This window comes from Miscanthus floridulus, chromosome 6, assembly GCF_019320115.1.
Source record: "Miscanthus floridulus cultivar M001 chromosome 6, ASM1932011v1, whole genome shotgun sequence".
In the NCBI taxonomy this organism is placed as follows: Eukaryota; Viridiplantae; Streptophyta; class Magnoliopsida; order Poales; family Poaceae; genus Miscanthus; species Miscanthus floridulus.
The window spans coordinates 5,623,930-5,695,340 of NC_089585.1; the positions used below are offsets into that span (position 1 = coordinate 5,623,930).

General features: G+C 47.4%; 4 protein-coding genes across 7 annotated transcripts in view; 1 reads left to right on the forward strand and 3 right to left on the reverse strand.

Annotated features, from left to right (window-relative positions):
- Window positions 1–5,786: 5,786 nt before the first annotated feature.
- LOC136460144 (probable protein phosphatase 2C 8) lies at window positions 5,787–7,007 on the reverse strand. The gene is made up of 2 exons (XM_066459964.1): window positions 6,426–7,007; window positions 5,787–6,182 (listed from the first exon to the last, which is right to left on the reverse strand). Exons 1-2 carry the CDS (start codon window positions 7,005–7,007, stop codon window positions 5,787–5,789), a joined length of 978 nt encoding a protein of 325 aa, XP_066316061.1.
- Window positions 7,008–16,301: 9,294 nt separating this feature from the next.
- LOC136457497 (uncharacterized) lies at window positions 16,302–19,965 on the forward strand. Its single transcript, XM_066457528.1, has 6 exons — window positions 16,302–16,582; window positions 18,441–18,547; window positions 18,650–18,694; window positions 18,776–18,863; window positions 19,297–19,390; window positions 19,483–19,965. Exons 1-6 carry the CDS (start codon window positions 16,452–16,454, stop codon window positions 19,711–19,713), a joined length of 696 nt encoding a protein of 231 aa, XP_066313625.1. The 5' UTR covers window positions 16,302–16,451; the 3' UTR covers window positions 19,714–19,965.
- Window positions 19,966–22,810: 2,845 nt separating this feature from the next.
- LOC136457498 (endoglucanase 2-like) lies at window positions 22,811–26,144 on the reverse strand. 2 transcript variants are annotated; one of them, XM_066457531.1, is made up of 6 exons: window positions 25,715–26,144; window positions 25,283–25,495; window positions 24,890–25,090; window positions 23,867–24,782; window positions 23,680–23,742; window positions 22,811–23,541 (listed from the first exon to the last, which is right to left on the reverse strand). In XM_066457531.1, exons 1-6 carry the CDS (start codon window positions 25,964–25,966, stop codon window positions 23,234–23,236), a joined length of 1,953 nt encoding a protein of 650 aa, XP_066313628.1. In that variant the 5' UTR covers window positions 25,967–26,144; the 3' UTR covers window positions 22,811–23,233. The 2 variants fall into 2 exon arrangements, with proteins under 2 accessions (XP_066313628.1, XP_066313626.1); XM_066457529.1 differs by having other exon boundaries at window positions 22,811–23,544.
- A 41,919-nt stretch (window positions 26,145–68,063) lies between these two features.
- LOC136461568 (uncharacterized) overlaps window positions 68,064–71,411 on the reverse strand; it is a 14,912-nt gene continuing 11,564 nt past the window's right edge. For 2 of the 3 annotated variants that reach the window (XM_066460850.1, XM_066460851.1), the window contains exons 8-9: window positions 68,587–68,679; window positions 68,064–68,494 (exon numbers count right to left, since the gene is read on the reverse strand). In XM_066460850.1, coding sequence (XP_066316947.1) covers window positions 68,439–68,494; window positions 68,587–68,679 — 149 coding nt within the window. In that variant the 3' untranslated portion in view covers window positions 68,064–68,438. The remainder of the gene's footprint in view (window positions 68,495–68,586; window positions 68,680–71,411) is intronic. The other variant, XM_066460852.1, reaches the window with a different exon arrangement.

Consider the following 71,411-nt stretch of genomic DNA (forward strand, 5'->3'; position numbering starts at 1 on the left):
AATAGATCAATTCTATCCTTCCATAGCTACGATAGCAACAGATATCTTTGATTTGTCGTGATCTCCAAGTTGGTGGTTGCGCCTAATCCTCGTAGGCTTTATCCTCGGACGTCCTCCACTCAATGGGCTAGATACATGGTCAGTGAGGGTACCACGGGCCCATATATTCGACAACACTACCATGGAAAGATCCTAGAGTTCACTCAAATGTTACTTGCACACAAAAATAAAGCACTAAGCAAGATCAATACATGATGAAAATGAAAGAACAAAAGAGAGGACGAGAGACCAGGGGCGGAGCCTAGTGGAGGCAAAAATGAGTTCATGCACACCCCTTGCTCCTCGTGACATCACTGAGTTCAGTTGTTGCGTCTATTTAATGGTTGTTGATGGTGGTGTTTTGGAGAAAATAGGTGTTGCAATCAGGAAGAGGTATAAGTGTATAACTGAGTGGGCTTTGCCTTGGTAGCATGGACAAAATAAAAATGTGGCCCAATAGCACTAGCTAAGGCCCATTGTAGTAACTCAAAATGCCCCCCTTGTTTGACGGCCATGCTCCACCACTACGAGAGACAACCAGATTTTGTTTGATGGTCATGCCCAATAACATGTCCACTTTGTCTTTGGCCTGACTATCAGTCCCCTTGCTCTACACCTTGACTTGGTATTCATTCACCTTGACTTTGTTTAGCAGCATCTTCATCACCTTCCACATTCCCTCTTTGTTGCCTTTGAGCCTAGTATGGATCATGCATAGTCCTCTCGTCCTTGGCCTTGGCTTCTCGTCTGCCCCTCACCTCTCATGATACATCAGCGCAAACTTCCGCTTGACCATCTCCCTTACCATCGACTACCAAGTCTTCCCCCACACATTCAAATAATATACATAACGAAGAGACATGTCGCACCAACAACACTACACCTTTGGTTAACCATAGCCCATAAGCAAGATCGACTCAATTGAAAGGACTCACCTCACTTGACAATCACTCCTTACCAGAATGACAACCCACCTTGTCATCTCATATAGTTGGTTTGCATCGTCTTTTATTTTTTTACGCAAAGCATCGTCTTTTATTAAAGGCAGTGATTCTTTTTCCTTATAAAAGGTAGTACACACATAATTTATTTGGAAGTGGGTGCAGTTGATGCTAATTATATAGGGCCCAATTGAGTTATCTTTGAGAAAATAGGGCCCATGTCTACAAACCTACCTTTCACCTAACACGACATCCTCCTATCATTGGATTGCATCCAATGGCTCAGAATGATTCTAGTGCCCTATATATTCTCCTATGTGGTTCTCGCTATTAACCCTAAACCTCAAACATCACTCATTCAGTATTTCGCCATCGCCATAAAACACACCTTCATCTTGCCCTCATTCAACTATATGTGCCCTTCCATGCTATTGCACAACCAAAATGATTTCTATGACCTCCGGTAGGGCTTGAAATTCTTCACAAATTATGTTAGTTCTTCACTTATTTACTGTCTTTTCATCATTGTTTCTACTTAAGTGGGTTTTTTGGATTATAGACTTGGATCTCAATACGTAAACTCTATTTGGTGACCGGCTGCGTTGTGCTTGTAGCGTGCGACTGGTCGACGCCGCCAAAATTAGGGAGGGAAGAAGGAGTGGATGGAGTGGCCGACGGTGGCGGTGGGGTTAGGGTTTTGGGTCAGGGATTTGGGGTTCTTAGGGGACCTCCATTGCCAGTGGCCTTCGAAGGTGATGGGCCCTCGGGCGGCAGCTGGATCGGCGGTGGTGGTGGGTTGAGGGGCGACGAGCAAAGCTGTGGGGCGCCGCTGAACGAGCGATGGAATAAAACTAGTAGGGAAGAGCTCGAGGCGGGGACGACCGACCATTCTTCCTCCTTCGATTGAGATTAGTGGAGGACAGGGGTGGGCAATGGGCGACGCGGTCGGGGGCGCACTGGCCAAGGCGGTGGGCGAGGAAGGTTGGGGGCAGGCGCGACAAAGATGGCAGGGCAAGGAAGACCACGGGGTCACGCATGTAGAGCATGACGGGGTGCGCACTACAAGTGCTAGTTCTATGTTATAGTCGTTTTCAGGTGATTAATAGCAAGAAGATGTAGCGGCTTCATCGACTCAATCGCAAAATCATGGTATAAATTTCTCCCATATATATTTTTTGTTATTATTTCTCGAGGATAGTTGATCTATTGAAGCGAAATATATATGGTGATAATGCACAGAAATGTTAGCATGTTTTTCCTCGTGGGGGACATGTTTAGTAGTAATAGCCCAAATCCATTTCAGCTGTCATTCACCCGTTTCGGATTCAGCAAACGATTCAACAGCATGCATGCCGGCCGCCAACCCTCCTCCTCCCCCGCTGCCTTTTCCCTACTCCTAACGTCACCATAAAAGTGTAACATTTATTTCAAATTGCTATAACTTCCGAATGGTGTATTTATTTTTAATTCCGTCTGCACTGGTGTATTCGACGTGATGAGGCGAACAAAACTAGACCCCACTTCCATATGTTTCAAAGAAAATTTTTAGTAATAATTTATTTGTATTAAATTATAACATATAACTTATAATATATGCACATAAGTTTTATTGATTAACTTTATGTACACAAGTTGTATGAGTAACTTATGTACATAAGTTGTATTTCATAACTTTTGCGTATAAGTTGTGTTTCATAACTTTTTATGTTTATAGATTTTGGTATAAGTTATAAGTTAATCTGTCCCTTTCTGTGCTAATAACTTTTGTGTTTGTAAGTTTTGTCATAAGTTATAAGTTAGTTTATTCCTTTATGTTTAATAATTTTTTTGTAAATGAGTTGTGTTTCATAACTCTTGTGTTTTCAAGTTTTCGTATAAGTTACTACTCCGTTCCAAATTATAGTTTGTTTGACTTTTTTATCGCAAGTTTGACCACTCGTCTTATGTAAAAAAATTATGCCAACATAGTCAAATTTAAGTCATTCTTGAAGAACTTTTGTTAATAAAGCAAGCCACAATAAAAGAAGTGATATTTAGCATAAATTTTTGAATAAGACGAGTGGTCAAACTTGAGGTCAAAAAAGTCAAATGAACTATAATTTAAAACGGATTTAGTATATGTTATAAGTTATATGTTCTAAAGTAGTACATATAAATTATTATTAATCTTTTTTCTTTGAAACATATGTAAGTGTGATCTAGTTTTGTTCGTTTTATCGCGTATAACACACCGGTGTTGACGGAATTGAAAATGAATACAACGTTCAGAAGTTATAACAACTTAAAATAAATGTTTGCTTTTTTTTTTAAACCGCGTTAGGCTGACGTCACAGGGAGGGAGAGGAGTGCTGCGCGCTGCTGATCTATCCAAAATAGGAACGTGGGATTTTTTTTTTTTTTTTGCCACAAAAGGAAATTATTACTTTCGGAAAATTTTTAGCTGATTTACTAGGGGATGAGCTTTCGCTCGTTAGCCTGGCCGGTAGTAATAGCCACGTCCAAAGAGTATCGCCGTGTTTCTTGCTAAAACACTGAAATTTTTCACACTGCCCATTTGATTTTTTGGTCTACGCAAATTTATTTCGATTTAGAATCATGTGTCGCTAGTCGATTTACAAATCTGAATTTATACTACATTATTGAATGAGATATGACCTCTTTGGTATTATACTGCTGTTGTAAAGTACCACGACATGGCATAGTGCTTCGCTGCTCCATGCATAATGCATTCGAACGCAGCAATGTATCGTTCAAGCTAGGTCTTCTGACTTATGGTGTTATCATGCGCTAGATCCATCATCTATGTCGAGCCCGAGCTCCAGCGGCGTCCCGGACGCGGGGGCCGCCACGCCATGGGGCACATCTCCGGGGCCGTAGCTGTCGTACGACATGGCCGCGTTCAAGGGAACGCACCCGGCGCTGACTCACGCCGTGGCGGCCACGTCGTCGTTCAGGTGGTGTCACCGCCCATAGGCCTGGTCTACTTCGCGGTGTTTGACGGCCGCCGCCGCCGAGCCCGACGCCCTACCTACGCCTGCTGTCAGGCACGATCGCGGGGCAGGTCAAGACAGAGCTGTGTCCAGCGAGAACCTGCCGTTTGGTGAGGGCACCTCGTGTCGTCGTCGCACCACGTGTGGTTGGGTGGTGGAGAACGTACAGTCATGCTGCAAGAGCTGTTCCGTCGTCCTCCATGCGGAGGAGGCGCGGTCGCCACTCGCCAGCCAGCACGTACGAGCCCCGGCGAGAACGTGCCCGCCGCCTCCGTGGCGTACGGCCGTCACCGCACTGGTGTCGGAGAAGCAGGTTCCTCGTCGCGAAATACGGCGCTTCCATGGCCGCGATATATCTCGCGACCGCGCGCGAGCTCGATTCCTGGAGCTCATCTCCGAGCACATGCTCGTCAGTGAGCTCCACAAGCTCGGTCGCCGCCGCGGGATATCACGGTCACGGACTCGTCGTCGTTCGCGATGACGAGTTAGTTCTCGAGCACCGGCGCGACGATGGCCGTCGCAGCGGCGGGCGGGCGCGTCCTCGCCACTAGTTCGCCCTGGCTGCAGGCCGCCACCTCGTCTTGGAGTGCCCTGAACAGCTATTGCACAGCACCGTCGTCCTCGTCCACCACCCTACCACGTCGTCACGTGACGTCCCGTCACCGAACCCGCGGTTTTAGCCGGACAGACCTGCCCCGCGACCGCGTCCCCAGCAACGCAAGTAGGCGTTCGATCGGGCTCTGCGCCGGTGGCCACGCCGAAGTGGCGACCGTCCAACGGTGAGGGTGGAGTAGTCGAGCCCTATGGGCGGAGACAGCACCGTGAACAACGTCGTTTCCTCATGGCGTCGGTCAGAGCCGGGCGTATGCCCTTCAACAACGCCACCATGCCGTAGGACATGTATAGCTCCAGCGCCGCAGCCTTCTCCGGACGTTGCTCCTGCTCGACATGGATGATGGGCAATGAACGCTCACTGCCACTACCAGCATGCCAATTGTGCGCTCAAGGGATCATACATGTGTTTAGTAGCCTATGGCTCAAATTAAAGCGCCATACAACTCATTTGACGTCGGGCCATGGACTGCGCTAACTAGCTCATGCATTTGACGTCGTCCGTTGCGCGTTTGCCTGGCAGAGTTACAGAGGAGCCATGACGACAACCGGACACATCACACAGAATACAGGCTGTCTAGAAACAGTTCAAGTCGATCGAGTCGCTTCATCTTCCAATCCAAACGAAATAAAATGAACAAAGTTACACCCATCTAGATCTTGCATCCCGTGTTGTTTTCTTCCTTCGGGTCCCTTTTTTCAACCAAAATTTCTATCCATTCAGTTTGATGATTTGATCTGCTATTTGGATTTTGTGAAAGAGTTTTTGTTTCTGTGGTTTTGAACTGTACGATCGTGTGTGCTTTTCGATTCGCGGCAACTGCAGTAAATAAATTTGAAGTTCAAACGTCTATCTTACTGAAAAAGACACAAATCCATTAGAACAACACAGTTCTAAGCTCCTACAGAGTTTAATTTCACACCAACCAAATGCACGAACGACACACACCAACCAAATGCTCCTACTGAGGACTCAGCGAACAACGAACGGCCGGATCACACACTTTGTTAGCAACGCAGTGCGAGGAATCGGAGAAGAACAGGAAAGGAAAGATTGTATTACATCAAGTTCTCACTGCCACTCGGGCCCCATGTACCGGCCACATGGGCGAGTCTGACGAGTGGACCGGCGAACCTTCTCTTGGCTAGCGCCTGCTGCTTCTTCAGTTGCCGTTTTGGCTACAAGATCCTGGGTCCTTCATCATTAGGAGGCTTGAGGGTTGCTGGCAGACTGCGTGCACCCTGCAGCCCAGAAGTCCCTGAACACAACGAGGCCGACACTGACGTTGTCCCAACTGCCGGCATGCACCCCCTTCTTGGCGAGCTCCTCGGCGAGCAGCGTCGGTGAGCCCTCCACATCGGTGATGCGTGTCTCCCACGGCATGGTGACCCGTGAGGTCCTCCCCAGCCTTCGCCGGACGTGGGCACACGCCGCCGCCGGCGTCATCTTGTCCCAGAGCGCTGCGCTCCCCAGGATCAAGAACTCGTCGCGCGCCTCCCGTTCCACCGTCACCACGTCGACGACGTCCGCGGCCGCCGACGGTGCCGGCACTGACGAGCCGGTAGTAGTCCGCGGAGCGGTGGTGAGCTTGGAGGTGGCCTCGGCCACGCGGACGCCGCCGGCGTTGTCCACGCTCTTGTTCTCATCTCCCCTCCTGTTTGCCTGCGCATGTACGTACGTGCATAGAAATGGTGAATTGCCGCTGGCCACGAATCACAAAAGCAAGCTCGCGCGTACAACTAGTTCAGGAACCTTTAATGGAAAATGACGTCAACTCTGGACCTCTGAACAACGTAACTATCCTGACATGGACCAAATGCACGAAGAAGAAGCTTTACTTACCATGTGCTCGGAATCGGAACTGAGCTCCACGAGCTCGCCGTCCCGGGATAGCACGGCCTTGGAGGCGCCGCAGTTGCCGATGACGAGATACCTCTCGTGCACCAGCGCGACGATGGCCGTGGCGGCGGGCGCGTCCACGCCTTGCTCGCCCTGGCTGCAGGCCGCGAACTCCTCGTGGAAGGCTCGGAACGCCTCCCTCAGCGTCGTCGCCCACCACCCTACGACGTCGTCGCGCGACGTCCCTTCAAGGAACCGCGGGCTGTCGCTGCACAGCTCCAAGTAGACCTGCCCAGCGAGCGCGTCCCGCAGCAGCGCGAGTATGCGCTCGGACTCGCCGCCGGCAGCGGCTTCGCCGAGGCCACGGCCGTCAAGCACGGCGAAGAAGTCTAAACCCATGGGAGGCGAGAGCACCGTGAACGACGGCGCCGCCTCCACGGCGTCTGTGAGCACCGGCCGCATCCCCTTCATCGCTACCATACCATACGATAGGTATAGACGTGGGAACGTGCCCCATGCCAGCACCTCCAGCACCGCCGCCACCTCCTCCTCCGGGACCGGGAAGGCGTCGCTCGAGCTCGACATGGAAGATGGATCTAGCGAATGAACACTCGCTACCACTACCAGCTTGCTTGGCTAATGGCAAATGTACGTGCGCTGAAGAGATGGATCAAAAGACCTAGCTAGCTTGGAAGAACGATGCATTGCTGCTGTCAATTGTTACTCCTATATATATATGGTAATGGTGAGGAGCAATATTTTCAGCGTGGTCCTTTGCTCCAGGAGTAATTTTCAGAGAGGTTACTTTACTGTCCTTGCAGCGAATTTGCTTGACGATTAAGAGGACTAATAGCATTTTAAGATCTGTACAATTTCATGCATAGGCAGAGCTAGTAAAGTGGCACTATGGGTCATGAACCATCCTAACATTTTAATCTAAGGTGAAACCATAGTAGAGAGTTATCATAAATTAAGATCGCACAAGGATTGTGGTGTAATTTGGCCTTACATCTAAAATAGACCATCCTAACTATAAATCTTATCTACACCACTGTTTCGGGGTAGGTAGGATAAGGAATAATTTCAAAAGAGACCTTTGAGAAAGAAAATTCAAATAAGAGAAACTCGCACTGGGTTCGAATTCTCATTTCAAACCCAAAGAAATGGCGGCCGCTCGATTTGGAAGGTTGCTCCTCATACTGCGGCTGCAAATACAAGCAATGACAACCGGAGCATGCATGGTCATCACACCCGCGTAAAAAGATCCCAGGTTAAATGATTTTTTTGATCAATTCTTTTCCACTCGTTAATTATTGAGCTTATTTGGATACAAACGAAATCTCAAAGATCCAATTCAGATTTTCCAAATAAACTCTCATTGATTAAGGCCTATTTATTTGAAACCTGAATTGAATCTCAGGGATTTCATCCAGATCAAAAACAGGCTCTAACAATTAAAGAATGGAAGAAAATTAATAAGCAAATCAACTAAGCTGGGATCATCCTAGGGGGATGTGATGTCACAGCTCTGATGTCATCATGTACAAGGATCATCCTACGGAGAAATCTCCGGTGGATTTTTGCCACGTTTTATATATATGCTTGTCTTTTGAAATTTCTCGCAGTGCCCTTTCAGTAACGTCATATATGTAAATTGACTGCAGACACATGATCCCAAGTCCAAATAAAATCTGAATTTGCATACCACGATATCAATTGGGCACTGTGAAAATTTGTCAGATGTGTTAGTTAGCAAGAAACGAGACAATAATTCTCTGGGCATGGCTAGTACAACTAGAAATATCTACAAAAAAAAACATGTTCAAATAATTTCAAAAGGAATAATTTCAAAAGAGACCTCTCAAAAGGAAAGTTCAAATAAGAGAAACTTGCATCGGAAGATCGTCAACGGTCGGCATTCTCGTTTTCAAACGCAAAGAAATGGTGGCCGCTCGATTTGGAAGGTTGCTCCTCAGGACATTTGCTGCTAGCTACAAATGGAAAGGCAAATCACAACTGGAGTATGGTCACCACATCCGCGTAAGAAGATCCCAGGTTAATTGATTTGCTGATCAATTCTCTTACACTCATTAATTGTTGGGCTTATTTGGAGTGCAAACGAAATCTCAAAGATCCAATTCAGATTTCCAAAATAAACACTTATTGATTAAGGTCTATTTATTTGAAACCTGAATTGAATCTCAGGGATTTCAACCAGATAAAAAAAAGGCTCTAACAATTAACGAATGGAAGAAAATTAATAAGCAAATCAACTAAGCTGGGATCATCCTACGGGGATGTGATGTCACACCTCTGATGTCATCCTGTACGGGGATCATCCTACAAAGATTTCTCCAGTGGATTTTTGCCACGTTCACGTGTTTCGAAATTTCCTGCAGTGCCCATTTAGTGACGTAGAACAAATTCAGATATGTGAATTGACTGCAGACACATGATCCCGAGTCCAAATAAAATCTGAATTTGCAGACCACATTATCAAAGGGGCAGTGTGAAATTTTTTTCAGATGTGTGTTAGTTAGCAAGAAACGTGACCATAATTCTTTAGATGTCGATAGTACAACTTAAAAATGTCAACAGCAAAATAAGCCATGTTAATTTCTTCGTGCAAATCACCAAATGTTTATCCTAGATGTATCAACTATCCTAAACAAAATAACAAAAATATTGCAAGATAGAAACTTATACCATGATTTTTGTGGTTAAGTTAACGAAGCCACTACATTTCCTTGCTATTAATCACCTGAAAATAATCGTTAAACAGAATTAGCACTCATCAGTTATTGAAGATGTCAAAGTCCTTAACCCACAAAAACCGCAAAAGTACAAGCAATGATGAGAACGCAAGACATAATCGAAGAACCAACATAGTATGTGAAGAATTTCGAACCCTATGGAAGGGTATATACATCGTTTTGGTTGTGCGATAGCGTGGAGGGACACCTGAGGATGTGTCTTGTGGCGGCGGTGAAATATCGATAGGACGATGTTTGAGATTTAGGGTTAATAGTGAGAACCACGTAGGAGAATATAAAGGACAGCAGAATCATTCGCTGACATTGGATTTGATCCAACGGTAAGAGGATGTCGTGTTAGGTGCGAGGTAAGCTTGTAGGTGGGCCCTCTTCTTGAAGAAAATTCACTTGGTCGCGCATATAATTGGCACCAATTGATTTTGTACTTACTAATTTCCAAATAACCTACATGTGTGTTGTTTTTTAAATGAAAAATCACTACGTTCAACATATAAACCACACAAACCTACTATAAATCCAATAGTTAGATATGTGGTGGAGAAAAATCCCTTTGAAAGATTAAATTTGTCGCACGGTGTTTTCCAAAGTCCTAATCCCATTTGGTTCCAGAACTAGGTTTGGTTTTAGGGGTCTGCATTAGATTAATTCAATTTAGTCGCTGAGATACAAAATTCAACTTGAATTTCTTTGAAGGACTCACTTTCATGGTAGTAGGAACAACTGACTCGCCCCTCATCGATTCAAAGACTCAAGCTTGCCATGCCACTACACAAGACTTGGGTGTTCATTAGCAATGCGTAATCAAAAGGGTTGAATGGCCCTAAGAGGCGAGGTTCAATTGGGGCTCTAAAAAATTTAAAGCATGAACTTTTTATACCTAGCAAGATTCTACTTCATAGCCCTATAACTAAAAGACCACACTAGAAACAAGTCCTTAGGACCATCACACTAAGCCAAATCCTTAGTCATAGGCACACTAACAATATTGTCCTTAGGAGCAAACTAAAACATATGAACTAAGAGAACACCATGTAAAGATCTTAGAGGTCACTCAAATGTTACTTGCACACAACATCATAAAGAAAGCACTAAGCAAGGTCAATACATGATGAAAATGCAAGAACAAAAGAGAGGACAAGAGACAACAAGATCCCCCTTGTATCAAATTGCCAAAATGCAATCCATAGTCCACTTTGGAGCTCCACCAAGGTACACTCTCGATTACCAATCATTCCCTTGGTCATGGTGTTAGGTTCGCTTTGGAACTGTATGCGTGCAGCACGGAGCGGGAGGTCTGTGGCGATCGGGGGGGGGGGGGGGATGCAGCGCATGTGGCGTAGGAGAACAATGCGGCGCGTGGCGTGGAACTCAGGTGTGAATTGGTGAACGCGACCAAATGTAGAGATTTTTTTGTATGAACCGTTGGATGGTGTCTGGACGTTGGATGCAAGCACAAAAGTCATGACTGGCAAAGAAACACTTACTTCATGATGTTCGGGCATGTCCACTTTGTCTTTGGCCCGACAATCAATAAGTCCTCTTGCTCCACACCTTAACTTGTCTTGATTTGCCTGACTTTGTTTAACACGGTCTTCATCGCCTTCCATGTGCCCTCTTTGTTGCCTTTGAGTTTGGTATGGATCATGCATGGTCCTCTCATCCTTGGACGCCAGTCCATGCCTTCTTCTCTGCCCCCACCTCTCATGGTACATTGGCACGAACCTGCACCATCTCCCTTACCATCAACTATCAAGTCTTCCCCAACAAACTCAAATACTATACATAACCAAGAGACATGTTGCACCGCTACCGCCTAGGGTCTTCAGAAAAACACCGCCGCCGCCCTTGCTCCTAGGGCCTCACCGTCGCCACGCCTCCACCTACATCCCTTCTCCTTCTTTCTCTCCGATGCATCTGCCAGAGGTAAGAAGGAGAGGGGACCCATGTCTCTTTTCCGTAGTTTTTAGTTCTAGTTTGTTTAGGGTTTAGTCCAAATAAATTTTTAGCAAAATCAGATGATTTTTGGTTAGGATTGTGTGTCCTACGATGACTTCAGTGATTGCCACAACGAGATCGTCGTTGCAGGTGTCAAATTCATCGGCAGACGGCCAAATTGTGGCCTTTATCTGCATGGGGAGGGTGCTTCTGGGAGCCCCCAACGAGGACAGCGACTCTGAGTCATCGATCTCATCGTCGATGGTCGCGAAGAGGATTTCAAGGTCTTGAGGTGATGAATCCGTAGCCTATGTTGTACTCGACGATGCAACTGTTGATATTCTTTCAGCAATTTAGATATGTTTTGGACTAGTTCCGAAGCGTTAGATCTTGCGGTATGTCCAATGTTTTGGGGTTGGTCGTTGGATTTGGCATAAGGATTGCACTTTGGCTCCGTCGTTCAAGGGATGCCATTGGGGAAGAAGATGAAAGAATCTCAATAGAATATTATGTATTTTTTATTTTAGATTTTCTCATGCGTAATTTGGGGATGTACTATGCCAAGATTTAATATAAGTCCCCCTTCCCTTCGCAAAAAAGAGGCATGTTGTACCACCACCACTCCGCCTTTGGTTAGCCATAGCCCATAAGCAAGAATAACTCAATTGAAAGGACTCGCCTCGCTTGACAATCAGTCATCACCACAATGACAACCCACCTTGTCATCTCATATAGTTGGTTTGTGTTGTCTTTTGTTAAAGACAGTGATTCTTTTTCCTTACAAAAAGTGGTACTTAGACGATTTATTTGGAAGTTGGTGAGTATCTGTTCTGTTGATGCTAACTATATATGGGCCAATTGAGTTATCTTCGAGAAAATAAGACCCACACCAACAAACCTACCTTTCACCTAACACAACACCCTCCTACCGTTGGATCAAATCCAATGGCTACGAATGATTCTAGTCCCCTATATATTCTCCTGTGTGGTTCTCGCTATTAACCCTAAACCTCAAACATTGCTCGTTTGATATTTCGCCGCCGCCACAAAACACACCCTCATCTTGCCCTCATTCAACTATACATGGCCTTCCATGCTATTGCACAACCAAAATGATTTCTACGACCTCCGACAGGGCTTTAAATCCTTCACAAATTATGTCAGTTCTTCACTTATTTATTGTGCTTTCATCGTTGTTTCTACTTAAGTGGTTTGTTTGGATTACGGACTTGGACATCTTTAATAGCCTGCGGTGCTAACTAATTCTATGTTACGGTTATTTGCAGGTGATTAATGGCAAGAAAATGTAGCGGCTTCATCAACTCAATCACAAAATCATGGTATAAATTTCTCCCTTATATTTTTTTGTTATTATTTCTCGAGGATTGTTGATCTATCGAAGCGAAATATTTGGTGATAATGCACAAAAGGGTAACATGTTTTTCCGTGGGCGTTATGTTTAGTTGTACTAGCGACGTCCATAGATTATCGCCGTGTTTCTTGCTATGGAATTTCTATTACGCGACCCGTCGCGTGACGCGCCGAGCGCGCGACCCACGTGCCCACGCCCGGCAGCGTCGGACAGGAAGAAGAAGGTGGCTAGGGTTCCGGTGAGGAGGTCTCCAACGGTAGGGTTCCAGCGGGCTTAGGGTTCTATTCCCCGGCAGCCTTAGAAGGGGTTTGGGGGGCATCGGCCTCGACACCGCGTTGGAGGTGGGTAAAATGGCTGCGGGGCTGGGCGGCGCGGGACGGCGGTTGACAGGGCTGGCAACGGAGATGTCACAGCGGAGCTCGCCGGCGCCCTGCCCTAGGATTAGGGTGGGCGGGGTCGAGGGACGGGAGCGGGAGGTAGTTGGCGCGGCGAGGCGGGGGCGGGGGCGAGGTCAAGGACGACTCCGGCAAGCTTCCCTGTCTTTAGGGGAGGGAGGGGTCGATGGGCGGCGTGATGAGGCAGTAGGAGCCGCCGGCCGCTAGTGGTGGAGGGCGGGGCAGGGGGCGGAGGAGGAGGGGCGCGCAGAGGGATAACAGGATGGGGAATTGCTAACACATTGAAAATTTTCACACTGCCACACACACACACACACATATATATATATATATATATATATATATATATATATATATATATATATATATATATATATATATATATATATATATATATATATATATATATAGAACTACTATTCTGTAGCTGGCTACAGAATAACTTATTCTGTAGCCACTTTGAGTCTTTGAGTTATGATAATTACTATGTTAATTTATGAGATTATAGTAACTCCTTACTAAGTGGTTTAATATAACGTTATGGTAAATATCCCCATGTGTTATAGTAACCCAACTATTGTAAATATGTATTGACATTATGGTAAATTAGTATATAAAATTATAGTAAATGGAGGTGGCTACAGAATAACTTATTTTTTAGCCGGCTTCTGAATAGCCTCTCCCTATATATATATATATATATATATATATATATATATATATATATATATATATATATATATATATATTAATTACTGAACGGGCGCTGCAAAAACAGAGAAATGACCTTTCTTTGATATTACTGTTGTTGTAATGGGTCACGGGCGGAAATATTGCTCTCCTGTCACCACGACGTGGCAGGGTGCTTCGTCAGTTCGTTGTTCCATTGTTGTTGCCTCAAAAAGGCTCAGGACATCCTTAGAATTCGAACGCAGCAACGTACCGGCCGTCGGTCTTCTGTCTCATCATCATGCGCTCCCCTAGATCCTTCATCCATGTCGAGCCCGAGCTACGTCCCGGACTCGGCAGCAGCTGGCATGGGGCATATCCCCGGGGCCGTAGCTCTCTACGACTTGGCCGCGTTTAAGCAGCATGTTCGTTTCGGCTTATTCGCTCGTATCTGGCTTATAATCCGCGGCTTGAACAGTATTTTTCTCTCACACCAAACCAGCCAACAGGACTTTTAGCCATAGCTTATAAGCCAATTCAGCCGAAACGAACAGGCTGAAGGGCACACGCCTGGCGCTGACTCACGCCGTCGACGCCACGTCGTCGTTCACGTGCTGTTACCGCTCATAGGCCTGGGCTACTTCGCGGTGTTTGATGGCCGCCGCGCCGCCGCCGCCGCTGAGCCCGAGGGCCTGCTGCTCCTGCTGTGAGGCACGATCTCGGGGCAGATCGAGAGAGAGCCCTGTGCAGCGAGAACCTGCCGTTTGGTTGGGTGGTGGAGGACGTACGGTCATGCTGCAGGAGCTGTTCCGTCGTCGTCCATGAGGAGGAGGCGCGGTCGCCACACGCCGGACAGCACATACGGACCCTGGCGAGAACGTGCCCGCCGCCGCCGTGGCGTATGGCCGTCATCACACTGGTGTTGGAGAAGCAGGTTCGTTGTCGCGAAATATGGCCCCTGCATGGCCGCGATATATCTCGCGACCGCGCGATAGCTCGATCCCTGGAGCTCATGCTCGTCAGTGAGCTCCACAAGCTCGTTCGCCGCCGCGGGATATCACGGCCATGTAGGCGTCGTCGTTTGCGATGACGAGTTAGGTCTCAAGCACCGGCACGACGATGGCCGTCGCAGCGGCGGGCGGGTGCGTCCTCGCCACTGGTTCGCCCTGGCTGCAGGCCGGCCGCCACCTCGTCTTGGAGTGCCCGGAACAGCTCCCGCACAGCACCGTCGTCCTCGTCCACCACCCTACCACGTCGTCGCGTGACGTCCCGTCACCGAACCACAGGTTTTCGCCGGACAGCTCTAGGTTGACCTGCCCCGCGACCGGTCCCGCAGCAGCGCAAGTAGGCGTTCGATCGGGCTCTGCGCCGGCGACCACGCCGAGGTGGCGGCCGTCCAATATTGAGGGTGGAGTAGTCGAGCCCCATGGGCGGCGACAGCACCGTGAACGACGTCGCTGCCGCCACGGTGTCGGTCAGCGCTGGGCGGATGCCCTTGATCGCCACCATGCCGTACGGTAGGTATAGCTCCGGGGACGTGCCCGCGTCCGTCCATCCGGGCCCGGCGCCGCAGCCTCCTCCGGGACGTTACTCGCGCTCGACATGGATGACGGATCTGGCGAATGGACGCTCGCTGCCACGACCAGCTTGACAATTGTGCGCTGAAGAGATCAAACATGCATGTTTTAGTAGCCTATGGCTCAAATTAAAGTGCCATACAGTTCATCTTGTGCTATTCTTATTCGAATCACCACACCAGCGAAAACCCGCCGTTCGATGAGGGAATGTCGCACGACGTGGTTGGGTAGTGGGAGGTCGGTGGTGCAAGAGGCGTTCATGACGAGGACACGTCCATGACGAGGTGGTCGCCAGCTAGCGTGAACCCAGCGAGGACGTGACGGCCCTCGTCGCGTTTGTTCTCGAGAAGTACATCGTCGTCGTCGTCGTGCACAAACGGCGGCGGCGACTCCACGGCCGCGTCATCCCGCGACGGCGAGCTCGATCGTGATCCGGCCTGGAGCTAGCTGCGAGCAAATGGTGAAGCAGCTAGCTTTCACCCTGTGCTCAGCAGTTTGCTCGATCCACGCATACGTGCTCGCGGTCGCGGGACGCGGGATAACACCGGCCGGCTTGGAGGCGCCGTGCGTGGTTGCCGACGAGGGACGAGGTACCTCTCGAGCACCAGCGCGACGATGGGCGTCGTGTCCTCGCCGTGTTCAACCTGGCTGGCCGCCACCTCATCATGGACGACGTACTCCCGCGCATGAGATCACCGTCGTCCACCACCCGCCCTACCACGTCGTGTGGCATCCCGTCACCGAACCGCAGGTTGTCGTCGGACGGGCTCTTCGATGGGCAATTGGCAATTGTTCTGCTCGATGTCAATGGGCGAGGCGTGTTCAGTTTTTTTTTTTTTTTTTTTGAGTTTCAGGCGTGTTCAGATTTCAGAAGCTGCAGCAGGCAGCGTGCACAGAACAAAGCTCGGATTGGTCTGCTAGCGGGCCGCACGGATTTTTTTTTTTTTTTTTTTTTGAGGAAAGCGGGCCGCACGGATGGGTCATGACAGTCAGTCGAGTGGCCCATCTAAGCCCACGACACTTCCTCAAAAAAAAAAAATATCTAAGCCCACGACACTACACGTACGCGGGCCACGTACTCAACTGGTCGGTCGCCATGGGCCAGACCGTCCTTCCCCTCGCCGCCGCCTTCCTCGACCTCGTGCGCCTGAGCGTGCTTGTACTCACTTGCGTGCGCCGGCCCTCCTCGACTCCTCGCTGTTTCGGAGCCCCGGGGAAGCCAAACCCGACCGTCCGACCGCGTCGTCTCCCTCCTCGTCTCCTCTCCTCTCGCGTCCGCAGCTTCCCTTGCCGGCTAGGGTTTGCAGATGACGACGGCGGCGCGCCCCACCTGGGCGCCGGCCAAGGGCGGCAACGAGCAGGGGGGCACCCGCATCTTCGGCCCCTCCCAGAAGTACTCCTCCCGCGACCTCGCCGCACACACCTCCCTCAAGCCCAGGTATTCTCTCTCCCTTCCATCTGCCTCTCTAATCTGGAACTTTCCTTGATTTTGGGGGCCAGGATTTTCGATTTGGGGGCCGATTCCCCGATTAGAGCACCTGCCGTCGGTTTGATGCTAGCACGAGATAATCGCCATGGTCTGTCCGCCTCATACGCCGGTGCCCAACCCTAGCTTTCAGAGTTTCGCGCTTGCCACGCTAATTGTCCAGTACAGGATTCTTAATCACGCTCGATAGCCTTTCTGTCCCAGGTGTTACCTATTACTGCTTATAAAAAATCGAATTACATTTAGTGCCCGCGTTAATGCTTCAGAATCAGTTTATTTTTAGTGCTGCAAAGTATATTGAAATATCAATAAGAGGTCGTGGTTTTAATTTCTTCCAGCATCATTTTCTTTTCCTGCATCTGTTCGGAGTTGCTTTACTGCTATATTACAGCTACCACCACTTCAATAGATTAAGATGCCATTCAGTACAAAGTAATGTCTACCGCTGCTATCTGCTGATGTTGAGGCCGTTTGACTATTCATTTCACTTTACATTTTAGTATTTCTATTGGGGGGGTTGGGAGTGGCATGGTTTTCAGTTCGAAAAGGGACAAAAAAAAAGTTCTCATTCATGATTGCAAAACATGCCATGCTGATATATTAGTTATAATCTTTGTAAGTACAACATCAAACAGTTGTTTGCAGAGTCTACCAAAATCCGAAGCAGATGGCTGCCTGCTGTTGTTCAGTTGCCATGATCATCTACATATTGCAACCGACATCCAGCAGGGCATCTTGCTTCCACAGCATCCACTTTCCACAAGTTTACTGTTAAGATTGTAGTCCAAAAAATGAAGTGGTTGAAGAATTTTGAGAAATAGAACCTGACAGAAATTTCCTTAACCCTAATCCATGTAAACATGTTATATTGTCGGACCCAGTTGCCTAATTAACTATTGACAAACACAAAACAAATCATTTTAGGGATCCTGACTTGATAACAGGATTCATAGTTAGCTGGCAAGATGCAGGATATGCAGTTCCTAGTTGGTATTTAGGAAAGGTGGATATAGTGTGGTGCATCGGCCATATCTAAGACTTATCTATTTTTGCATTCATGAGGTGCACAAATTTAATTCACACTCTTTATGCTTGATTTGGTCGAGGGACCTGAAGAAGTGTTCATTATTTTCTTCAACAACCTGTTTTAATATTGCGTTACATGTAGATAGCTGTTCATTTTTAAAGATTCTGGTAAGGCATGCATGTTTTACTACACTGAATTGGTATGGTGTCTCCTAGGAGAATTATACAGTGCTTAATCCCGCTTGTTTAGCTTATCTGCGCCACCTGACCGCTTGCAAACAACAGAATATGCATTTACTTTTGCTCCACCTAACGATTTTATGACTGCCACCGTGTATGTAATTTGGATTACATATGCAAATCGAAAAGGACCAGCGAGTTTCTTATGCAAGGTTGAAGTTCCCAATATCCAGCTAGTAACTTGAGATTCTATATTGTCTAGGAAAACAAGGCATAAAATATAGATTTTGGTTACATGTCTTGTCTGTTGTATAATGTATTATTGTTTTTTTTACTTTGGAGAGGTGATGATTGTGTCAATGTCAACTGTAGCCATTTACGAATCTTAATCTTTGCCTTTGCTTCATTAAGGCAAAGAAAATTTCAGCATCACCAACTTATTGCTTACAAAGATGTATATGTTCCCTGTTAGTATCTGGGAATCACAACTAGCCCCTCAGACATGGTTAAGATATATATTTCCGCTGGCTGTGTATTTTTGTTGCGAATATGTCAGGCTCAGGTTTGTCCCTCCATAACTCACTATTTTTGCCCATTTGTACAGAAAAGACGGTCAACAGACCCAAGAGGAGTTACAGAAGAGGAACCTCAGAGAGGAACTTGAGGAACGCGAGGGCAAGCACTACTCTTCCAAGGATAAGTCCTATGCTGGTACACCTACTTTCTCTGTCTCGTTCTTTTGTTTTCTCCCTTCAGGATAAGTTTCTGACTGGTATGTACAATAAGTAACAATGTGTATCTTCTTGCCTGCAGAAGAAAGAGACCGGCGGAAAAGCTCAAGCCTTCTACTCTTAGAAGGTTGGTGGAACAAACACAGCAAAATATCTGTTTATGTTGTGGCTTAGTGGTGACTTATTCCTTTCTTGTTGTAACTCATAGGTTCAAAGAGAGAGGCAGAGGATAAGATAGTTCCACGAGAAATCGATGCAGATGACTCTGATGTGGAGCCTAAAAGTGATGATGAGAGGTCTGTACCATTGTCCTTCTCAGTGATGAGTGTTTTATGAACCCTACTCTTCTGAAATGCTGCTAGGATTATTCTTTTGTTAGCAGGATGAACTTGACTTGCAACTGCATTAACTATTTTCTAGAATGGTTTCAATTTTTTTCCTGTGTCACCTTCAATAAAAATTTGTATAGCCACAAGGCTACTCACTTCTGGGATAGTGGTTCGTATACACACAAGGCTACTCACTTCTGGAGTTGTGGTGGTTATCCATTATTGCGCATTGCCTAGCATAGTAGCACGTTTTGTTTCCTTTGATAAGGCTGCCTTCACTTCAAATGTGCACAGAAGATAAGGCAACATTCTTGACATTGTTTAGGCAAATATCTTATTTCGGTTTACCACTTCACTATGCTTGGTTGCTCTTACACATTGAATGCCAAATTGTGTTCAGCGATGAAGATGATGATGACGACGACGACACTGAAGCTCTAATGGCAGAGCTTGAGAGGATTAAGAAAGAAAGAGCTGAGGAGAAGCTTAGAAAGGTTTGTTATCTTTGCATCTTTGTCGTTGTGTCATGATTTTATGTTTTTGTACATTTGGATTATGGGAACATAACAAGAATTGTTCCATTCAGGAGCGGCAACAAGCAGAAGAGGAGGCCAACATGAAGGAGGCTGAACTGATGCGGGGAAACCCTTTGATTAATATCAACAATCCTGGCTCCTTCAGTGTTAAGAGAAGGTGGGACGATGATGTGGTTTTCAAGAACCAAGCACGTGGAGAGACCAAGACACCGAAACGGTTCATCAACGATACCATCAGGAGTGATTTCCACCGTAAATTTCTTCAGAGGTACATGAAGTGATGGTACCGCCGTGTACAACTTTGATGTCTCCGCGCCCTGTATGGCAGAGCACAAGTTGAGAGCTCTTATCGTTGTTTTGTTTGTGTACGAGTGAATGACCAGCAGAGCATTGGTTCAGTTGAGAGCTCTCATCGTGTTATATTTGTGTACGAGTGAAAGGCCATTATTGTGTTGCTGTATTATGAAACAAAAGTATAAACATCTGTTGGCATCTTAACAAAGCTATACTGAGCAATACATATCTTATCTGAATGTGCCAAGGTCATATTTTTCTATATTTGATTTGATGATATTTAATTGAAATCATATTTAAGTCTGATGTATAGGAGAATATGAGTTTGATTGAAATCTATTTTTCTATCTTAGTGGCGTTTAATTGTGATTTAGACCTCATGTGATACGATTAGTAAGGGCCTGTTTGGTTTCTTTAGTCCGCGGACTAAAGTTTAGTCTCTAGACTAAAGTTTAGTCCGGATTCTGTTTAGTTTCAGGGACTAAAGTCCATTAATGTAGTTGTATAAAGACAATATTACCCCTGTTGAGATGAAGATATTACAACTGCTGGCCACGGGTGGGATGGGGAGTAACGAGGGGGTGGGATGGGGAGTAACGAGGGGCAGGATTGTCTCCAGAATACTTTAGTCCAGTTTAGTCATCCCCTCATGGACTAGAGGACTAAACCCTTTAGTTCAAATTTTAGTCCATGTGTTTGGCATTTTAGAGACTAAAAGTGAGCATTTTAGTCCACATTTTAGTTTAGTCCATGGAACCAAACATGCCCTAAGTGTAAGGACTATGTCCAGTTTAGAAGTTTGGGACCTCGATGGCATCCTCAAGTTATTGTGAGATGGCATCCTCAAGTTACTGTGAGATGAACCTCACATTGTACGGTTAGGCACTTGTAGTATTTGGACCTCACATTATACGGACTTATTGTTATTTGGACTCACATTATACGATTTGGGACTTTAGAAGTTAAACTTGTGATTTAGGCCTCACGTTATACCATTAGGGACTTAAAGTTTCAGAACCTGAATGACACCCCAAGTCAAGTTTGAAGATAAGAGTAACTCCAGCAATGACTCTCAAAATAAGACCCCTACTTTTTATTTAAGGACTTTTCCTACTTTTGAAGACCTTATTTTTTTTAGATGTACTAGCAGTGGTCCATAAAATAGAGCCATCAAATTCATTCCAATAGCTGGGTCCTACTTGTCATTGACTTTCTCAGCCAAAAGGCTGGGGATCGGATTGGGAGGAAGAGCATAGCACCATGAGCCGCACGGAGGTCGCTCGCCGAGAGCTCCATCTAGTCGAGTACCACGGGAGGGAGTGGATTCCAGGCGATGGGACCTCACGGCTTCTTCTCCAATGCGCACGCGAGGAGGAGAGGAGGCCGCAGCACTTCTTCGGTGGCCGCGCTAAGAGAGGAAGATGTCGTGCTATGGCTTCGTCTCCGGCCAAGAGCCGGCGAGGAGGTTGGATCTAGAGGCGGCAGGGGAGGCGGCGTGCACGAGCGGGGAAGTGGCACACGAGTGGGTTTATGTGGCGTGGGAGGAGAAGCGCGCACGGAAATTGTAGAAACGAACTTTTGAAGGTTTGGTCTAGAGCCCTAGGAACGAGGGTTGGGAGAGGATTTGAGGGTTGTATCATAGTCCCGTTAGAGTGCACTTTTGTTGTTGTTGCCTCTAAGCCCTTAAACAGTATAACGAAGGCTCGGTTAGGCCTGGAGGCTGGAGCCCAAATCCATTCTGACGATCGTTCACTGATTTTTTTTGCCAGCGAACGATTCGACCGAGCCTGCACGCGACGTCTGCACCTGCCCCCACGTCACTTTTAAAAAAACGAATCATTTATTTTAAAATGCTATAACTTCTAAATGGTATATCTATTTTTAATTTTGTCTGCACCTGCCCCCACGTCACTTTTAAAAAAGCGAATCATTTATTATAAGTTAAATGGTGTGTTCTACGCGACGAGACGAACAAAACGAGATCCCACTTACATATGTTTCGAAGAATTTGTTTTCCAGTAGCAATTTATATATATTAACTTATAACATAGAACTTATAACTTACAATATAAGTTATACATATATGTTACGTTACACAACTTATTTCTATAACTTATACGGATAACTTAGACAATATAACATTTTGCAGAATAAAACTTATCACCATATAACTTATGACATTAACTTATACCGTATAACTTATAACTTATGTCAAAACTTGAAAACACAAAAGTTATGAAAACACAACTAAGTTGTATAGAACAACTTATGTACATAAGTTGCATTTGATAACTTTTTGTAGATAAGTTGTATTTTATAACTTTTTGTGTTTCTAAGTTTTGGTTATAAGTTATATGTAATAAGTTATGTGTTATAAGTTAGTTTGCTATTAGAAAAATTCTTCAAAACATATGCAAATGTGGTCTAGTTTTGTTTGTCTCGTCGCGTAGAACGCACCGGTGCAGACGGAATCGAAAATGGATACACCGTTCGGAAGTTATAATATTTTAAAATAAATATTTTGTGTGAGTCCAACACACAATTGAAATTGAGCACGAGAAAAGAGGACGAAGTATACGCGCCACTATTCAATTAAGGTCCATGCGTAAATTATTCTTTTCTGAAAAGGTGCCGCCTGTTGGAAAGGTGTTCGCTCGTTTCACCATGGATGAAACAGGATCGAAAATGAATACACTGTTCAGAAGTTATAACATTTTAAAATAAATATTTTACGTGAGTCCAACACACAGTTGAAATTGAGCACGAGAAAAGAGGACGAAGTATACGCGCCACTATTCAATTAAGGTCTATGCGTAAATTATTCTTTTCTGAAAAGGTGCCGCCTGTCGGAAAGGTGTTCACTCGTTTCACCATGGATGAACGTTCCTCTATAAGAGGCGCAAACTCAGAGCATCAGGCCATCAACAAAGATATCGTTTCAAACTCGATGAGCCGTTGGATTTGGAAGGTTGTTTCCTGAGCTACACTGCGGCTATTGGAAAGCGAGTCAAAGTGCTGATAGAGAGTGGCAATTGGAAAGCGAGTCAAAGTGCTGATCGAGAATAGAAATCTTGGTAAACCAATCAGTGACTGTGACTTCAAGTGAACAAAATTCCCACCAGTATGCAAATAGTACAAACTTAGCCGCTGAAGAAAACTTCTTGGGTTCAAATGGCCAAACATCTGCACAACAAAGCTACATGCAAGAAAAGAACAAAGAAGAGATCAAACCGCTGCGCATCTATCCAAACCCAGTCTTTTCAGAATCTCAAATTCCAACATGTTGTATTTGTAGCATACAATTCTTACTATTCCAATTCCAATCACCACAAGCGTCACACTATCGCTGCTAGTGGATTGCTTAGCTTTTATATTAACGGACAATGAGGATGACCGAGATTGTTACTAGCCCCATCACTCGTTGCCCCTTTTTGTAACCTAACAAACATTCATTTCACTCGTTCCACACAAACACACACAGGGGCACTCGCTACTTCGGGTGCCGTCTCAGAGGAGCTTGTAGCCGGTGACCCAGACGTCGGCCGAGGGCGCGGCCTGGACGTACACGAACGAGGCGCTCTTGCCGGCGGGCAGCGACGCCAGCCAGCTCGGGAACACGTAGCCGTACCGCGCCTTGTCGACGCCCCACACCTGGCCGTAGAGCTTGGAGATGCCGATGTGGAGCTCGTGGACGGTCTTGAGCGACCTGTTGGTAACCGTCACCGCGTACCGGTGGTACGTCTTGCCCCGCTCCGTCCACGACGCCGTCGCGTTCTGCTCGATCTCAATTGGCGACTCTGACGCGTGTTCAGAAGCTGCTGCAGCATGCACAGAACGAAGCTCGGATCAGTAAAGAAAAAATCTCGAGAACGGCGATGTACAGCCAGATGACAAGTATGTTCATGCAGTTACTGCAAAAAAGATTCAAGAAGTAGAAAATGTTCAGCGATTACCCGGAGAAGGAGATGGCAGTGAGGTCCCGTTGGCGCCATTAATGGCCGTGGAGGAAGAAACTTCTGCAGGCAAAGAAACAGACCGATCGATTCAGCTAATTTTAGTTTTTGTCTACAAAGATCTTGGGCGCAGCGCAGACACAATGCTCATCAGAAATTCAGAATGCATGAATGGTAAGATAGTTACCATCGGCGGCGACAGAGTGGTGAGCAAACCGGCCGCCGCCGTGACCGGCGGCCAATCGAGCGAGCACGCCCATGAGCGGCGCGTTGTTGTATGTGGTGGCCTCCGTCTGCTCGTAGTTATCCCTCTCGTCGGCGAAGTTGTCGTACTCGTCGGGTCCGCCGACGGTGGCGCCGTCGAGCAGGTTGGGGTTGGCGGTGCGGCGGTGGTACCAGCTGCTGTACCCGGCCTGGCAGCTGACGAACGAGGGGTTGGCCTTGACGGACACGATGGAGGCGCCGCGGTGGTGCGCCTGCCGCGGGTACGTGGCGCCGTACCCGACCATGTAGCTCGTCGCCCTCGGGTTGCTGCCCAGGATGTAGTCCACCTGGGACCTGGCGAAGTCCAGCAGCTCCGACGGCTGGGCGGACGACCCGCCGTTGTCCGGGCACTGCGCGGCCTGCCCGGCCGCGGCGAGGTGGTCGGCGTAGGCGGCGAGGAGGAACGCGGCGCTGGTCACGAACTGCACGTTGTTCCAGCTCTGGTGGTAGACCATGCCGCCGGGCGTCCGGGGCACGCTGTTGGCGCCGCCCCTGCCGAGGCAGGAGCACGCGAACAGGTCCGCCTTCTGCTTGTACCGCTGCAGCACGTCGGCGTGGGCGTTGTTGCCACGCTGCAGGAGGAACATGGCGGCCAGGACCTGCACGCCGGGGTACTTGACGTCCCAGCCGAACTGGTTGATGGACCAGCCCGTGCCGCCCAGCGCGTCGGCGTTGGTGGCCAGGTAATCCAGGTACCGCGACTCGCCGGTCGCCTCGTGCAGCCACGCCGCCGCCCACAGCAGCTCGTCCCCGTACCCGCTCGAAGACGCGTAGTACCTGCGCACCACCGTGATGCTGCTGTCGTACCGCCCCCGGTACTTGTCGGCGAAATCGAACAGCTACGGACATGATGCTCATCGTGTTCGTCAACAATCTTGGAGAAGATGCGTGCAAGCAATCGTACAATGCATGTCGATCCAGGTCTCCGCCATACGTACGTACGTACCTGCTTGGAGTGCTGGAGGAGAGTGTTGGCGTAGCCGGGGTTGGAGCCGCGGAACACGAGCGAGGCCGCCGCCATTGCTGCAGCGGTCTCGCCGGCGAGTTCGGACCCGGGGTTCTGGGGGTCAAGGCGGTAGGCCTGACGGCTCGTCGTCATGTCCTCCGGCCGCATCCAGCAATCGTGGTCCGAGTCACCATCGCCGACCTGCATGCATGCGACAGATCATCAGGATTCAGGAATCATGTACAGTCTTCTCTTAACGACCAAGTTTAAAGTTTAAATCCAACGACTAGTTCAATGTGCATGCATGCATGCAGGGTGCAAGCAGAGCGTGACGTGGCGGCCAGGCGGCGCGGCGGGGTGTAGCGGAACCAACCAACCGAGAAGAGAACCGACCTCTCCGTACAGCACGTTGGGCTCTGGGTGCGCCTTGACCAGGTAGTCCGTGCCCCACTTGATGGCCTCAACGGCGTGGCCGAGCTCGCCGGCCGCCGCCATCTGGTTGCCGTACTCGAGGACGCTCCACGACATCATGGTCACCGTGAACGCCATCGGCAGGCCGAACTTGACGTTGTCGCCGGCGTCGTAGTAGCCGCCCACCAGATCCACCTGGACCAAAACAAAAAAAAAAACAAAAAAAACGCAGGTGTAATCCATCGCAAATGCTGGTTTTAGTATCCATGTATGTAGTCGAGATATATATAGAAAATGCTGATTTGTTTCCAAATTAAATGCCAAAGAAAATGCGGGACGTGCATGCGCACGCAAAGATGGTAAGTATCCAAGAACAAGGAGAGCAGGTTGGGGTCTGGGATCCGTGACGCGTACCCCGTTGGCCTTGCCGTCGAGGAGGCCGGAATCGGCGCGCCAGGCGACCCTCTGGCTGCCGGGGAGCCGCCCGGACCGCTGCGCCTCGAAGTAGAGGATGCTCTTGCTCAGCGCCTGGCGGTAGTCGTGCCCGGCGGCAGCCGACGCCACTTGCGTCGCGGCGGCGAGCGCCATGGCGAGGCCAGCAAGGACGACGGCCATGGAGTAGGCCACCGCGCCGCGCGCTCCGCCGCCTCCTCCTCCCCTGGCCATGGCCGAGAGCCCAGAAACTAGACGAGAAAGGAAGGAAGGAACGGCGCAATGGGTGATCTCCGCTTTGGGTGGAAGCTGTGGAGGCCGACGAGGCGTATTTATAGCAGCGTTGGGGAAGAAGCCGAGAGGCCGACGATGAAGCGAGGAAAGGAAATTTTGTTGCAATCACAAGGCAAGGCTGACCTGGACTCCTGGTTTCAGGGAACTTTGCACCAGTCCCGAGCTACTCATCCGCTTGTCATTTGCTTACTGTGATCGTCTGTTCAATTGCTCGTATATGATCATGGATTATAAGTTAAAATAATATTTTTCTCTCACACTAAACCAGCCAGCAATAAATAATCCACGATCGTTTACGACGAAACAAACAGGCTGACCGCCATTTACAGCCGTAGAATGCGCCCTGCTGCGCTCAACTCATCAATCCTAACGTTACCTTTTCAAATAAAAAAAATCCTAACGTTAAAAGCAAAAGATTTTTTTCTAAACGTTGGGAATTGGGATAGGCCGCCGAGTTAGGAGTGGCAACGGTAAAAACATTTTTTTCTCCGGGTAATTAAAAGCTTAACGTTAGGGACGATTACGAATTCTCGACCACTCGTCTGAAGTTAGCGCCGGTTGGAAACACAGTAAGATCTTGTAACCGTTTTTTTTTTTTTTGCATTTTCTGGTTGATCTGTCAGATAAACCTGAGCTCGTCCGTCTGAACTGAACGTAGCTAAGGCCAAAGCTAAGCTAGAAGAGTAATGGAACGGAGTGATGGCCATGTGCTTCTTCTGAGCTTATTTGGCTCTTTGCCAAGTCCATTTATGAGAAACTGATGAAACTTTCCTGCTGGAACGGCAGTTGCAGAGGGGATCAGGATCATCAGAAGCCAGAGGCCGTTTCTCTGAGCTCTGGAAGACCGAAACGGAAGGGAGAACGCGGCGACGACAGGCCTTTGGTCTTGTCCACACTTGCCCCGTTCGCTGGGTTTATAAACCGTACTTTTTCAGCCAACGAACAATATTTTTCCTCTGACAACAAATCAACTAACAATACTTTTAGCCATGGCTTATCAGTCAAGCGAACAGACCAATAATTCCTATGTCTTCACTCACTGTTTGACGCCCGGCCTGGCTCCAAGAACCAACAACTATTCCTGGTGGTCTGGGGATATCACTGCTGGAAACTACGAGTTTCCCTATGATTTTTATTGTTCCCTACAGTTTTCTATCAGTCCTAGGGAATTATCCGTCTCCCTATGGTCTCATTCAAAACAGTAGGGAATTCTGTATTTCCCTAGGAACTACGTAATTTCGTCGGGAGCAGAAAGAGGAGTGGTCCTTCAACAAGCCATGCCATCGCCAACGTGGAACCTTTCCCTAGCAGGTGGATAGAAAATCCTAGGGAATCAAATCAGAATCCTAATAATCTCTAGGGCGCCACTTTCTCCCGCCGCCGCCCAATGTTCAGTTGCCTCCATCTACGCCTGAAGCCAGCACAAGTCCACAAAAAAAACGAAAAAGAAAAGAAAGAAAGAACGCTCGTATTCTCTTCTCCCGTCGAAGCACGCGAGCAGCCCGGCCGCCCCAGCGCCCCGCTGCCTGCCTGCCCAGCGCCTGGCCGGCCGGCCGCCCCCGGCGGCCGCACGTCTTCCCCAAGCCGCCGTCCTTCCTTCCCCAAGCCGCCGCCCTTCCTTCCCCAGGCCAGCGCCCTTCCTCCCCAAGCCGCCGCCCTCCGTAAGCCACCGTCCGCCCTTGCTAAGCCGCCGCCTTTCCCATTCTCGATCTGCTGCTACCTCCCATTCCCTCCCTCCATGTCATGTTCCTTAGATCCGGGGAAGCAAAGGATGGATTGACAGAGGAGGTAAGGTATGTTCTTGGGATTCCTAGTACATTCTTGTGTGGACAGCAGTAAGAGGATTGACAAACAATTGATAGGGATATATTATTTTCAGGTCCTCCCATTCCATAGTCGAGGCACCCTTCTACTGCTTGGTCTTGCCTGAAGCTCTGTTGTGAAGGAAGTCACCTCATGTTCACATCTACATAGGAGGGCAAGGGAGCCTGACTTTCGGTTGTGCACAAAAAGAGGGCAAGGGAGCACCACATCTATAGAAAGAAGGCTTCACGGTCTGCTTGTCACTCCTGAACAAAGGGTTTCAGGTGAGAAGGAAATTTTCCTTTTCTTGGTTCTTTTTGTATTGTTAATTAAGTCAAAACAGAATTGGCAAGTCTAAATTAATTTGTACGCTAATATGATTATAAAAGCTTGTGCAAGAAAAATTTAGGCAAGTGAGATGAAAAAAGATGGTATGTTTGAAAATGGTTTGCCCATTATCTACACATGCCGCACTATTTGAGGCTGACTGAATCCTGCAACCTACAGCCTACTCCATTGGCATTTGGCAATAATATTTGAGCACCAATGCAACTAACTTGACCCTTTACTCACAGTATCAAGGCTATGAAACTGCATTTCTTACACAAAAATATTCATGCTGGAGAATATTTATATTTAAGTGCATAAATCCTTTTTGTAGTCTTGCATTGCTGGCAGCTAAAACTATTTGTTATTTCACTACATTTTGACACTATTGCAAGTAAATAGGGTCATGCAAATGCACTAATTGGTGTGGCACTGGAAAATGAGTGCAGCTACTCATTGCTTACATAGTTACATATATGAAGCAATGCCTCTAAACAGAAAAGTGATACAAATATCACTTGTAAAATTAAATCTGGGGATATTTTTGCAACATCTAAACAGAAAATGAGTGCGTCTGTCTCTCTTTGTAAATCGACACAACAAAGCTACTAATGGAAGCACATGTATAACTCATCTGATGCAATCTAGAAATTTGCATAGTGTTTTATGTAGTTTGGCATCTCCCTAATTTTGTTACTAGTAATCAGTATATATTCTATATAAACTTGTTTGCCTATTAGTATTAGAAGACATGCACTAAATTATGTGAACAATTACTTGCAAATTTTCTGTTTCAGTTCATTGTCACAACAATAGCCATGTCAATAGAAGACCGTAGTTGGATGTATGAAGGCTGGAATGACAATGGTTGTCATTCCTTGGATTGGGTGGGAAATGCAAATGCTTTCCTAGACCAGGCTTTCAGTTCTGTTTCTAATTCTGAAAAACTTGGAGTAGTTTATCCGTGTTCAGATTGTCGCAATAGAGTTAGACGCAGAAGAGCCGTTATGAACATGCATTTGTGCAAAAGAGGATTTATGCCTGGCTATACTATATGGACTGAACATAGTCAACAACCTATTAGTCAGCCTACAATGGAGTATGCATATGATACTGCTGATGGTTTAGATCAAATGTTAGCTGATTTTGGTGATGCAATGCATACAGATAGTGTAGAAGATGAACCAACAGCAGATGCTAAGCCATTCTATGCCTTGTTAGCAGCTTCAAAAGAGCCAAAGAAGTAGAATCAAGAGAACATGTTGGATCTTGCTTATAATTACTATTTTTGCAGCAAAGATTTAGATTCAATCCAGCCAAAGAAGTAGAATCAAGAGAACATGTTGGATCTTGCTGCTCAGTCCTCCTAGGGAGCATCATATATTATGCAAGAATCACTGCAACAATGGAACATTTTTCGCGAAGTGGAGAAAAGAACTATTTGTGACAAGATTGCCGGATATTTCTATTTGATGCGAGAGGAGTATGTTGCACGATGCCCACCTTGGTATAAACAATCTTGTTGGGATGTTCTGGCCACAGAGTGGAGCAGTCCAGAATTCAAGCAAAGATCGGAAAAAATCGTGCCAATCGCTACAACCGTAAGTTTAAACCGCACAAAGGAGGGTCCAACTCTATTGCAACAATAAGGGAGAAATTGGTTAGTGTCCAATTACTAAATTATGTTGTTTACTTGTTTGCAGTAACAATTAATTTCATATTCTTGTTATTATTGTAGTCAAAGAAATTAGGAAGACAATGTGAGATAAAGGCATGGGTCCATACTCATAGAGGTTCAAATCCTGAAGATACTACTTCACTCAACACAGAAGAGGCAACTGCATGCTTGGTAAGTGCGATATGAATATCCGAAGTGCCAACTAATTCTGTACATGACCTGAAATTAAAGTATAGAGTTGATGAATGGTTTCTATACAGCTACACATTACTTTGAATGCATGGTTTTGGTACATCGATTCAGTGCAGCAAGAAATTTTAACCAATTTTAGCTGGATTTTAATAGTATGGTTTTAGTACATATGAATTGCTTCTGTACATAAGAATGGCTGGCTGGCTTATCTCTCTTTTACTTCTCTATCAAATGCCCACATATTATTTTATTTATGTGGTAGGAGAAATACAAAGCTAAGGCCATTGAACTAAATGGACCAGATTTTGATTGGTTGCACTCTCCGGTTGATGGTAGAACTCTTTATGAATGCTCTTGTGGCCGCCCACATGGAAAATGGTGGGCTACATTTAATGGGATGGTCAATGACAAAGAAGTCCTCCCTAACTTAAGGAGAAGTCATGAATCTGCAATGGCTGCTAGGCGCCAACACCAAGAGGAAGATGAGCGATTAACGAAGAAAGCTCATGACTGTCGTGTGGCCAAGGAATATGCCTAAAATATGATGGAGTGGAGTAGAATGGTACATGCTTACACTGAGAACATGTAAAAAATTTATGGAGGTGACGTTTCACATGCATCCTTTTCTATCCATCTTATTGCCACTTGAGTTATCTGTTAATGAGTATACATATACATTTGATTATTGAACTATAGAGAGTTGCTGAGCTAAATGGTATGCCTACCACATCTGTTCCTGGTCCTCTGCCTCCACCACCTGTGCCTCCTGTGTATGCCGATGTACCATCTTTAAATCCATCTCCTGATAATGTAAGTCTAATTGCTCTACATTTGCTTATTTGAAGGGCTGCAACTGTAGTTATTTGTTCCTGTCTCACGTGCACAGCAGCTGTGGCTGCAAATGAGTGCAGTTCTTCTAGCAAAAATACATGTTTGCTATAGCATTAGCATCTATATCTCCTGTACACATGAATGCATCCTGATTTTCAATTTCGATTACATGGTGTGCTTCCATCTGTCTTTTGTTAATGTTAATTGATGTACACATCTCAGCTAGTCTAGTGAAACCTATTTTCAAATGCTATGTCTTTGAACCTATTTTTTGGCATAGTGTTTACCGTGAAATTTCCACTTATTTAATAAAATTCCATTTGTTCAATTGAATAGGCTTGTACCGGTGGCTCTTTTATTGGAATAGAAAGTCCTGAAGAAACATTGAGTAGGATTGCTCAAGGAAGATTCCATGGCCACAAAAATGCAGCAACTACAAGTGGTGGTGGCAACTACTCTCCTCCGATCGACGAGTTTCCATTTTTCTAAATTCTTATGTTGCCAAAACATGGCACTTATCTTTTGTCGCCAAAACATGGCACCTATGTTCTGTTGCCAAAACTAACATGGATTAGACAACTCCTTTTGAGTTAGTGTTTAACTGTTAGATGGACAATTATTATTAGTGAATGAACACCATAATTGTAATGTGATGATGCACTGTTTGAGTTTAAATGCACTAAATTATTGCTGATGGTATTGTGTCAACGTGTTCAAATTTGAATTTTGTATATAAAATTAATTACAATTATTTGAGGTCAAATATGATGCCATGCCAGATATATTTCCCTAGAGATTAGTTTCCTAGGGAATCATGAAGTCCTAGGGACAATACCTTTACACGCTGGATTTGTGTCGGCATGCACAACAGGTTACCTAGGGAGCCGTTTTCCTAGGGAAATCAGAATCCCCTATGGTTGCAGTCAAAACTGTAGGGCACCTTCGTATTTCCCGTCGAAGTGTTCCCTAGGACTATTTTCCTATGAAATATCGTAGGGGCTCAGGTTCCCTACGGTTTTAGGCCTTTTCTCTAGGAATTCAAACCCTAGGAAAACTCGTAGTTTCCAGTAGTGGATATGGGAGCGTATTTTGAGAACATATATATAAACCTTCGTATATCTTATCTATTCAATAAACAGAGAGAACCTGCATCTGCATGTGAAGTGAATTAAGCTACAGCCTACAAAGTGATCTTGTTTGCTGACATCCTGAAGTCTGAATTTCCAACTCTCGCTTGGTTCCGTGAACACTTCTCTTCTTTTTAATACACTAGGTTTGTGCCCGTGTCTTGCTACGGGACAACTAAACTTTTGTGCTAAAAATACACGGATCGCACGATAAGATAACAATACTATGAAATTAAATACCAACATTAAAGTGACATTTAATCCAAAAAGCAAAGTTCATGAAATTAACACAGTCACGGAGAGAACGACGTTGTAAGCTCACCAACTCTATTGTACAAACCTTTCCGTGCGTTGCAACGGGAGCTTCTGTGGGCCTTTGAGAGTCCTTCGTGCGTACAGAACACATCCATGTCTTCGTGTTGGCCCTTCTCTCCCTCACCTAAATTCCTCTATCATTTCTAAAAGAAAATAATAAATCCTCTATCGGTTTCATTAAGATCACTACAAAGGTGGAGGAAAACCACAACTGAAACTATGCCATAGAATTCAAAAATTCGCACATTGAAGAAAATTAAAAGAAAAGTAAGAATTAGACCATAGAACAACGATTATTCTTTTAAGAGAAAAATATATATTTGTTTGAATAATTAGGACTTAGTACACGTGATTTGTCTACAGGATGAGAACGATCTTAACAGAGATGTAAATCTTACATGGTTACAGACCTATTATTTAGACAAAAAATGAGGAATGCTAGCCAACATGAGACATAAATCACGAAAGGATCCCTTTCTATATTATGTATATTTAATACCCTAGAGTAGTTAAATTGAATATAAGATACAAGTTGACAAGACAGCTATGTTCTAAATTTTTTTTGCCCTAGGAACATGAATTTGAATAAATAATCCACTTAAACATTAGGGCAGACTTGCCACTTTGCCAGCAGCAGTAAGCTTCAAAAATCAGGTGGTAGCCTCCCATGCAGAAGAATTAATACCAATAACATATGTCCAACCTTTGCAAGTTGCATTATCAAAGTAATGCTTTTGTTTACTGTAGATTTTCACGAGATCTAGCTAAAGGATTAGGTCAAGGCATATATAAAATTTATTCATTCTGAACTTAGAATTACTCTGAAATTGATGTTACCTCTGTCATTGAACCATTCAACAGTTTGAAAAGAAGAAATCAGTTTAGGTTTTGAAATTCTAATATGCTTCTTGGATATGCATTAATTGTCTATGGCATCATCTATCAATGCAAATCAAACAACCAATAAATATCTTTTAGTAACCAAGCGTAGATTGAGAAAATATTTATAATTCATGCAAAAAGCAATTTAACAATTTCCAGCAACAAACATCAGCAAGCCTTGCTTGCACCGAGGCCAGCTATGCAATCCTGCAGTGTAGTTATAAACAGAAGGCCCGAAGAAGATATTGCAAGGCCTAGCGACAATTTTACTACCAAACACAATTAACTACTTTAGTACTGCTGCCCCGACAACCAAAACAAAACCACTCCAGTATTGCACCTAGCAATAGAAAGCTGACAGCCAAAACAAAACTACTCCAGTACTGCACCTTCGACAGCAAACCAGCAGCCAGAAAAATATGCACAGAGAAATACATCTCCTGCAGGAGCACAGCACATGCCTAGGCAGCAAGATGGCTTCAGGTCTTCAAGCTCCACTATCTTCAGAAGGTGCCCTTAGAGCTTCCAATTAGCTGATGCTTTTTTCTGGATGTCCAGTGGACTCAAGATGCACCAGTTAGTGAGGTCCTCTCTACCCTTGGTATTAGAGCTTCAAACATCAAGCACCATCTTCTCTACTACTGCAGATATATCATATGGCATAGTTGCTCCCAATTCTTGATTTTGGACAGCATGGGCCGCTGAAGCTGAAGAAAACCTTACCACATGCCAATGGTTTCAAAGTTACCGGCAAACTCCATAGAACAGTAAAAGTTAAAGCATTGAAAACAATATGTTTTTTCTCACAAATCCGAAACTTTGCCATGGACTTAAAAATATCTATGTTATGCCACCGAAACAACGCAGGCAACTCAACATTTGTTTAGCTAGCGGTAAATAGTTTCTTCTTCCATGCAGTGCTTGTCTGCTTGAAAACAACATACCAAAAGCGGCAATTGCTTGCCAATAGCCCACAGGCTTTGCCTGAAGTGCCAGCCAGATAAAATATGTATCTGAGAATACAAAGCAAATGACTGTAAGTACTGCTGCAGATTCAAAGTGCCGCCAAGACCAAAAAAAGGTATAGAAAGATGTGACACAAAAGAATAAGTAAAACATATGTAGTAGGTTATATATGAAGTCACTGGAAACAGACATCATCACCAAGTTTGCTGTAGATAAAACAAAAGGCCAAGCAACCAAATGTCTGGTTTTTTACCAAAGATTTATATTTCCATGAAAAACGCGAGACCAATTTCATGGTCAACTAAAAAACCCTTATTCTTGCAGTATTCCATGAATGATACATCTAAGTTTGGAAGGATATATATGCATAATTACCTGCTATTTTTGAGACATCAAGTTAAATAAAGAACGATATATACTTAACTATATATCCGTGTGGCAATGAGTACGTGCGCCAATGATCTACATTTAGAGCTCCAAAATAGGATGACCAGGAAATTAATTCTGCAAGGATCCCAACAAAATTTTAAAACAAATACTGTAACACGCACAAGGAACCTGCAAGAGGAATATCCTTTGGCCGTTTCTCAATGTATATGTGGACAATATCCTTTGGCCGTTTCTCAAATACCAGAACGATAGGGCAGCTTTAACATGCACAAGGAACCTGCAAGAGAAAACGACACTTCTTCACTTTGTTCGCCGAGAAGTAAGAATGCTAGATTTTAAACAACCAGAGCCACAGAACAGTCATGCGGTCTTAATAGTCTGCAAATAAATTCCGTAAATTAAAATTTGTAATAAAAATAAATAAAACGAATCGAATCAGAACGAACCGGATCGTGTACCTACCGCTGGTGCTCGTCGTCCCTTCCGGCGCCCGCCGTACCCGCGGCGGCCTCCTCATCGCCAGTGCCATCGCCGTCCAACGGCGAGCGGCACTTGTCGCAGTGCTCATGTTTGGCTCCTTGCCCCTGCTCCTCGTCCACTTGGAGACGATCTTTCTGATGATCACCATCGCCGGCTTCGTGCGGCTGCGCCGGCGTGATTTTGGCGGACGGCGCTGTAACAACCCAGAAATCCATACACTAAAAATACCAACTACAAAATTTTTTCTTAAAAACATTTATGTGATGATGAGTGTCATGTATAGAAAACCCAACCTAAGAGATGCATTAGGCATAACCCCAACCCAAGTCATCACATAAGCATAGCATGACATTTGCTGATTATGTTATTTAATTTCTAACAAATAAAGGGTTACATACATTGTTAACTCAAATTGTGAGTTGGATCTTCATTTGTTTTATGTAATGCCTAACAACTCCTTTAAAAGTAATAAACCATCAAATCAGATCAAAGAATAAGGATTTGTTACACTTACTTTTGTTATACAAAATGGCTAAATAAATTCCTAATATATATATAAGAATGTTGCGGGTCACATATCTAAAACTCTAATGAATTTGGTGCACCAATTTTTGAATTCAAAAACCAAAACCAGATTTGAATTCAAACAAATGGAAGAGAACTAAAAATAGAAAAAAAAGAAAAGAAGAAGTGGGCCTCGCAGCCAGCCGCTCGGCCCAAGCCAGCCCAGCTAAAGATGGCAACGGTGCCCCGATACCCGATACCCGACGGGTATTTGATCCATTAGGGGACGGGGATGGGATCATATCTTTACCCGCGGGCATTTAAATGGGAAAGAATCCATACCCGACGGGTATAGCGGGTACGGAAACGTTCCCTATTTACCCGTCCCCGTTACCCGTTGGGGAACCCGACTATTTGAGCTGTCATGCGAGTATTAGGCCCAAAGAAACTCAACATAGATATTTTGGTCCAAATCTGAACTGTCATATATATAGTTTGTGTGTTCTAGGAACCCTCGTTCAATTTTTCCTCACCATCTCCGCCAGCAACACAAGCACGCCTGTCTCACGAGCGCTCGTGCCTCTCGCTTCCTCAGTTCGGTCTCTCTGCCACCTTTGCTCATCCTCCTCGCAACCTCGCTCCTTCTCCTCGGCATCTCCGAGACTCCGACACTTATACCCGGGTGAAGAAGAAACGTCTCCGATTGCAAAGCTGCGACCCCAAGTGTCCTTGTTTATCGGGTATGCAGTACCCGTCGGGTATATGTTACCCGACCGATACCCAACGGGTATGGGGATGAGCAAGAATCTATACCCGAGACAGTTAATGGGGATGGGGACATGATGAATTCTCCGTAGCGGGGAAGAGAACGTTCCGACGATACCTGACGGGTATATCCCCGTTGCCATCCTTAAGCCCAGCCAGCACCATCGCGGCCGCCCCTTCCCCCCCAGCGCGCACGGCCCAGCTTGCGGCCCAGCAACGCCCGCGCCTCCCCGCCTTCCCTCGCTGTCGCTGCCACTAGGCCCCGCACGTCAGCCGAGCGCTGCTCACCCGCACGCCCCTTTCTCCTCGCCATAGTCGCTGCCAACGGACCCCACCCATCAGCCTTCCCCTGTTCATCTTTCTTGCACTCACGCTCAACCGCCAGCCGACCGGAGGCCGACAGCGATGGCAGAGCAGGCCAGGGGTCATGCTCGGGGCATGGTCCTGTCTCCCCCTTGGCGCATCGCCCACGCGACCTCCGCGCCAACCACCCCATGCCGCAATGCCGTTCGATGCCCACGGTGCATCACCAACGGTCCGCCCGTCCGCCGAAGATGGAGCTCAGAGCTCCGGCTATAAAGCCACGCCCAGAGCCCTAGGGTTCTCCCAATGCCCCGCCGCCACCGTGGTGGCCGACCACAGCACACCTGAGCCAAGAGAGAAGAGTGGGGGAGAAAGGGGGGAAACGCTGACGCCGCTGCGAAGGGGAAAAGCTCGCCGAGACCGTCGGAGCTGAGAGCGACGCCGTTGTCTACATCACCGACGCGGTTCGGCACGGCACTGCACGACTACCAGAGCTACACGGCCTCAAATCGACATGACATCACCATCCATTCTTCCACGCCACCCACGGTGAGCCCCCCCCCTTCCGGTCTCTCTCTGCCGCCGAACCTCACCGTCGGCCATGGTGCTCCACCTTGAGAGCGCGTAGGCCAGCGCCTTGTCTCCGGTCCATAGGAACACATGCACCCAAGCGCACACTCGACCACACCTGTGACTACCCCACCGGAGCCTCGTAGCGCACCTGTGTGCCTCGCCGTCATCTGCATGGTTGCCGTGGCCACTGGGAGCCCCTAATGGCCACCTTGACACCGAAGCCTCGCCTTGAGCCCTGGACGACTTCGTCGTGCACCCACGAATCCGCTGAGGCCCCTGTCTGCCTAGTCGAGCCACCGGAGAGCCTACAACTGCGACCTCGCCACCGGCGAACACTGCCGGGTCGCCGTTCACCGTGGCCAGTGCCTCGGTGAGCCCCGGCCACCACCTGGACTCCACCATCGCAGTCGCCGTAGCCTAGGGTAGCCTCTCCCCTCCCCAATTGGGCACCAGCACCACCATGAAGGCTCACAGCCAGCTCGCCGCCAGCAGGAGCACCACCACGGGAGAAAAACAAGGGAACACCCCCCTCGCCGGCCACCCATGTGTGAGCTCGGTGCACGTGAGCCAAGCCAAGGAGAAGAGACGGTGGACTTGGTCCACCATGCGCCCTGCCGTAAGTCTATGGACCATGAGCGCTGGTCCACCATGAGCCATATGGTGTGAGCCACGCTGTGGATGAAGCCCAATAAGAGCCCACGGCCGTGACATGGCAGCGTCACAGCGTGCCACGTGTTCGGCCCGGCCCGGCCCAGACCGGCCAAACCCAAAGCCCGTTTGAGACCCGGCCGTGTTGATCGTTGACTGGTCAATGTTGACCGTTGACCTGGCCCCACATGTTAGTGACACGGACACTTTGGACCCACACGACAGGCGCTGATGTCATGCTGACATCACACGGGACCCACATGTCAGCAGCCCCCGCAGCTAGGGTGACGTCATGCTGACGTCACGCGACATCAGCTGCTGACGTCAGCAGCCCAGGACCCACATGTTAGTGACCCTGACTGTTGACCGTTGACCGTTGACTCGATGTTGACCAACATTGACTTTGACCGGACCCACCTGTCAGTGACCCAATAGCCTTTGGCCCCACCTGTCGGTGTGGACGACGTTGATGATGTCACGCTGACGTCAGCTGGGCTCCCACCTGTCAGCTCAGAACCGTGATGCTGACGTCAGCAAGCCACGTGGACCAACCACAGTATGACACGCGTCAGCCCAGGATTAATTCAGCCTTTTTCCATTTTCAGAAATAGATTTAAACTTCAAAAATTCATAACTAATTCATATGACCTTAGAAAAATACGAAACAAGGACCAAAATTCATCTAAAATCGAGCCCTACGCAATGAACCCATGTTTGAGTGCATTTGGCTCTTTTGAATTTTTATTGCTTCTTTGTGCTATTCTATAGACGTCGCTAACGCGACTATAATGCGATCGTTTGCAGACTCGGAGGAGAAACAGACAGACGAGGATCATGAGTACCGTGAGGAGTACGGAGATGACTACACTGAAGGTGCCACATCCCACCCAATCTCGTAGCACCTATTACGCATGGCTAATGTAGAACTGCTATTGCTTTACTTTACTGTTATAATCATACTATGATAGGACTTGCATGATAGTATGCTTTCTTGATGGCCTTTACCTTGACTGCAATCTTACCCCTGCATACCCTGCTATTAGGTTAAGACACACACTTACTGCTATATTTTATTTGCTTATACTTTTACTACGCTTATACTACATTAATGCGTGGTGTATTCTGGACTACAGGGAGAGTGCTGCGTGTGTGACTTGGGTGTGTGGAGGGTGAGGGTTGTGTCGACCAAGTTGGAGTATACGACGAGCCTGGGGCAAGTCTTGCCTGTGGGGTGCTACCTGGGCACCCCTGGAATGGATACCTGTGGTGGGTAAATGGTATATGAGGTGGTCCTAGGTGTGAACCTGTGATGGGAGGAGCCCGGGATGGAGGTGCTGTGGTGGCACGATAAATAGAAACCCTGATGAAGACATTCTGGCTTGGTCACCCCTAAGGACTTACTAGTACTCAGATTCACCGGGAAGCCTTAAGTACCACTCGCCCTATATGGTGCGGGACGGCCGGACTACTTGGTAGGATATTGCCACTACTGCTAGGTTGATAGCAGACAGTGCGAGGAAGGTACGGGGTGCGGAGGATTTCCCCCACACCCTTCTGAGACTTCATGGCAGACCTTGTGGACCCGGCTCATGACTCACAGTTTCAGCCACCCCAGATTAGACTTGGGGTGTACCAGGGCTGAATGGTAGAGTGGCATTATCCTAGGCTCGCAAGCGGCCGGAATCAGCCCAGTTGACGATGGTCAGCGAGGAAGGCGGATCTTGTGGTTATGTAAAACCTCTGCAGAGTGTATGGTTGATCGATCAATACATGTGCTGACTTGTTGGCTATGGACCTTTCCTGGGTTTCGCTTAAACTAGGTAAAGAGATGAGTCCTTCTTTCTTCCCCTGGAAGCGAGTGTTCGGTCGTAGCCAGGGGCTACGGGCCTTGAGACAGTGCCGAGAGGGAGTTGGCCTGTCGACTGAGCGATGGTATGGTTATGGTATGGTGATGGTGTGGAGATGGTGGTATACTGATCCCAGGATCGAAACCTGGCTCTAGAAGGGGAATGGGTGGAATAGGTGTGGGAATGGTGTTAAAACTTGACTATACTGTTATATACTTGATATGCTAAAATACATAGGAAACCCTAGCCTTATAGGTTCCTTTTGACTATATCCAACTTGCATCCAATTTCCATAAAGCAATGCTCATAGGGTTGGGAGTGGCCAGTACAAATCGTACTGATAAATTTTAGCACACAGGTTCTGCTGAGGAGTTTAGCTCCGAGGAGTTTGACGGATGAGGGGTTCGTGCCTATGCTCGAGTTTGGCGATCTTATCTTCAAGTTGTTCTGAATGAATGCTACTTTTGATTCCGCCAATGCGGCGATGTAATAATTTATGTAATTCCGCACTATTTGTACTCTGATATTATCGTTGTATGGATGTGATATTCGACTGGAATTTGGGTAATATGATCTACAACGGTCTTATTACACTTCGACACTGTGGATTTCCCTTCATGGAAATCGGGGTCGTTTCAGTTGGTATCAGAGCCATACTTGACCATAGGACGAAACCCTCAGAAATGGACGATAGAATAGGACATGGACAACCCTTCTTTCGGTTATATACCGACCCTGCATTTACTTTTATGCAAGGCTTATCTATTTATTGACCTGCTAACACCTGTCCCCTTGAAACATGCAGATGGCAACAAACATCGACTGGCCGCCTCTAGGACCGCTACCTCTGGACCACGCCAAGCTTACCTTTGACCTACGTGAGCTCGGGGGTTTTGCACAGACCCTCTACCGAGTTCTCGTCATGTTAGGAGTCCTCGACGAGCTTGTCAAGGTCACCTGCACTGGGAAGCCAGCTCAGGAAGGAGGAATCGAAGGACCAATTGTCACCTCAGTTGAGTTCCCAGCTAGCACTACCCTACCTTCTGTTCCAGCTTCCACCAAGATGACCATAGAGGACACAGTTGAGGAGGGACTGCTGAGTTGTCTCCCACAAGGCACTTCATAGAGTGATGAGGGACCACTATGAGCACCTGAAGACGATAGAGTTCCTGTCTACTTCCCTAGGCCCTCGACCTCAGCCTTACCCCTAGTGAGCAGAGTTTCACAGCCGGCAGAGTTATCCTTGCCAAGGAGGACAGATGCCTTCACATCTCATCTATCCACCTACTGGAGCAGGACAGGTACGTGACCCAGCTGAAGCAGAGGAGACGGCAGGACTAGGCCCTTCTATGGGAGTACTAGGAGCGAGACTCACAGGGAGCATAGGAGCGAGTTAGTCTACTTGAGACAGTTGCCAAGCTACAGGACGAGCTCAAACATCGTGAGGAAGTCCACAGAGCCAAGGTCACTGACTTATAGGACAAAGCAGCCGACCTAGGCAATAGAAACTGCTACCTTGACAACAAGGTCTTGGAGTTGCAGAGCGAGTTATATGACAAGAAGGCCGAGTTCAACCGTAGAGGAGACAGAGAGAGATCCAAGGGGATTGACATGCTGAAGATCCAATCTCAGAACAAGACCCTGACTCAGGAGTTAGAGGAGTTCAGGAAGAAGGCCGTTCGCAACCAGAGTCACCTAATCGAGGCACTTAGGTAGACTGAGTACCTATAGGACAAGTGTGAGAGGACATGGCAGGCTTGGCAGAAGTCTGACAGGAAGCGCCTCAGGGAGATGAAGGGTATGTGGGATCAGCTACCCAAGGAGGTTCGCAGCAAGACGAAGCCTAGGATAGAGGAGTTTGAGTTAGCCCCGACTCGCCTCAACCTAGACACCTGTCCTACCCTACCTAGAGCCAAGCCTACTGAGGAGCTCACCGAGGCCTTGAAGTACATGTCTCGACTTCACAAGTCTGATGAGGAGATCGAGATCGAGAACAGTCGTATCCTAGCTGCGGTATACGAGTTAGAGTAGAATGACCCTGCGTGGTCATGAGTCATGTCAGTAGCTTCCTGTAAGTTGTACCCCATGATGTACCCCTTATGAGATGTATTATGAGACATTATGCGTAGTACAATTCTCGCACATCTTTAAGTGTAGCTACTGGAGATGATGCTATGTAATAAAACCCATGTAATGAATGTTTTGGATCTTATTGCATCTTTATGAATCTTATTGCTTCTTTGTAATGAGTGTTGGATAGTGTAAATATTTTTCTATAAATCATCAAAAATCATGTAATCATATTGAATTATAAGCACTTTTGGCACAAGCACTAAATTCTCTATGATCCAGTGTTGTAGATGCCGAACTGCCGATCTAATCGCCTAATGAACCGTGGATGTGCGCCCACTTCTGAACTAGTTGAACCAAATGGGGGACGTGGTGGCAACAACCATGGCCGTGGCCGTGGCCATGGACGTGGAGGGATACCCTTCCACCTAGGAGAATACTCCGCCGCCTGAGGAGAACATTCCACCACCACCATCAAACCTGGCAGAAGTGATGGCACAGCAGACCCAGCTTCTTGCAGCTCTTGTTGAAGGAGCAAACCGTCGCTAGGGAGGTCAGTAGAATGACTTCCAAAGGAAGCTGGAGGGATTCCTGAAGCTAAGGCCACCTACCTATGATGGTACCGACCCTGACCCGCTTGTAGCCGATGAATGGCTCAAGGAAATGGAGAAGAAGCTTGACCTCACTAGTTTCACCGATGATGAGTGTGTTAGAGCTGCCACACACTAGCTCACAGGTGCAGCACGCGCCTGGTGGGACAGTTTCAGTGATTCCCATGAGGACCCTGCCCACATCTCATGGGATGAGTTCACTGAAGCATTCACTGAGTACCATATCCCCAAGGGTATCATGGAGGCCAAAGCTGAGGAGTTCCGCAACATCAAGATGGGAAAGGATAGGGTGACTGAGTACACTACCTGTTTCACTAACCTTCTGTGCTATGCGCCTCCCTATGTTGTGAACTCAGAGAAAGAGAAGCTGTACTATTACCGCAAGGGACTTAACCCGCACATCAAGCTGAAGTTTGGCGGTATTGAGAGTAACACATTGCGTGCTCTGGTGGATCGCTGCATCCTAGATTGAGAAGGACCGTGCTGAAGCTAGAGAAGAGTACAGGGAGAGGAAGCGTAAGCCTAAGGAGTCCTTCCATGGACATGATCGCAAGAGGTTCCGCAGAGATGTACCCTCCAGGGAGCACTCTCGCCACAATAGGGATGACAACCCTGGATCGAGTAGGGGTAGTGAAGGCTACAACGCCAAATACTCCCGCCCTGCTCAGGATCGTTACACCTAGGACCGTTATGCGTAGGACCACAACACTCAGGACCTGTTTCAATCAGTCCCCGCTCAGCGAATGAACGCCCAGCACAGAACCGCTCCGCACCAAGCACTGGAAACTGGAAGGCACCCGCACCAACCCCTACAGGTGGTACGCCTTTCACCTGCTTTGCTTGTGGCCAACCAGGTCACAAAGCTGCTGAGTGCCCTCAGAACTCAGCTGCTCAAAAGTCTCAGCTCAAGGGATCTGCTACTCGTGGACGTCTCAACCATCTGGACGCCGAGGAAGCACAAGTTGCCCCTGATGTGGTGTACGGTATGTTTTTAGTTAATGGCAACACTACATCAGTTCTATTCGACTCTGGAGCAACTTGTTCATACATATCATCCAAGTTTGCACGAGAGCATGACCTGCCTGTAACCCCACGTGAAAAGCCTATCGTCACCAGCTCACCTTCAGGAGACCTAAAATGCACCCACATCTGTAAGGGAGTGAGTCTTACCATTGAGGGTCTTGTCTTTAAAGCCGACCTAACCCTTTTACCTTCCACTAGCCTAGATATCATCCTAGGTATGGATTGGTTAACCATTCACCAAGGTATCATATCATGTTCACCTAGATACGTCCAAATGACCCACCCATCAGGCCAAGTCATTAGATGTGAACCCCAGTCTAGAAAGTCCACCTCTATCCTATGTGCCCTTAAAGCAAGTTCAGAATCACAAAAAGAGGAGAAGACAGTTCATGATGTGCCAGTAGTCAGAGATTATCCCGATGTATTTCCCTGAAGAATTACCGGGTATGCCACCAGACCATGATGTAGAGTTCATCATTGATTTGTTGTCGGGAACGGGACCCATTGCCAAGAGACCCTATCGCATGTCAGTTGATGAACTGGCTGAGCTCAAGAAACAGCTTGATGAGCTCATCTCAAAGGGATATATCAGACCTAGTGCTTCACCCTAGGGATCCCCTGTTCTGTTTGTCAAGAAGAAGGACGGCTCAATGAGAATAGTGCATTGATTACAGGAACTTGAACGCAGTCACCATCAAGAACAAGTACCCCCTGCCAAGAATTGATGATCTGCTTGATCAGCTTCGAGGTGCCAAGTATTTCTCCAAGATTGATCTCAGATCTGGCTATCATCAGATGAAGATTCGAGAGAGTGACATCTCGAAGACAACTTTCGTGATGAGGTATGGACAGTTTGAGTTCACTGTGGTATCCTTCGGACTCACGAATGCGCCCGCATACTTCATGAACATGATGAATAAGGTTTTCATGGTTGAACTGGATAAGTTTGTGGTGGTATTCATTGATGACATCCTTGTCTATTCACCCACCGCTGAAGAACATGAACATCATATGAGAATTGTGCTCGAGAAATTAGCCCAACAGCAGCTCTACGCAAAGTTCAGCAAATGTGAGTTTTGGCTATAGGAAGTTGCCTTCCTAGGCCATGTACTATCAGCTGAAGGTGTCGCAGTTGACCCAGCCAAGATTGAAGCTGTGAAAGAGTGGGATCAACCCCGTAATGTGACTGAAGTTAGAAGTTTCTTGGGATTAGCTAGATATTATCGCCGATTCATCGAAAACTTCTCCAAGATAGCCCATCCAATGACCAATCTTCTGAAGAAGACCAAGGAGTTTGAATGGATGCCCGAGTGCGAACAAAGCTTCCAGAAATTGAAACAGAAGCTTACCACAACTCCTATGCTAGCATTGCCTGATATCGACAAAAATTTCATAGTCTATTGTGATGCCTCCCGTCAAGGACTTGGTTGTGTATTGATGCAAGATGGAAGAGTGATAGCATACGTGTCTCGATAGTTGAAAGAACACGAGAACCGTTACCCTACTCATGATCTTGAGTTAGCAGCAGTTGTGCATGCCCTGAAGATCTGGAGGCACTACTTGATAGGCAACAAGTGTGATATCTACACGGATCACAAGAGCTTGAAGTACTTTTTCTCTCAAGAAGATTTGAATATGAGGCAATGCCGTTGGCTAGAGTTGATCAAGGACTATGACCTAGAAATTCACTATCATCCGGGAAAAGCTAACGTAGTCGCAGATGCTCTCAGTCGCAAGAGCTACTATCACACTTTGATCACTGAATCCGTACCACCTGAGCTCAAGGAAGAGATTGATGATTTCCAACTTGAGATACTACCGCATGGCTTGTTGAATGAGCTCTGCATATAGTATGATCTCACAGAACGCATCCGTCAAGCTCAGAAAGATTGTGAAGAAATCGAATATCTCCGTGGTCTGATGAAACTAGGATATAAGACCAACCACCATGAAGATGAACAAGGAACCATCTGGTTCAAGAACAGAATCTGTGTCCCATCTGACCCGGTGCTACGAGAGGAAATTTTGTCAGAAGCTCACAATTCTAGGTACTGTATCCACCCTGGAGGTTCAAAAATGTATCAAGATTTGAAGAAACACTTTTGGTGGAAAGGCATGAAGACAGACATTGCAGGACATGTGGCACAATGTGACACCTATAATAGAGTCAAGGCTGAACATCAAAGGCCTGTAGGTTTGCTAAAGCCTCTTGACGTCCCTGAGTGGAAGTGGGAGAGCATATCCATGGATTTCATAGTTGGATTGCCCCGTTCATAGAAAGGCAATGATTCCATCTGGGTGATTGTTGATCGCTTGACCAAAATTGCTCACTTTGTACCAGTAAAGACCAAGACTAATGCCGAAAAACTAGCAGATCTATACATTGAACATATTCTCAGACTGCTTGGAGCTCCCTCTAGTATTGTATCTGATCGTGGCCCTCAGTTTGTGTCTCGATTCTGGGAAGCCCTACACAAGTCCATTGGAACCAAACTTGACTTCAGTACCACTTATGATCCACAGATAGATGGACAGACTGAATGAGTAAATCAGATCTTAGAAGACATGCTTCACGCTAGTGTACTGAATTATGGCTCTGATTGGGAGAGATGCTTACCCTATGCAGAGTTCTCTTACAACAACAGCTACCAAGCCAGTATCAAGATGTCGCCGTTTGAAGCTCTGTATGGCAGACCTTGTAAGACACCCTTGATGTGGTCCCAACTAGGAGAAAGATCGTTCTTTGACTCCGCTAAGATTCAAGATGTCGAAGAAGGAGTTGCTCAAGTAAGAGAGAATTTGAGAATTGCTCAAAGTCGATACAAGAGCTATGCTGACAAAAGGAGAAGAGAACTCGAGTTTAATGTGGGGGACTTCATTTATCTCAAGGTATCCCCGCTATGTGGGACTATCAGATTCCATGTGAAAGGAAAGCTTGCCCCTAGATTTGTTGGCCCATACAAGATTTGCAAAAAGATTGGAAAGCTTGCCTACAAACTCGAGCTACCTGAGGAATTGGTGGGTGTACATCTCGTATTCCATGTCTCTCAGCTACGCAAGTGTTTGAGGGTGCCCAATGAAGTAGTCCCAACTGATACACTTGACATTCAAGACACACTCGAGTATAAAGAACATCCTATCAGAATTCTGGGCAGAGATACCAAAGAGACCTGAAGCAAGACTATCCCTACGTGCAAGATCCAATGGAGCAATCACACAGAGAGAGAAGCAACATGGGAAAAAGAGTCTAACCTCCGGCTACGATATCCTTACCTCTTCGAAGAGTATGTTACACTTTAATCTCGGGGATGAGATTCTGTTAAGGGGGTAGGACTGTAACAACCCAGAAATCCATACACCAAAAATACCAACTACAAAATTTTTTCTTAAAAACACCCATGTGATGATGAGTGTCATGTATAGAAAACCCAACCTAAGAGATACATTAGGCATAACCCCAACCCAAGTCATCACATAAGCATAGCATGTCATTTGCTGATTATGTTATTTAATTTCTAACAAATAAAGGGTTGCATACATTGTTAACTCAAATTGTGAGTTGGATCTTCATTTGTTTTATGTAATGCCTAACAACTCCTTTAAAAGTAATAAACCATCAAATCAGATCAAAGAATAAGGATTTGTTACACTTACTTTTGTTATACAAAATGGCTAAATGAATTCCTAATATATATATAAGAATGTTGCGGGTCACATATCTAAAACTCTAATGAATTTGGTGCACCAATTTTTGAATTCAAAAAGCAAAACCAGATTTGAATTCAAACAAATGGAAGAGAACTGAAAATAAAAAAAAAGAAAAGAAGAAGTGGGCCTCGCAGCCAGCCGCTCGGCCCAAGCTAGCCCAGCTAGCACCATCGCGGCAGCCCCTTCCGCCCCAACGCGCGCGGCCTAGCTTGCGGCCCAACAACGCCCGCGCCTCCCCGCCTTCGCTCGCTGTCGCTGCCACTGGGCCCTGCACATCAGCCGAGCGCTGCTCACCCGCATGCCCCTTTCTCCTCGCCACAGTCGCTGCCAACAGACCCCACCCATCAGCCTTCCCCTATTCATCTTCCTTGCACTCACGCTCAACCGCCAGCCGACCGGAGGCCGACAACGATGGCAGAGCAGGCCAGGGGTCATGCCCGGGGCATGGTCCTGTCTCCCCCTTGGCACATCGCCCACGCGACCTCCGCGCCAACCACCCCGCGCCGCAATGCCGTTCGATGCCCACGGTGCATCACCAACGGTCCGCCCGTCCGTCGAAGATGGAGCTCAGAGCTCTGGCTATAAAGCCACGCCCAGAGCCCTAGGGTTCTCCCAACGCCCCGCCACCACCATGGTGGCCGACCACAGCACACCTGAGCCAAGAGAGAAGAGTGGGGGAGAAAGGGGGGGAAACGCTGATGCCGCTGCGAAGGGGAAAAGCTTGCCGAGACCACCGGAGCCGAGAGCGACGCCGTTGTCTACATCACCGACATGGTTCGGCACGGCACTGCACGGCTACCGGAGCTACACGGCCTCAAATCGACATGACATCACCATCCATTCTTCCACGCCACCCATGGTGAGCCCCCCCTTCTGGTCTCTCTCTACCGCCGAACCTCACCGTCGGCCATGGCGCTCCACCCCAAGAGCGCGTAGGCCAGCGCCTTGTCTCTGGTCCGTAGGAACACATGCACCCACGCGCACACCCGACCACACCGTGACTACCCCACCAGAGCCTCGTAGCGCACCCGTGTGCCTCGCCATCATCTGCATGGTCGCCATGGCCACCGGGGAGCCCCTAACGGCCACCTTGATGCCAAAGCCCCGCCTTGAGCCCTGGACGACTTCGTCGTGCACCCACGAATCCGCTGAGGCCCCTGTCTGCCTAGTCGAGCCACCGGAGAGCCTACAACTACTGACCTCGCCACCGACGAACACTGTCGGGCCACCATTCGTCGTGGCCAGCACCTCGGTGAGCCCTGGCCACCACCTGGACTCCACCATCGTAGTCGCCGTAGCCTAGGGTAGCCTCTCCCCTCCCTAATTGGGCACCAGCACCGCCATGAAGGTTCACAGCCAGCTCACCACCAGCAAGGAGCACCACCACAGGAGAAAAACTAGGGTAACACCCCCCCCTCGCCGGCCACCCATGCAGTGAGCTCGGTGCACGTGAGCTGAGCCAAGGAGAAGAGACGGTAGACTTGGTCCACCATGCGCCCTGTCGTAAGTCCATGGACCATGAGCACTGGTCCACCGTGAGCCACACGGTGTGAGCCACACTATGGACGAAGCCCAATTAGAGCCCATGGCCATGACATGGAAGCGTCACAGCGTGCCACGTGTTCGGCCCGGCCCGACCCAGACTGGCCCAACCCGAAGCCCGTTTGAGACCCGGCCGTGTTGACCGTTGACTGGTCAATGTTGACCATTGACCTGGCCCCACATGTCAGTGACACGGACACTTTGGACCACACGATAGGTGCTGACGTCATGCTGACGTCACACAGGGACCCACATGTCAGCAGCCCCCACAGCCAGGGTGACGTCATGCTGACTGTCACGTGACATCAGCTGCTGACGTTAGCAGCCCAGGACCCACATGTCAGTGACCCTGACAATTGACCATTGACCGTTGATCATTGACTTGATGTTGACCGACGTTGACTTTGACCGGACCCACCTGTCAGTGACCCAATAGCCTTTGGCCCCACCTATCGGTGTGGACGACGTTGATGACGTCACGCTGATGTCATGCTGACTGTCAGCTGGGCCCCACCTGTCAGCTCGGAAACCGTGATGCTGACATCATGCTGACAGTCAGCAAGCCACATGGACCAACCACAGTATGACACTTGTCAGGCCAGGATTAATTCAGCCTTTTTTCCATTTTCAAAAATAGATTTAAACTTCGGAAATTCATAACTAATTCATATGACCTCAGAAAAATATGAAACTAGGACCAAAATTCATCTAAAATCGAGCCCTACGTAATGAACCCATGTTTGAGTGCATTTGGCTCTTTTGAATTTTCATTGCTCCTTTGTGCTATTCTATAGACGTCGCTAACGCGACTATAATACGATCGTTTGCAGACTTGGAGGAGAAATAGACAGACGAGGATCGTGAGTACCGTGAGGAGTACGGAGATGACTACACTGAAGGTGCCACATCCCACACAATCTCATAGCACCTATTACACATGGCTAATGTAGAACTGCTATTGCTTTACTTTACTGTTATAATCATACTATGATAGGACTTGCATGGTAGTATGCTTTCTTGATGGTCTTTACATTGACGCAACCTTACCCCTGCATACCCTGCTATTAGGTTAAGACACACGCTTACTGCTATATTTTATTTGCTTATACTTCTACTACGCTTATACTACATTAATGTGTGGTGTATTCTGGACTACGGGGAGAGTGCTGCGTGTGTGACTTGGGTGTGTGGAGGGTGAGGGTTGTGTCGACCAAGTTGGAGTATACGACGAGCCTAGGGCAAGTCTTGCCATGGGGTGCTACCTGGGCACCCTCTGGAATGGATACCTGTGGTGGGTAAATGGTATATGAGGTGATCCTGGGTGTGAACCTGTGATGGGAGGAGCTTGGGATGGAGGTGCTGTGGTGGAACGATAAATGGAAACCCTGATGAAGACATTCTGACTTGGTCACCCCTAAGGACTTACTAGTACTCAGATTCACTAGGGAAGCCTTACGTACCACTCGCCCTATATGGTGCAGGACGGCCGGACTACTTGGTAGGATATTGCCACTACTGCTAGGTTGATAGCAGACAGTGCGAGGGAGGTACGGGGTGCGAAGGATTTCCCCCACACCCTTCCGAGACTTCATGGAGACCTTGTGGACCCAGCTCATGACTCACAGTTTCAGCCACCCCAGATTAGACTTGGGGTGTACTAGGGCTGAATGGTAGAGTGGCATTATCCTAGGCTAGCAAGCGGCCGGAATCAGTCCAGTTGACGACGGTCAGCGAGGAAGGCGGATCTTGTGGTTATGTAAAATCTCTGCAGAGTGTATGGTTGATCGATGGATACATATGCCGACTTGTCGGCTATGGACCTTTCCTGGGTTTCGCTTAAACTAGGTAGAGAGATGAGTCCTTCTTTTCTTCCCCCTAGAAGCGAGTGTTCGGTCGTAGCCAGGGGCTACGGGCCTTGAGACAGTGCCGAGAGGGAGTTGGCCTGTCGATTGAACGATGGTATGGTTATGGTATGGTGATGGTGTGGAGATGGTGGTATACCGATCCTAGGATCGAAACCTGGCTCTGGAAGGGGAATGGGTGGAATAGGTGTGGGAATGGTGTTAAAACTTGACTATACTGTTATATACTTGATATGCTAAAATACATAGGAAACCCTAGCCTTATAGGTTCCTTTTGACTATATCCATCTTGCATCCAATTTCCACAAAGCAATGCTCATAGGGTTGGGAGTGGCCAGTACAAATCGTACTGATAAATTTTGGCACACAGGTTCTGCTGAGGAGTTTAGCTCCGAGGAGTTTGACGGATGAGGGGTTCATGCCTACGCTCGAGTTTGGCAATCTTATCTTCAAGTTGTTCTGAATGAATGCTACTTTTAATTCCGCCAATGCGGCGATGTAATAATTTATGTAAGTCCGCACTATTTGTACTCTGATATTATCGTTGTATGGATGTGATATTCGACTGAATTTGGGTAATATGATCTACAATGGTCTTATTACACTTCGACGCTGTGGATTTCCCTTCGTAGAAATCGAGGTCGTTTCAGGCGCTGCTACAGGCTGGCCGCCCCGTGCGGGCCCTGCTCGGCCCCGCTATCGGATCTTGGAATGAAGAACACCAACAATTGGTTTAGGATATACTATAGAGTATTATGCCATGCGGATTCATCTAACACCAAAACCAGATAAATCCATAAGGAAGCTCCAGAGAAATAGTGCCTACCTGTAGCAATTCTAAGGTGACAATGTTGTGGCTTTTGTTTGCAACGTGCGCAGGCAGAGCACTCCTCATCTCGGGTCATCGTGCACCCCTGCTGGCCACCAGTGGCGGCGTCGATGGGGGTAACAGCACAGATGCCGAATGAACCAGGACAAGGAATGGCACTCCCACTATAGTTGATGCCAGGATGGACGCCACTGTGCATCGCTCCTGCTGCCGCCTTCCCTGCCTACAGTCATCATCCTCAAACCCCGATGGTGACCTCTAGATCAGGGAGATGGCCTAGCAGGAAGTGGTGACCGCCATCAAAGCCCGAGATTTGCCCGATCTAGGGTGCAGGGTGAGAGGGTACCGACTCTATTCATGAGCTTAATGTTCCACTTTTGTGTTATCTCGTAATAAGAAACGAAGAAGACGAAAGCACATGTATCAACCTGAAGTGCATCTTTCTAACCAATGCTGTGTTGAGCACTCAAATTAATGATGAAATTGTGGTTCCAAAAAATTACCAAAAATGATTGTAACACCTCGGTGTTAAGCATGCATTAACATTTTGCAAATCATGAGCATGATCATTATTATGCATTCATAAGCATGACATGAAATATAGAATTGAAACATACTAATGAAACATGTATGTGGCATAGTTTTATTTTAATAGATTGGATGCTATGTTTGTTTGGCCATGTGTGTACCTTGGTTGATCACTTAGACCACTTAGAAGTAATTAGGATGCAATTTAGAGCAAGGTGTATATTCAAAGTTTTCTCAAATTTTGCTTTTAAAAATAATCTTCTAAAATAGGGTTTTTGATTTAAATTAACTTTAAATCTATAGTTCAAAATCTAATTGGATTTTGGCCTTACTCTTTTTGGCAAAGTTGTAGAGTACATTTTTCTGAGCAACTTCTATTTTGGGTCCAACTTTTGAAATTACTTTGAAAAGGTTTAAAAATTCATTTGAATGAATTTGGGGAAGAAAATAAAAAGGAAAGATCACATTTTCACTTAATAGGCCGCCGCCTCCGTTCTGGCCCGCTCGCGGATTCGGCCCGCAGCGCCCGCGCGCTCGCGCTCCCGCCCTGCTCCAGCGCCGCGCGTTTCGCCCTAGCCCAGCAGCCGCTTTGTCGGCCCAGGCCCACGCCGCGCCTCCTGCTCGCCCACGCCCGCGCTCCGACCTGCGCGAGCCGCGTGGCGGCCATGCGCTGGCAAGCTTGCTGTGCGGCACCGCCGGCCTGCCCCGTGTCGACCGGCCCTGCCCCTGCCTTCAAGTCCCCCTAGTCCGAGCCTCCCTCTCCATTCTCGCTCTCTCCCATTTTCCTCTCACGCTGCGAGCAGCAGAGCACGCGCATGCGCTCGCCTCCGCCACCGCCCGCACCAGCGCCTCGCCGAAGTTGGCTCGCTCGGCCACCCCAGCTCGCCGTCGACCACTCTGTCTCGCCCAAAGCTCCGCCTCCACCTTCGCGCACCCCATGCTCGCCTCGGTAAGCCATGGGAAGCTTCCCTTCCTCAGGAATCCCTCGCCGGAGTGAGCTCCTCCTCGACGGAGTGCTCCGCTCCGTGGACATCTCCTCTCCGCTTCGCATCCCTGCTCTCTTTTCTCAGCGCACGAGCACCACACCGCATCACTGAGGCTTCCGAGCGCCTCCACTCACTAGTGCCGTGGCTAGGGACGCCCCACCGGCGACGACCCGCGCCACCGCTCCACCATGCATGGCAGCGGCCGGCTTCCCGAGCTCCTCTGGCCCTGATAGATGCACCGGTAGGTCCGCCTTGGCCCGGTGGTCACGTGGGTGGTGACCTTCGTCACCGGCCACCTCGCCAGGTGGCGAGCTCACGCCGGTCAGCGCCGCCTCCCCTGCAGCGGGTGGCTGGCAGTTGGGGCCGGCTGACCCGCGGGGGCCTGCTGTCAGCACCTCGACGTGAACCTGGGTGCACTGCACCGGGTGCACCCAGCGTTTTCAACGGCTGGATTTTCGTTTTAAAAGAAAAAGATTTCAGGAAAATGCTTTTAAAGGATTCTAAAATACCTAGTTGCTGCTGTGGTGCCCCAATTTTGGTGAAACAAATTTCTATATGCTTCTTATTCTTAGATCTACAGTAGAAAAATGTTGCATGTCAGTTTTGGGATACATTTATATAGGGCTTTAGTTAATTCTTGTAATTGCTGTTTTCTTAGAAAATGCTTAATAAATAGAATATACATCAGAAAAATATGATTCCAATTTGGTTGATCTATTCTTGAGATGTACTTTCTGTGAAAAATATATGCCATGCTTGTTCTATAGAAAAATATGGCTATGTGATTTAGGTGCATTTATTTGCTATTTCTTGTAAAATTGCTAGAGCCAAAAATATGAATAAAACATGTAGCTGAAACTTTTGTATAGTGATTGTATGCTATGTAAATTATGGAAAAAATACCAAATCTGTTGTTTGACACTTTTCATAGTACAAAGTATTTTCATGCTTAATTATCAACCATAGCTTGTCATTTTTGTGTAGGCTGTTATACTTATCCACATGCAATGAAAATTTTATGGTAGACTAATTATAGGCTAAGGAAGCTACTGTAATTTTTTCATAATTTTATGAGCACCAGAAATATATGTTGCTGTTGTAGCCTTAGTTTAAAATGAAATAAAATAATCTTCTTTAATGCATGTTTAGTTAATAATGTTTGCTTTGGTGTATCTTTGAAGCATCTTAGCTTGCTGTGGTGACTTGGCATGTTAGTACAGTGGTTATAGTAGTAGTATAGTAGTACATGTTCTTGGATGATGTTGGCTACCTTGTAGAAGAGCTTTACTTCTACTATGTCCAATAAAGTTAAACATGTTCATCTACATTCCATGCATCATGATCATTACATGTCATCTCTCTGATGCACCTATGCACAAGCACTTATACATCTGCATCATACAGGATCGCAGGAGGAGTTGCTAGTAGCAGTTCAGGAAGAGCAGACCCGGACAGATCCACAAGAAATCTAGGCACGGGAGGTGCTAGAGGAAGAGGAGCAAGGAGAGGACTTGCCCAAGTGCATTGATCATCAACCTAGTTCGTTCGAACGAGGCAAGCCCTGGAGCATTCTAAGTCTCCTACTTTATAAAAGCAATTCTTTCTATATATGAGTTTATATATTGTTGCATTAAGTTATAGGAGTTGATTGAAACCGTTGATGCATTTATTACTATCCTTGCCTACCTTATTACCTTTTTACCCTGTTAGGTCGGGATCGAATAACTGCTTAGCCTTGCTTAGACCGATAGTGATCGGTGATTTCTGGTCACCTACATTTATAGGTGGTTACTGGAAGAATTTAGCTATAGAAAGAATGATATCCTGGAATTAACCATGTGTTATGGATAATTGGAGACCGGACGGAAAAGTTAGAGGCAACTAGACAGGGTTCTGGGGTGCTGTTAGTTTTCTGTCTGTGTCGATTAAGGACCGATCGTTGCTCGTCCCTCTTGTCATGTTGAACGTATGCCTCACATTTAGCTGGCCGAATAAAGTACCTTTCGACCGTGAAGCTAGTGACACTATTCAAGCTGGGATAAACTCGGATTGGCAGACTGGTGCTAAAGGGGGTATGACAGGGACGCGAAGAGTGAGCCCAAGGTGCGTCCTGCCTGTCGGGCGGTCCCTGGGTAGTGCGGTCCATGACTGTTATCCCGCGGCTACTTGGAAAGTGTCATTAGTGATCTGTAGCTCACTTAATCGGTGAGTGTGGTTTGTATGAGGAATAAATCATCAGCTAGTTAGGAATCGATTCAAATCGCCATCGCTCCTGGATAGTGAGCACTTGACTCGAGCTATAGCATCATAGTAATTATGATGGAACACTGATGGTTATCTGGATGGTATGGGATATGTTAAATCTAAGTTGGTAACTGGATGTTATTGGTTAATCAAGTGATTGCTATATTATAGGTGCTTACTTAGATGGATATGTCATAATAAAGATGATGCAAAATACTTAAAATGGTTTCTTCATGATAGCTTATGCTTTTCGCAAACGAGTCAGCTAGCCCACTAAAGAAAGCCTTGCATAATCCTTGGTGTCCCTTTATTTTGGTTTAAGACGGATAAGTCTAGCTGAGTACCTTCTCGTACTCAGGGCGTTGTTCCCATTGTTGTTGCAGATGGTCAAATGTACTACGGTTATTGCATTAACTACCTGTACCCAGCGATGGGCGACAACTAGGACCAAGGGCAATGGTCACTCCGTATCTCTTATCTGATGCTTTTGTTGGAGATGACTAACTATTGGCATTGTACCTGAACCAAAAGTGTGTGTGTGGCTTTAAAACTATTTGCTTCCGCTATTTCAGTTTGAACTTGGGTTGTAATAACTTTATGTTCTAAACTCCGATGTATCCAACTGTCATTGCGAACTTTATGTAACATGTGATGGTGCTTGCTAAACTTGTATGATCTTGGTTTGTATATTGATTGGTTTGAAATCCTTCGTGGTTTCACGGACTACCGGGTTATACGGGCTTAAGTTTGCTAAATTATCTGCTTCGGCGGAAGATTTCCTTACTTAATCTCGTATAATTGGTCGGTTCTGTTACAGCTGGTATCAGAGCAAGGTTTAGCAGGTTACTGTTCCCATGAGTATTTAAAACCAAAATTGTGTTTAAAACTGAGTTTTAAAACTTAATAGTGTGTCAGTGGTCATATCCTGTATGCCCAGTTAAGGACTCTAGGTGGCTTATTTAAGTACTGACTTGGGGGTCTTTGCATCATATTTCTATTTCGTTGCTCATATGGCATGCTATTGTATGAGTGCCATTCACATGAGTGGTAATGTATGGATCCATTGCCTCTACGCCTCGGTAAGTGAGAGTTGTGAGAGCATGATCGGATACACTGCCGATCTAGGGAAGTGCTTATATGATGCCGGATTATTTACATGCCATACGCGTGTTTGTATGAAGGTATCCAATGTGTGGGGAATTCCATCCTGTGGTGATGATGTCGTCGATAGGATGATGGTTTGGGTAGTTGCTACCGTTGTACGCATATCTGGGGATGCGTGTAGAGAGAGTAGATTACTTTACTGCTTTCGTGCATATTTTTCATACTGTCAGGGTTTGGGCTGAAGTGGATCTTTTGTAGGTACATAACAGCGCTATCGTGTAGTACGTATTAGCTACGTTTATGAGAGACCGTTGTATACCACCGTCTATGCCGCTAGCAATTGTTATTTTTCCTAAGTTTGTGAGAACGTACGGAACGTGCATGCATCATGTTGTTACATATCATTCATGGCATTGTTCCTCCCCTTATAAGTTGATTATCTCATTTTGATAAAAATGACAACTTAACAACAGATGACACGCACAAAGCAGATCGCTTGCAAGTCCACCGGAGGCAGAGCTCCCCGCCATCAGCTTGCTCCACGTACCCATCAGCACCACATGTTTCTTGGTGAGTTTGGGATGCCTACACTCTTGTAGAGAGTGCCCAGCTATGTAGGCTATCCTAATGAAATGGAGCCCCGCTATTTCTGGACAAATAAGCAGTTAGGGGAAGGTCTCTTGGTTACTGTGGAGGCCATTGTTCGTCCCCGAGGTGATGGTTCTAAGTGGACTGGTTGGCGTTATGAGTCAACTGGCAGGACCGCTGAAGAAGCAGCTGACAGGACAGCCTTTGGGATACTGAGGGATATCATGGATCGTTTTCCTTAGGAGTTGGCAGCCGCTATAGTTGGAGTCTTTCCGAGGGGCAACCCCTCCACTGACTCATGGTAGCAAGCAAGAGGAAGATCTCTAGAGATTGGTGCAGCAGAAGGACAGAACAGTGATAACCCTGCTATGAGCGCCATGTTTGCAGTGATGAAGGCTTTCGATGGAGTAGAAGGTAGCCTGAGACGTGTGTCTGGTGCTCTTGGTTAGGCCCATGATGACTGATGTCAGCATCAGAGGGATCACGACACTGAGATTGAGAGGCTTAATGCAGAGATGGCTCAGTTGACTCGTCAGAGGGATTAGGCGACCTAGAGGACTGGAGTCTATGAGGGAGACATACGTGCACTGAGAGAGCAGGTTGAGCGTCTGACCACCACCAACTGGAACGTTGAGCGCATGTTGATCCATGTGCTCCACTAGAGGAATGAAGCCTGGTCTGTAGAAGATGTTCTGAGAGCTTGACAGGTTGAGCTGGAGCAGCAGCTGGCCAATGCAGAAGAGTGGATAAACACCATGGAAGATAAGTTTCGTGTTCTAAGGATGACCGAAGTATTGAATACTGAGTATGTAGCTCATCAGTTACAAGGCCCTGCAGGAATGTGGTGGAAGCACCACCGCACCACTTTTCCCCCCAATGCCCCCATTACTTGGAGGGAATTCACTGAGGCTTTTCGTGGAGTTTACATTCCACCTGGTTTGACAGAAATGAAGTTTGGAGAATTTCTAGCACTGAATCAAGGCACCAAGACTGTGACACAGTATCTACATGCATTCAACAATCTAAGTCGCTATGCCTCTGACATGGTGAATACCGCTGCCAAAAAGATCGCTAGTTTCAAGAGAGGTCTGAACCCCAAGATGATGAAGCATGTGGGTACCAACACAAGAACTGGTTTCAATGACTTTGTTAGTGACTGCTTAAAGAAAGAAAAGAACAACAATGTATATGCTACATCCAAGACTCGCAAGAGGACTTTTGAGTTAGGTCCGTCCTAGCCAAGGGCCTCGATGGCAAATCGTTCTGCGTATCGTCCGCCTGCCCCTGGTGCAAGGTTCAGGCCACCCAAGCGGAGGAATCAGAATGCCCAACAACCTCAGAGGAATCAGAAGCCATTCAAGATGGCGGTGCCACAAGCCAAGACCGGACAAGGCAGTTCATCTGGAGCTTCTACTCAAGTAAGAGGACCGTGTTTCAACTGTAATCAACCTGGGCACTTTGTGAAGTTTTGCCCCTATCCCAAGAAGCAGCAGAATCAGTACCAAGCTCGTGTGCACCACACCACCATTGATGACATCCCGGAAGGAGAGCCCGTGACAGTCGATATGTTTTCTATCAACAATCATCCTGCAGTCGTTTTGTTTGATTATAGATCATCTCATTCATTCATAAGTCAAGCATTTGCAAGAAAGTATGAGCAAAAGATAGTTGAATTGGAATGTGCTTATCGGATAAGTTCAGCTGGGGCTGATATGTTAACTAATTAGATAATCCAGGGGGTAACCCTGAGTATAGCAGGCAGGCAGTATAAGCTTAACTTGATAGTTATGCCAGGGCTAGTTCTGGATGTGATTATGGGAATGAACTGGATGAATAAGATGGGAGTAGTAATTGATGTTGGAGGAAGAAGCATTTCTCTCAGAGTACCATCAGATCAAGATTAGACCACAAGATATACCCAAGACCACGTTCTCCACCAGATATGGTTTGTACGAGTATCTTGTCATGTCCTTTGGTTTGACAAATGCTCCTGCATACTTTATGTATCTGATGAATTCGGTCTTTATGCCAGAGTTGGATAAGTTCATGATTGTGTTCATTGATGACATTCTAGTATACTCAGAGAACGAACAGGATCATGCAGAGCATCTAAGAATTATCTTGACTAGACTCAGAGATCACCAGCTGTATGCTAAGTTTAGTAAATGTGAGTTCTAGCTGAAGATAGTTCCTTTTCTCGGTCATGTGTTATCTGAGAATGGAATCTCAGTGGATCCTAGTAAGGTACAAGAGGTTATGGATTGGAAGGCACCAAGCACAGTTCATGAGGTTTGGAGTTTTCTTGGATTAGCCAGTTACTATTGTCGTTTTATACCAGACTTCTCAAAGATTGCCAAGCCAATGACAAGTTTGCTACAAAAGGATCATAAGTTCATTTGGACAGAGGAGTGTGAGGCAGCTTTCTGCACCTTGCGGAATTTGCTAACCACTGCTCCTGTTCTGGCGCAACCGGATATAGAGAAGCCGTTTGATGTGTTTTGCGATGCATCAAAGAATGGTTTAGGATGTGTTCTGATGCAAGATGGAAGGGCCATTGCTTATGCCTCATGTCAGTTGAGGAAGCATGAGGTTAACTATCCTACGCATGATTTAGAGCTTGCGGCCGTTGTGCATGCTCTAAAGACTTTGGAGACACTACTTGCTTGGGAATGTGTACAATATCTTTACAGATCATAAGAGTCTCAAGTATATATTTACTCAGTCTGAGTTGAATATGTGATAGAGAAGATGGTTAGAGCTGATAAAGGATTATAATCTAAATGTGCACTATCATCCGGGAAAGGCAAATGTAGTAGCAGATGCCTTAAGTAGGAAGTCACATTCTCTTGCTGTGCAACCGTTGTTTGAAGATGGGTTCAATTTGTTGCATCCTGCTGTGTTGCATAATATCTAGGTTAGTTGTACCTTGGAGAGCAAGATCATTGAGGGTCAGAAAACAGATAAGGGAATATTCCATATCAAGGAGAAAATAAAGAAAGAACCGACCAAGCACTTTAGAGTGGATGAACAAGGAGTGTTATGGTTTAAGGACCGTCTGGTTGTACCTAAAGATCAAGAGCTCAAGAACAAATTTATGGATGAAGCTCATCACTCTAAGTTGTCTATCCATCCTAGAAGTAGCAAAATGTACCAAGAATTGAGACCTCGTTATTGGTGGACGAAGATGAAGAAGGAGATTGCAGTGTATGTTGCTCGTTGCGACATCTGTTGTAGAGTGAAAGCTCTTCACATGAGACCCGCAGGAATGTTGCAACCTTTGTCAGTACCAGCTTGGAAATGGGATGATATAAGTATGGATTTTATCACCGGTCTTCCCACCACACCAAAGGGGAATGATTCGATTTGGGTGATTGTAGATCGCCTTACCAAATCAGCTCACTTTTTACCAGTCAAGAACGCTTTTCGACCCCCTCAGTATGCTGAGAAGTACATTGCAGAGATTGTCCGATTACATGGTATACCAAAGACTATCGTGTCTGACCGTGGGTCACAGTTTACCGCTCATTTTTGGGAGCATCTTCATAAAGGTTTGGGCACTAGCTTGGTTCGTAGTACAGCTTACCACCCATAGATAGATGGGCAGACAAAGCGAGTTAATGCTGTTCTTGAAGATATGCTTAGAGCTTGTGTGTTATCGTCTAGGGGTTCATGGGAATCATGGTTACCTTTGGCAGAGTTCGCTTACAACAACAGTTACCAAGAGAGTATCAAGATGGCTCCATTTGAAGCATTGTATGGCAGAAAATGTAGGACATCGTTGAATTGGGTTGAGCCTGGAGAGAGAAAGTTTTACGGAATCGATTTTGTTGACGAGGCTGAGAAAAAGGTCCATATTATCCAACAAAATATGAAAGCGGCACAATCATGCCAGAAGAGTTATGCAGATAAGAGAAGGAGACCGCTTGAGTTTGAGGTAGGTGACTATGTTTATCTGAAGGTTACTCCAATGAAGAAAGTATAACGGTTTGGAGTAAAGGGAAAGCTCGCTCCTAGATTTGTCGGACCGTATAAAATACTAGAAAAGAAGGGTCCAGTGGCTTACAAGTTACAGCTACCAGAAGCGATGGGTTTGATCTTTCCGGTCTTCCATGTATCACAGTTGAAGAAGTGCTTGCGTGTTCCAGAAGAGAGAATAGAACCTCAGGGCATTCGGATCAAATTAGACTTGGAATACCGTGAGCAACCGGTTCGAGTTTTGGACACTAAGGACCGAGTCACTCGGAATAAAGTGGTGAGAACATATAAGATACAGTGGAGTCATCATGATGATGGTGATGCGACGTGGGAAACAGGAGAATATCTGTAAAATGCTTATAAGGATTTTTATAACAAATGGTTCGTAACTCAAAATCTTGGGACGAGATTCTTATAAGGGGGGAGGGCTGTAACACCTCGGTGTTAAGCATGCATTAACATTTTGCAAATCATGAGCATAATCATTATTATGCATTCATAAGCATGACATGAAATATAGAATTGAAACATACTAATGAAACATGTATGTGGCATAGTTTTATTTTAATAGATTGGATGCTATGTTTGTTTTGCCATGTGTGTACCTTGGTTGATCACTTAGACCACTTAGAAGTAATTAGGATGCAATTTAGAGCAAGGTGTATATTCAAAGTTTTCTCAAATTTTGCTTTTAAAAATAATCTTCTAAAATAGGGTTTTTGATTTAAATTAACTTTAAATCTATAGTTCAAAATCTAATTGGATTTTGGCCTTACTCTTTTTGGCAAAGTTGTAGAGTACATTTTTCTGAGCAACTTCTATTTTGGGTCCAACTTTTGAAATTACTTCGAAAAGGTTTAAAAATTCATTTGAATGAATTTGGGGAAGAAAATAAAAAGGAAAGATCACATTTTCACTTAATAGGCCGCCGCCTCCGTTCTGGCCCGCTCGTGGATTCGGCCCGCAGCGCCCGCGCGCTCGCGCTCCCGCCTCGCTCCAGCGCCACGCATTTCACCCTGGCCCAGCAGCCGCTTTGCCGGCCCAGGCCCACGCCGTGCCTCCCGCTCGCCCGCGCCCGCGCTCCGACCGCGCGAGCCGCGTGGCGGCCATGCGCCGGCAAGCTCGCTACGCGGCACCGCTGGCCTGCCCCATGTCGACCGGCCCCGCCCCGCCTTCAAGTCCCCCTGTCCGAGCCTCCCTCTCCATTCTCGCTCTCTCCCATTTTCCTCTCACGCGCCAGTAGCAGAGCACGCGCACGCGCTTGCCTCCGCCACCGCCCGCACCAGCGCCTCGCCGAAGTTGGCTCGCCCGGCCACCCCAGCTCGCCGTCGACCGCTCCGTCTCGCCCAAAGCTCTGCCTCCACCTCGCGCACCCCGTGCTCGCCTCGGTAAGCCATGGGAAGCTTCCCTTCCTCGGGAATCCCTCGCTGGAGTGACCTCCTCCTTGCCGGAGTGCTCCGCTCCGTGGACATCTCCTCTCCGCTTCGCATCCCGCTCTCTTTTCTCATGCACGAGCACCACACCGCGTCACTAAGGCTTCCGAGCGCCTCCACTCACTGTGCCGTGGCCGGGGATGCCCCACCGATGATGACCCGCGCCGCCGCTCCGCCATGCACGGCAGCGGCCGGCTTCCCGAGCTCCTCTGGCCCCGATAGATGCACCGGTAGGTCCGCCTTGGCCCTGGTGGTCACGTGGGTGGTGACCTCGTCGCCGGCCACCTCGCCGGTGGCGAGCTCGCGCCGATCAGCGCCGCCTCCCCTACAGTGGGTGGCTGACAGTTGGGGCCGGCTGACCTATGGGGGCCCGCTGTCAGCACCTCGGCGTGAACCTGGGTGCACTGCACCGGGTGCACCCAGCGTTTTCAATGGCTGGATTTTCGTTTTAAAAGAAAAAGATTTCTGGAAATGCTTTTAAAGGATTCTAAAATACGTAGTTGCTGCTGTGGTGCCCCAATTTTGGTGAAACAAATTTCTATATGCTTCTTATTCTTAGATCTACAGTAGAAAATGTTGCATGTCAGTTTTGGGATACATTTATATGGGGCTTTAGTTAATTCTTGTAATTGCTGTTTTCTTAGAAAATGCTTAATAAATAGAATATACATTAGAAAAATATGATTCCAATTTGGTTGATCTATTTTTGAGATGTACTTTCTGTGAAAAATATATGCCATGCTTGTTCTGTAGAAAAATATGGCTATGTGATTTAGGTGCATTTATTTGCTATTTCTTGTAAAATTGCTAGAGCCAAAAATATGAATAAAACATGTAGGTGAAACTTTTGTACAGTGATTGTATGCTATGTAAATTATAGGAAAAATACCAAATCTGTTGTTTGACATTTTTCATAGTACAAAGTATTTTCATGCTTAATTATCAACCATAGCTTGTCATTTTTGTGTAGGTTGTTATACTTATCCACATGCAATAAAAATTTTATGGTAGACTAATTATTGGCTAAGGAAGCTACTGTAATTTTCTCATAATTTTATGAGCACCAGAAATATATGTTGCTGTTGTAGCCCTAGTTTAAAATGAAATAAAATAATCTTCTTTAATGCATGTTTAGTTAATAATGTTTGCTTTGGTGTATCTTTGAAGCATCTTAGCTTGCTGTGGCAACTTGGCATGTTAGTATAGTGGTTGTAGTAGTAGTATAGTAGTACATGTTCTTGGATGATGTTGGCTACCTTGTAGAAGAGCTTTACTTCTATTATGTCCAATAAAGTTAAACATGTTCATCTACATTCTATGCATCATGATCATTACATGTCATCTCTCCGATGCACCTATGCATGAGCACTTATACATCTGCATCATACAGGATCGCAGGAGGAGTTGCTAGTAGCAGCTCAGGAAGAGCAGACCGGGACAGATCCACAAGAAATCTAGGCACGGGAGGTGCCAGAGGAAGAGGAGCACGGAGAGGACTTGCCCGAGTGCGTGGATCATCAACCTAGTTCGTTCGAACGAGACAAGCCCCAGAGCATTCTAAGTCTCCTACTTTATAAAAGCAATTCTTTCTATATATGAGTTTATATATTGTTGCATTAAGTTGTAGGAGTTGATTGAAACCGTTGATGCATTTATTACCATCCTTGCCTACCTTATTACCTTTTTACCCTATTAGGTCGGGATCGAATAACTGCTTAGCCTTGCTTAGACCGGTAGCGATCGGTGATTTTCGGTCACCTACATTTATAGGTGGTTACCGGAAGAATTTAGCTATGAAAAGAATGATATCCTGGAATTAACCATGTGTGATGGATAATTGGAGACCGGACGGAAAAGTTGGAGGCAACCAGACAGGGTTCTGGGGTGCTGTTAGTTTTTCGTCTGTGTCGATTAAGGACCGATCGTTGCTTGTCCCTCTTGTCATGTTGAACGTATGCCTCACATTTAGCTGGCCGAATAAAGTACCTTTTGACCGCGAAGCTAGTGACACTATTCGAGACGGGATAAACTCAGATTGGCAGACTGGTGCTGAAGGGGGTATGACAGGGATGCGAAGAGTGAGCCCAAGGTGCGTCCTGGCTGTCGGGCGGTCCCTGGGTAGTGCGGTCCATGACTGTTATCCCGCGGCTACTTGGAAAGTGTCATTAGTGATCTGTAGCTCACTTAATCGGTGAGTGTGGTTTATGTGAGGAATAAATCACTAGCTGGTTAGGAATCGATTCGAATCGCCATCGCTCCTGGATAGTGAGCACTTGACTCGAGCTACAGCATCATAGTAATTATGATGGAACACTAATGGTTATCTGGATAGTATGGGATATGTTAAATCTAAGTTGGTAACTGGATGTTATTGGTTAATCAAGTGATTGTTGTAGTATAGGTGCTTACCTAGATGGATAGGTCATAATAAAGATGATGCAAAGTACTTAAAATGGTTTCTTCATGACAGCTTATGCTTTTCGCAAACGAGTCAGCTAGCCCACTAAAGAAAGCCTTGCATAATCCTTGGTGTCGCTTTATTTTGGTTTAAGACGGGTAAGTCTAGCTGAGTACCTTCTCGTACTCAGGGCGTTGTTCCCATTGTTGTTGCAGATGGTCAAATGTACTACGGTTATTGCATTAACTGCCTGTACCCGGCGATGGGCGACAACTAGGACCAAGAGCAATGGTCACTCCATATCTCTCATCTGATGCTTTTGTTGGAGATGACTACCTATTGGCACTGTACCTGAACCAAAAGTGTGTGTGGCTTTAAAACTATTTGCTTCCGCTATTTCAGTTTGAACTTAGGTTGTAATAACTTTATGTTCTAAACTCCGATGTATCCAACTGTCATTGCGAACTTTATGTAACATGTGATGGTGCTTGCTAAACTTGTACGATCTTGGTTTGTATGTTGATTGGTTTGAAATCCTTCGTGGTTTCACGGACTACCGGGTTATACGGGCTTAAGTTTGCTAAATTATCTGCTTCGGCGGAAGATTTCCTTACTTAATCTCGTATAATTGGTCGGTTCTGTTACAGCGATGGCTGGCGAGGGCGTTGTGAGGGCGACGGCGCCGGGCGGCGGACGAATCACAGGGGAGCAAGGCGACTACGGGGGAAGGGATGGATCTTTTCTTTTGTGCTGGAGCGAGACACGGGGAAGACAGATTGATGATTAGAGCCGGGATCTTGCGCGGAGGAGCGAGGGAGCACGGGCAATCCGGGATCTTCCTGCGGTGGAGTGATGGGGACCAGGGGCACCGCACGCGAGGGAGCGCTGGGGATCGCACGCGAGGTAGGACGATGGATCTAATGTCGCACCAAAAAATATCCACGCTTTATTCTTTTTAGTTATAGAATATTTTCGCATACAAGGAAATAGTTCCATGAACAGGTGGACCAAATCAAATCAAACCAAGGCCTTGTTTAGTTGGGTGAAATTTGAGAATTTGGCTACTGTAGCACTTTCGTTTTTATTTGGTAATTAGTATTCAATCATGGACTAATTAGGCTCAAAACGTTCGTCTCGTGATTTCCAACCAAACTGTGCAATTAGTTTTTTTTCGTCTATATTTAATGCTCCGTGCACGTATCGTAAAATTCGATGTGATGACTACTGTAGCACTTTTTGGAAAAACTTTTTGAACTAAACGCAGCCCAAGGCCCTGCCCTTGGGCCCTGGCGTGTGTTTCGCCCGCAGGGTGAGAGTGCCCCTGCATCTGCATTTGGAAACCACGATTCAGTCCCTCCCTGTCTCCGTCAGAAAGCGCCCGCTGAAGCTACATACGTAGATAGATTATATAGAAGTAGAAGCAGCGGTAACATGGCAACATCGTGGAGTCGTCACCTCCATTTCTTCCGCGGATGGGTGGGTTGACCATGTTGCTTCCGCCTGCCTGAATCGCGCTGCGGACCTGCAGCGATTCCTGCAGGCGCGCGGCCGGCACAAGAGATGGAAACGTGCAGAGGAAAATCTTTTACGGCGCGCGAGCGCAGGCGCGACGCGAGGCGTGCAGCCCGGCGGACAAGGCCCCGGTAGCGCGCGCAAGGTGCCAGTACGCCACGCTAGGTGAGGTGAAAACAGCCTCGCGCTGCAAGTGCCGAGTGCCACTGCCATGACATCCGTTGCGTGCTCGCCTGCCTGCTCCGTAGACCGTAAGTAACACGTCGTACTCGTGCCGCCCTGCCATGACATCCGGACGTCGGAGAGGAAGTGCACGTGACCTCCCCCTCGGCCCTCGCTACGTTGCACCGGCGTGCCCGGCCGGTTCACATTTCAGTTTCGCAATTCCGTGCGTCCGCGCGTGGTGTCTGGAATTTTCAGCTCCGGATGTAGCGCCCGGAAGCAGGCAGGCCTGGTTTTCTGGTGCGGCTGCATGCCCAGTGGAGAATTGCTGAGGCATGCAGCTCCTGCTCCTCGCAGAGCAGCTGAATGAACGGGTGCTCTGCATGCGGTTCTTCTGCCGCACATCGGTCCCATCAGTCGATGTAGAAGTAGCAGTGACCACTGAACAGTTAGATCGACACTGAAATATATTGCTGTCATTTCTCTCTCAATTTGCAGCCGCTAGCGTTGAGTCCCGCGTCAGATCTGGGACCTGGAGCTGCCGATGCACCATGCCCACAGCTCTAGCTGCCAGTACTGTGCTGTGACGAGAGCAGCCGTTGACGCTGGGCTCGTCGGCTCGGACAGGCAAACCAAATCCCCCCTGATTTGGGCCCGTTGGGCGCAAGCTGCCAGCCGAGCCCGCCCCAACCTTCCAAAAACTAAACGGCCGCAGCAGCACGGCGCCGCGTCCGGACTCCAGATCACCCGGAGTCCCGTGGTGGTCGGCCATGATTTCTGCTGCGGCCTGCGGCGCGCGCCCGATTCACGCGCGTAGGCGTACTCTAGCGCCGCCCGCCCGCCGTAAACGGACCGGACGCACGCATCTGTCCTATCCTGTCCACTCCCGCCACGGCCCACGGCCTTGCTTGGTTGGTTCCAGGGAACCAGAAAACGCCTGTAACGTCCCACCTCCTTGAGGCCAGGACCGTTTACATCTGATAGCTTTCTAGGACATAGACTGTCCTCACAGATCAACACCAGTCTTTTCTGCACACTTTGTGCTCACTCATACAAGCCCGGAAAGAACTTCCCGGTCGGTCACTCATAACTTCCCGGTCGGTCACCCATCGCTCCAGGCCAAGCACGCTTAACCTTAGAGTTCTTAAGAGATAGGCTTCCAAAAAAAAATTGCAACTTGTTAGTACAAGTATCCTATTAATCCTATTAAGCCCTAAGTCGAGTGTTACAACGCCCACGCCCCACGCGCTTTGCTCCTCCGTCTCTGAACTGGAGCGATTTCTGAAGCATACCATAGAGAGCAGATGCATTAAAAAACCTGCCAGTCTGAGAATCGATTGTTCTCTTTCTTTCAGGATGGATATGAATATGATGATGGTGACCTGGTGGTGCTGCACAAGTGGGGGTGGGGAGTAGAGTACGGCGCATGAAACACACCCAAGAGGCTGGGAACAATCACACCATATGACCTACCGATGCCATGATAAACCTGCCGCTGCATACTCAGCTTACATAAGCCTTGCAGCTGACGTGTTCAAACCTGAAACAAAATCGCACCGAAAAGGAAAAAGAAAAAAACCCTTGCGGCAGCTAGCTCATCCGACAAGAGTCCGGTAGTAGCTAGAGAAGCACAAACACCACACATCTTTGAAGTTTGAAGCTTTGAGCAACCACGGCCTCCTCGTTTTTTGCCAACAAATGGTTACACCAAACAAGTCCAATTTTCAGCTCAAACCCATCACTGTTTCAGGTTACTGAAAACACCTCAAAACCACAAGCTACACCACTACGGTGCACAAAATGCAAGACAAATCAAGAGGCAGGTACCAAAGGAGTGAATCCGTACCTACTGTTTACTTATGCCGTAGCAAATACAAAAACAGTTCCTGTAGTTTCAGAGTCACCAGCTGTGAGCTTTGCATCCAGCAATTCCTAGCCAACAACACTACTATCTGTCCATCCTGGCTACTTATTCCAAAGAATTAGGATTTTAATTAACCGCTACAAAATTCTTTAGCGGCAAAGGCCCAATTACCGGATCACCGCACAGGGGCGCGCGAGCCAAATACACAGTTAGATTTGCCATGGCATCGCAGCAGGCTTACACTACATGAGAGCAGCAGCAAGCTTACACTACATGAGATGAGATGACAGCCCTGCCTGCTGAACCTGAATGCATGGGGCGTCGTCTAAGAATCTAGCTTCTCTATGATTTCTCTTCGTCTGACGGAGACCCGTTGATGGCGTCAGCAAAATATTCGACTGCAACAAGGAATTGACATGCACACTGACGAGTCAGCAGGGTTGCTACACTGTTGAATGAGATACATACATCGGATGAGAATCACGGTTACCTATATCATCTTGATCTGGGGAATCAAGCAAAATGTCCGAATCTGAAGGCAGGAAAGGGGTGCCAGTGTAGTTCTCCAGCACGTCCAAATCTGCTGTGAATAGGAGCAGATATTTCATTTATTAGAGGGGGATACACGTGTGCACACAAAGAAATTGCTACTACCAGAATGCTGATTGGGCCATAATCTTCTGGAAAAAAGATCGTTACTGAAGTATTCAGCACACTAGATGTGTGGGTTTAGGATTCTACCAAGTACCAATAACATATGTACTGCATGAAAACAATAATGCACCTTTACAATATACAAATGCATTTATAACAGCCTATTTCTGCTTTCCTTCTCTTTCTTGACGCACAAATGTACAAATGTATTTATTTACTACATAAGCAGTATAGAATAACACCGCACACCCTAATCAGGGGGGGTGGCCTTCATTATATAGCCTAATAGGCTAGGGTTACAATGTACACAGGCCAATGGGCCATACGCCCAATATGGGCTTATTATATTCTAACACCCTCCCTCAGTCTAAGCGGGAGTGTCACGAACACAAAGACTGGACCTAAAGTCAGTGAACAACTGTACAGGTAACCCTTTGGTCATAATGTCCGCGAACTGATGAGATGAAGGAACATGGAGCACCCGAACCTGTCCCAAAGCAACCTTCTCACGGACAAAGTGAATATCTATCTCAATATGCTTCGTGCGACGATGATGAATTGGATTGGCGGTCATGTAGACAGCACTAACATTGTCGCAGTAGACGATCGTCGCCGAAGAGATGGGTGCGTGGAGCTCCTGAAGTAACTGACGAAGCCAACAAGTCTCAGCCACAGCGTGTGCAACAGCACGATACTCAGCCTCCGCACTCGAACGAGAGACCGTAGTCTGTCGTTTAGAGGACCAAGAGACTAAATTGTCGCCGAGGAAGACGCAGTACCCTGAAGTGGAGCGCCGAGAGTCGGGACAGCCAGCCCAATCAGCATCGGAGTAGGCAGTCAAGCTTGTGATGCTGCCAGTGCCGATGTGAAGTCCGGTAGACAGGGTGCCTTTAACATACCGCAGGACACGCTTGAGCATCGCAAGATGAGGCTCTCGCGGGTCGTGTATGAAGAGGCAAACCTGCTGAACGGCATAGGCAAGGTCCGGACGAGTCAGCGTGAGGTACTGTAGAGCACCGGCGAGGCTGCGGTACTGAGTGACATCCGCCACCGGAGCGCCGTCCATAGCTGAGAGCTTGGCCTAAGTGTCAACAGGAGTCGCCGTAGAGTGACACTCAGCCATGCCGGCGCGCTGGAGCAGGTCCACAGCGTACTGGCGCTGAGACAAGAAGAGGCCAGCAGCAGAACGCGTGACAGAGATCCCGAGGAAGTGATGAAGGTCCCCGAGATCTGTCATGGCGAACTCGGAATGAAGGAGCTCGGTGATGCGACGAAGAAACGTAGTCGACGAGGCTGTCAGAATGATGTCGTCGACGTAGAGCAGCAAGTAGGCGATGTCGGCACCCGCTTTGTAAACAAAGAGGGACGTGTCGGAGGTCGAAGCAGTGAAGCCGGACCGCTGAATGAAGCCGGAGAACCGCTGGTGCCACGCCCTAGGCGCCTGCTTGAGTCCATACAAGGACTTTTGCAGGAGACAGACGTGGTCGGGAGCCGCCGGGTCGACGAAGCCGGGCGGCTGCTGGCAGTAGACGGTCTCGTTCAGATGGCCGTGAAGAAAGGCGTTCTTCACGTCCAGCTGATGGATCGGCCAGGAACGAGAGGCGGCGATGCTGAGGACGACCCAGATGGTGGCCGGTTTGACAACCGGACTGAACGTCTCGTCGTAGTCGATGCCGTACTGCTGCGAGAACCCACGAACGACCCATCTGGCTTTATGACGAGCCAGAGAGCCATCAGCATGATACTTGTGCTTGAAGACCCACTTGCCGGTGATGACGTTGGCTCGAGGCGGTCGAGGAACGAGACGCCAAGTGCCATTGTCCATGAGCGCCTTGTATTCTTCAGCCATCGCCGCACGCCAATTCGCATCGGCGAGCGCGGCGCGAGAGTTGCCTGGCAACGGAGAAGCCGGACCGGAGGCCGCTGCGGTGAAGCCATACCGCTGCATGGGCGGCGGCAGGGAACCCGTCTGGGAACGAGTCGCCCGCGCAGGAGGCTCCTGAGGTGCTGGAGCCTGGGGCAGCACTGCCTGCTGCAGTGGGGCCGAAGGTGCCGCCGCTGCCTGCTGCAGTGGGACCGAAGGTGCCGCCGGCGGCGGAGCTGAACGACGACCGTAGTGGATGCCGAACCGCTGCCGGGCAGGGGCAGGGGCGACAACACCTGCTGGCGGAGGAGGTGCTGGAGCCGCGGCCTGCCGAGGAGCCGAGGGCAGCCGGTGAGCAGCGCCATGCCACAGGATGGCAGGGTCGAGGCCAACGGGATCGCCGGCATCGCCAGCGTCGTCTGAGCCAGACGAGGCAGGCGCCACCGAGGTCCGCGAGTGCCGAACGTCTAAGGTAGACGGGGCCGGCGCGGGAAGTAAGTCCTGTGACAAAAAATCAAGAGAATCCGGTCGAGGCTTGGAGGCCGCAAACGGAAAGTGAGTCTCATCAAAGATGACGTGTCGCGAGATGATAATCTTGCGAGTGGAGAGGTCAAGACACCGGTAACCCTTCTGTGATGGAGGGTAACCGAGGAAGACACATGCCGTGGAGCGAGGAGACAGTTTGTGGCGAGTCGTGGCACTAAGGTTGGGGTAGCATAGGCAGCCAAAAACCCTGAGGATGGAATAGTCTGGCATCTTGTGGTGGAGAAGATGATATGGTATACCGTTTTTTTTGG

Bases quoted from the DNA above. Each gene is read 5' to 3' on its own strand.
- LOC136457498 (XM_066457529.1), bottom strand. From the start codon at position 25,966: ATGGCCAGGGGAGGAGGAGGCGGCGGAGCGCGCGGCGCGGTGGCCTAC. The intron at 25,091-25,282 runs GTCGGTTCTCTT...GCATGCATGCAG, and splicing joins CCAACGTGCTGTACGGAGAG to GTCGGCGATGGTGACTCGGA. The intron at 23,743-23,866 runs GTAACTATCTTA...CTTTGCCTGCAG, and splicing joins CCACTCTGTCGCCGCCGATG to AAGTTTCTTCCTCCACGGCC.
- LOC136457497 (XM_066457528.1), top strand. From the start codon at position 16,452: ATGACGACGGCGGCGCGCCCCACCTGGGCGCCGGCCAAGGGCGGCAAC. The intron at 18,548-18,649 runs GTACACCTACTT...TCTTGCCTGCAG, and splicing joins CAAGGATAAGTCCTATGCTG to AAGAAAGAGACCGGCGGAAA. The intron at 18,695-18,775 runs GTTGGTGGAACA...TGTAACTCATAG, and splicing joins AAGCCTTCTACTCTTAGAAG to GTTCAAAGAGAGAGGCAGAG.
- LOC136460144 (XM_066459964.1), bottom strand. From the start codon at position 7,007: ATGTCGAGCTCGAGCGACGCCTTCCCGGTCCCGGAGGAGGAGGTGGCG. The intron at 6,183-6,425 runs GTAAGTAAAGCT...CGCGTGGCCGAG, and splicing joins GTTCCGATTCCGAGCACATG to GCCACCTCCAAGCTCACCAC.